Source organism: Mytilus californianus, unplaced genomic scaffold, assembly GCF_021869535.1.
Source record: "Mytilus californianus isolate M0D057914Y unplaced genomic scaffold, xbMytCali1.0.p SCAF_5, whole genome shotgun sequence".
In the NCBI taxonomy this organism is placed as follows: domain Eukaryota; kingdom Metazoa; phylum Mollusca; class Bivalvia; order Mytilida; family Mytilidae; genus Mytilus; species Mytilus californianus.
In genome coordinates, this window is record NW_026262701.1 from 84,806,505 (window position 1) to 84,878,593 (window position 72,089).

Consider the following 72,089-nt stretch of genomic DNA (forward strand, 5'->3'; position numbering starts at 1 on the left):
CGCATTTTTGCGCCTGTCCCAAGTCAGGAGCCTCTGGCCTTTGTTAGTCTTGTATCATTTTTAATTTTAGTTTCTTGTGTATAATTTGGAGTTTAGTATGACGTCCATTATCACTGAACTAGTATACATATTTGTTTAGGGTCCAGCTGAAGGACGCTTCCGGGTGCGGGAGTTTCTCGCTGCATTGAAGACCCATTGGTGGCCTTCGGCTGTTGTCTGCTCTATGGTCGGGTTGTTGTCTCTTTGACACATTCCCCATTTTCATTCTCAATTTTATTATCAACATTATTATGATGAAATAAAATAAAACAACTGCTATCGTTAATTCCTAACAGATTCTTTTTGTTCAAATTGCAAAACCTCTACAGCTTATGGGGAGCTTCGCCCTGTTTCTCACTGTCTCAAATTGATGGACATATATATTTTAGTACATGTATATGTACTGCCGAAGTGAGTACATATGTTTACAAGGATCATTCGATACGTACGCTAGCTACTTAGGCTTTGAAATAACGAATAAACTGTACTAACCAGTTGATCTATATAAATTTATGAATGGAAAGCAATTGATAATAAAAATGCCGATTATTTGGTGAAGTTGTTATACATAGACGCAATAGAATTTGGAAAGCACATCGATTTGATAATAAAGTTTAATCTGACCATGAGATGTTGACATCAGTGGAAGCTGAATTTAAAAAAGGACAACAATTTGAGATGTTGACATCAGTGGAAGCTGAATTGAAAATAGGACACTGTGACAATTTGAGTCGAGACACTGATCCGAGTCCCAAGTTTCACGTGAAAATCTTGCTGATAATTTATTTAATACTTATATGGTTTCATCTGGAGCACCTAATTGAAACCAAAATTTTCGGTAGGGACCTTGTTATTCAATTTCTAGTTATATTTTTTCATGTTTTGGGTTTTTTTTTCTACTTTTAAACATTGCTTATTCAATTCAAAGTATTGCCTTTCCATCAGTTTTTGGTAGTCCTGCTTGTTCCTTGAAGCTTTTGTTATCTATATGAATTTCAAGGGTTTTAAAAACACTGCACTGTGAATGAACACATGCAGGTTATTCACTGTGTATTTGCTTGGTCTCGATCCGGTAATTGCGTTGGTGTCCATTGCTTTATCGTGAAAAATAATCAAAGATTTGTTAAGTTATATGGATGGGGATGGTATACCTCGATAGTAAAATTAATACTGAAATAAAGTCATAGATATACAATAATGAGACTTGAGCATAGTCAAATTGAAATCATTTGTTGAAAGAAAAAAAATCTCCAATTGGCAAGTATATGTTGGTACACAAGTTCAAAGATGCCAAATGTATTCGGGTACACTTCCATTGGAATGTTCTTTCCCAAATGGCTGCTTCTCAGCCTTTCCATCAAAAACTCTGTTATAGTAATAATTTACTCAAGTATGGTGATATCTAAACTGATTTAAAATATAGTAAATGTACTAAACCTTCCAGGAAATGAGTGAACAACGTGCTTATAAGGATTATCAAATTAGTTGTGAACTGTGATCAGGAAAATTTATTTCCTGTGAACTGTAATCAGCAAATTTAATATCTCGTGAACCGTGATGAGTACAACCCATTACCCCCCCCCCCCCCCCCCCCTCATAGTTGAAATATCTGGAAATATACCAGATTAAAAAATTTTATTAAAGAGTTTTACTAGTGGCAATATTAAGCTTTCTGAACCATATTTCAAAAATTCATTGAGAATAAGGTCAATATGTAACAAAAAATTTGTTCCGGCGTGACATTTGTTCCGCCGGAACAAATTTCATAGGAAATATGTTCCACCGGAATTTATATCACAGAAAATATGTTCCAGCTCTGTAAAATTTGTTCCGGAACTAATTTTTTGACCAAATGTGAAATAAGTTCCGGAACAAAAATCATAGCTCCATGAATTTTGTTTCAATTAATATTAAAAAGTTTTAAATAAGTTCCTGTGACATTAGTTTTAAACGAACATGAAAATATTTCATAGAAACTAATGAATAAGTTCAGCTCAATCATTATTGCACACCGAAACATTTTCTTGTTACACTTAAATTATAATGCAAGCTAAATGCTGTACTGAGTGTACTTGCATGGGATACATTTGCAATTGAAGGCATGACTGTAACTATAAGATGAAGATAAGAAATAAAAGCGATGGTAATGTATCGTAATTTGTATTTATGTTTTATGCGGTATTCCTCCTTGGTTCCTGTTAACTGTCATGGCCCCGTGTTCTAGTCATACATGTACTTAGGACATGGCAGTGTTTCAAAAGAGTGTGTCTTTTTTTCTACATGTCTTTTGATATTTATAAATGATCAAGTCACTTGGCCTTTTCAAATTAGTACACATGTTCCTCTTAAACTATACTTTTTTTCTGAATGATTTTTTCTTATTCTAATCTTTTCTGGTTCAAAAGTGTCATTTAGATATTTTTTACAGAGTATATAATTAAGCATTTGCTATACTCCATAGGATCCAAACTGGATGGTTTACACTTTTTATCTATTATATTATTAATATAATACTTATTTTTATAATGCACTTGAATGATAACTTTGAACTCACTGATGACAAATGCTTAGTATATAAGATAACTTGATCTGAGCGTCACTGGTTAGTCATGTGTGGACGAAACGTGCGTCTTGCGTATTAAATTTTAAACCTGGTACCTTTTGTTAGCTATTATTCGTATGTTTCTCTGTCCTATATGTTCTCCCATTATTTGTATTGTAGTCCTGTCATGTAATGTTTGTTCTCTTAACCTTATTATTTGTTGAATTAATAAATTAAATATCATATTTAGGTCACATTTATAACAATAAAAGTTCAAAAATATAAATTTTTGGGGTGTTCGGTGGTGTTCGGCGGTGTTCGGTGGTGAAAAGACCTACCGTCACCAACCCGATATTTATTTCACCAGGTAAAGTGTGGAACTTATTTTATAGAGATGGAACAAATTATATAGAAATTACCTGTGAAAAAAGTTCTACCAGAACATATTTCCTGTGACATAAGTTCCATTGGAACTTTTTTCACAGGAACAAATTTTGGCTCACATATACCTCCGCTTTTATTGTTTTTCAAGGATTTTATAGTTTTTCTGACTTCCATGTAATGGGTGATTCAACGTTTCCGGTCAATCGTCCTGTCATTAGTGTAACCCTTTGTTTAGGGGAAAATTTCACCACTGGAATTTTTAATTGACCATTTCACTTTTGAAAGTATTGATAGTAATCATTTCAATTATTTTTATTCAACTCATTAATATTCTTATATCTCAGACTTCTAGAATTTCATGATGAAGCGGTAAATGCAAGATGATGCAATAATCAACCAAATAACATTTTGAAATAGTCCCACTTTCAAATGGGAAATAACTCCAGAGAGACTGTTTTGTTTTCTGCAAACTGACAGTAAGGTCACTGCTGGCTCACCTTTCAGGCTTTCTACTTTAGCTGATTTTATTGTGCATTAGTTATTTGTAGTCAGGACAGATATTTTTATATTTTTTTTTTTGTGGAAATTCCGCTGTAATGCAATATTTTCCAAATTTCCCTTTTATTTATAGAACATGATGTTCAGAATGTTCAGGAACTTAGGACATGAAGAAAGATCTAAAAATGGGAATCTCAAACACAGAAAGTAACATATAAAACAATTTCTCTGCTCAAACTTATGTTACAAGCCTCGCAGCAATATCCACAGTAATTATTTTGTTTTAAGATTAACAATTTCTATAATTTTGTGTGTGTGTGTTTAAAATATATGTGTGAAACTTGGTCAGGAATCAGCTGTGAACCGAATTCGGGTCAGTTCACCAAAAATCATTTTCACTCCCATTCACGTTCGTTCCCATTCACGTTCGTTCCCTTTCACGTTCCCACCCGACACGTTTGCACACTTTTTATTTGTTTGTATTAACATTTTTTTAATTGTTTTTTAGTTAGTGTATTGGCTATTGCTATAAATAAGTTTTTTTTTTATTGTTTCAAAATAAAGTGACATTTTAAAAACGTAAACAGGTATCCTTTAGTGTTTTATTCATTATTTTAACAAAATGAATAATAGATAAAACATTGTCATGATGATCAAGGCAAAGTTCATTCATCTAAGACTTGTAGAAGAAATGCGGAAGATACCAAACGACTATCAAACTCATTATGACATTGCCACGTACAACAATGAATTACAGCCATCAGTTACGATATAGAGCATTTATTTTATGTTATTCATTATGATTTTCATAACACAGAACAATTAATATTACCAAATTATAAGCTTTGTAAATACCAATTAGCAGTAATCATACATAATTAACATTTAATGATTAATCATCAAATCACAAATAACAAAGATATTTCATTTAAAAATTCCCGAATTTTTATTCATTAAATATAAATATTTTGATATATACATTTCAACACATCTATTGTTCCTACCGGTATTTCAATAAAAATAGGGTGCGAATAGACCAAGGGGGTGAATGTGTATTGGGAGCGAATGAACCCGATACCCTGTCAACCTTATAGCTATTTCTGAATCTGCAACACTTGATCTGATAATTTGCGATACTTGAACTATTGATGTCGTACAACAATCACTTTTGCATTTTTATTCATTAAAATATAAATATTTTAATATACACATATAAACACATCTAATAATCCAACCGGTATTTCAATAAAAACAAAGTGCGAATGGACCCAGGGGGTGAACGTGTAGGGTGCGGAAGTGTATTGGGAGGGAATGGACCGGATACCCTGTCAACCTTATAGCTATTTCATAATCTGCAACACTTGATCTGATAATTTGCGATACTTGAACTATTGATGTCGTACAACAATCACTTTTGCATCTGGAATTTATTTTTATCAAAACGATTTGAAAACAATCATGGCGGCCGACATGCTAGCAGCCAGTAGTATACTGGCATGTCACTTTGGCCAATGCCAAAGCAAGAATGCTAAAAATACGATTTTGTGCATTGAACACAGAAGAATGCTTCAGGATTGATTTCCCTTTATCTTGACTTATGTTTCAGTTGTCTACTTGTCATCTCTTACAGTCATATGATATTTTGCTAGGTACTTGGATATACTGTGAAAGTACTTTTATTCGTGGGTATCAATTTTCGTGGTTTGAGCAAAAGTTACATGTTTGTGGGTTCTTAAATTCGTGGATTTTAGTTTCTGAGGAAAAAAATGAGTGAAGAATTTGAAGCCATCAGAAACAGAGATTCTTGAAAATAATCATTCAATTTTTAGAATGATTTGTGGGACATTGCAAAATAAAGTGTTCATTTTCACCTTTTTGTTTGTCTGTCTAACTGACAACATATTCATATTTTTTTAATGAAAAAATTCTTTTGGAAATATGGTGATTCTTCGGTGCTTACGAGTTGTCTCGATTGAAGGACATTGCAAAGTAAACATTTTAATTGTAGCACACATTTAATTAGAAGTGATGACACTAATTAACCCGAGTTCAAAGGATCAACAGATTAACAAAGATAAAAGGCGTTAATTGAGTAATAAACATATCACTTGACGAAAACCGTTACAAAAAGAAATGCAACAAATCTACTTTTAATTGTAGAATGAATTCATATGAAATAAAAAAGCAAGCCCAATATGAAATTATTATACGACCGCAAAAAAAATTTGTGGTCGTATATTGGTATGATGTTGGCGTCGTCGGCGTCGTCGTCCGAAGACACATTGGTTTTCGCACTCTAACTTTAGTTTAAGTGAATGGATCTTTTTGAAATTTTACCATAAGGTTAAATACCACAAAAGGAAGGTTGGGATTGATTTTGGGGGTTATGGTACCAACAGTTAAGGAATTAGGGGCCAAAAAAGGGCCAAAAATAAGCATTTTCTAGTTTCCAGACAATAACTGTGGAACGGTGTATGGATCTCTCTGAAATTATACTACAAGTTTCCATACCACCAAGGATGGTTAGGATTTGCTTTGGGGGGGTTATGGCTCAAACCGTTTAGGAATTAGGGGCAAAAAAGGGGGAAAAACAAGGTTGTCCTGGTTAATGGACAAATACTTTAGTACAAAACATAATTTAAAGCAGTGTAAGGGAGATAAATCAAATACATCATTGAAATTATCTCCCTTACACTGCTTTTAAATTATGTATAAAGTAATGGTTAATGAACAATAAAGATAATTTAAAACAGTGTAAGGGAGGTAATCCAAATACAACATTTTGGTTACTTCCCTTACACTGCTTTTAAATTATGTTTAAAGAAATGCATATTTATAAAGGAAGACCAGTAAAAATATCTGCAAATGTTGCATCTTTTTTTTTTACAAAAAAAACCATATGAAAGATTTGACACTATATTTTTAATTCTATTATAAAATAGATTAAGTTAGCACTATGGTAAATTTAAATGGGTAATTATGGTTGCCAACTCCATTGGAAATTTGAATTGAGATTATGGCCATATCTTGAGGGAAAGAATTTTTTGGAGGAAAAAAGGGGGGGGATAAAAAGAAATTGTGGGGGGTCAATTTTTTCTCATTTCAGATTTCAGAAATTAAAAAGAATTATTCTTCAAATATTATTTTTTTTTCAAATTTCAAATATTGAAAAATTTCAAGAAGTAATCTTTAATTGCACAGTATGGCGCATTAGATTTGTAAAATCTTTGATCACATTTATTTATTTGTTATGCCGAATCTAACAGTGTATTTAGATTTTTAATTTTGGGTCCAGTTTTCAAATTGGTCTACATTAAGGTCCAAAGGGTACAAAATTCAACTTTGTTTGATTTTAGCAAAAATTGAATATATGAGGTTCTTTGATATGCTGAATCTAAACGTGTTTTTTGATTTTTGGCCCAGTTTTCAAGTTGGTCCAAAGTGGGGTCCAAAATTAAACTTTGTTTGATTTCAACAAAAATTGAATATATGAGGTTCTTTGATATGCTGAATCTAACCATGTATTTAGATTTTTTATTTGTGGACCCCGTTATCAAATTGGTTCATATTGAGGTCAAAAGGGTCCAAAATTTAACTTTGTTTGATTTCATCTAAAATTGAATTATTGGGGTTCTTTGATATTCCAAATCTAACTGTGTATTTAGATTTTTAATTTTGGGTCCTGTTTTTTAAATTGGTCTACATTAAGGTCCAAAGGGTCCAAAATTAAACTTAGTTTGATTTTAACAAAAATTGAATTCTTGGGGTTCTTTGATATGCTGAATCTAAACATGTGTTTAGATTTTTGATTATGGGCCCAGTTTTCAAGTTGGTCCAAGATAGGGTCCAGTATTTAAACTTTGTTTGATTTCAACAAAAATTGAATATATGGAGTTCTTTGATATGCTGAATCTAAACATGTATTTAGATTTTTGATTATGGGCCCAGTTTTCAAGTTGGTCCAAATTGGGGTCCAAAATTAAACTTTGTTTGATTTCAACAAAAATTGAATATATGAGGTTCTTTGATATGCTGAATCTAACCATGTATTTAGATTTTTTATTTGTGGGCCTCGCTATCAAATTGGTTCATATTGAGGTCAAAAGGGTCCAAAATTAAACTTTGTTTGATTTCATCAAAAATTGAATTATTGGGGTTCTTTGATATGCCAAATCTAACCGTGTTTTTAGATTTTTAATTTGGGTCCCGTTTTTTAAATTGGTCTTCATTGAGGTCCAAAGGGTCCAAAATTAAACTTAGTTTGATTTTAACAAAAATTGAATTCTTGGGGTTCTTTGATATGCTGAATCTAAACATATGTTTAGATTTTTGATTATGGGCCCAGTTTTCAAGTTGGTCCAAGTTGGGGTCCAAAATTAAACTTTTTTTAATTTCAACAAAAATTGAATATATGGGGTTCTTTGATATGCTGAATCTAACCATGAATTTAGATTTTTTATTTGTGGGCCCCGCTATCAAATTGGTTCATTTTGAGGTCAAAAGGGTCCAAAATTAAACTTTGTTTGATTTCATCAAAAATTGAATTATTGGGGTTCTTTGATATTCCAAATCTAACCGTGTATTTAGATTTTTAATTTTAAGTCCCGTTTTTTAAATTGGTCTACATTAAGGTCCAAAGGGTCCAAAATTAAACTTAGTTTGATTTTAGAAAAAATTGAATTCTTGGGGTTCTTTGATATGCTGAATCTAAACATGTGTTTAGATTTTTGATTATGGGCCCAGTTTTCAAGTTGGTCCAAGTTGGGGTCCAAAATTAAACTTTGTTTGATTTTAACAAAAATTGAATATATGGGGTTCTTTGATATGCTGAATCTAACCATGTATTTTGATTTTGGACATTGGACCATAATAGGTAAATTAAAAAAATTCAAGTTCTTAGACCACATTCTTTCTGTGTCAGAAACCTATGCTGTGTCAAATATTTAATAACAATCCAAATTCAGAGCTGTATCAAGCTTGAATGTTGTGTCCATACTTGCCCCAACTGTTCAGGGTTCGACCTTTGCGGTCGTATCAAGCTGCGCCCCAGCAAAGCATTTTATTATTTTTGTTTTGTTCAACGGGAATTATGTGAAGTTAAAATATTATGAACACTTCATCAGCGCATATCATCACAAGCTTTGCATTATAATTAAAATGTTAAGAGTCGTGTCGTTTTTTTTTTTTTTAAATTCAATGGGTAAAATCCTGTCTGAAGTTGTACATATAGAGTTCATAGTTAGTTTGCTGTTTCAATGTATTTTTCGTATCCACATAATCAGACCTACATTGGGATTTTTCCATGTCTTAAATTAATTTTTAGACAACAGTTGTTATATTTCGTTGGACACTTAAATTCGTGGATAAAGCCATCCACGAAAACAACGAAAATTGGTACCCCACGAATAAAAGTACTTTCACAGTACTCAATGTACATGATAGAAAATGAAGGGATATGGAGTAAATGTACATGGGACAAAATCGCACACAATACATAGAAAACATAGAAATTATCAATAAACGGGGCTTTTATTCCTGTTCTTCATCTTGACAGTTGATGTAGGGGCTTCAACAATGAACGAATCATTCATACCCTACAACAAGGCCAAGACGGCCCCTAGCGTCGACTTAAGCGGTACTATTGATAAAAATAAACCACAGTTCACCTTCTTGCTCCCCACCCGCCTTGGAGTGCCAACTTGTGCGATGCTTGTGTACAACGGTTCTCCAGTCGAAAGCACCAGGGATACAAGAAAAGTGGAGTAATTTTGAAAGACATCAATCGCCGCTAAAATATGCCTTGAAGTTACACATGTCGGGAGCGGTCAATGAATTACATAATTTATCATTACGGGCGAGGTTTTTCAACATATATTAGTCATACGTGTCATACAACATATATGATATATAGATATATATAGTTCGAGAGACATCCCATTTGATTTTAAGTTTTGTATATCCAAGACCAAGGTCCCAGTAAATTAACATAGATCGAAATTATTGCTAATTCAAAGGGTTTCTGAATAAAAAAAAACTAGAAGCTAATGTTGCAAGGATAGCTTCACCACAGCGTTTGTTGCCATGTCGGTAAATATTCATAGGAGTAACATGAAGGTCTTCACATATAGAGAAGGATTAAACCATTCCAGAGCATGGGTTTTGTTGGGGTTCATGTTGCTATCAGACCACCTAACATCCACTAATGATCCTGTGAATGGAATTGAAACCATACCTATATGTCAAATTGACATATTAATGGCATGATGCCACAAGATCAGATATGTATGAATACACATGTGCAGATAATTTTTACATTTCTGTGTCCTTGTAATGCGGTAAAAGGGAAATGTAAATTAGGTTAAAGAAAAATTTAATTTTTATACGAGTATATTGGTATGAAGTTGGCGTCGTCGTCCGAAGACACATTGGTTTTCGCACTCTTACTTTAGTTTCAGTGAATGGATCTCTTTGAAATTTTACCATAAGGTTAAATACCACAAAAGGAAGGTGGGGATTGATTTTGGGGGTTATGGTACCAACAGTTAAGGAATTAGGGGCCAAAAAGGGGCCAAAAATAAGCATTTTCTAGTTTCCAGACAATAACTGTGGAACGGTGTATGGATCTCTCTGAAATTATACTACAAGTTTCCATACCACAAAGGGATGGTTAGGATTTGCTTTGGGGGGTTATGGCTCAAACCGTTTAGGAATTAGGGGCAAAAAAGGGGGAAAAACAAGGTTGTCCTGGTTAATGGACAAATACTTTAGTACAAAACATAATTTAAAGCAGTGTAAGGGAGATAAATCAAATACATCATTGAAATTATCTCCCTTACACTGCTTTTAAATTATGTATAAAGTAATGGTTAATGAACAATTAAGATAATTTAAAACAGTGTAAGGGAGGGAATTCAAATACAACATTTTGGTTACTTCCCTTACACTGCTTTTAAATTATGTTTAAAGAAATGCATATTTATAAAGGAAGACCAGTAAAAATATCTGCAAATGTTGCATCTTTTTTTTTTACAAAAAAATCCATATGAAAGATTTGACACTATATTTTAAATTCTATTATAAAATAGATTAAGTTAGCACTATGGTAAATTTAAATGGGTAATTATGGTTGCAAACTCCATTGGAAATTTGAATTGAGATTATGACCATATCTTGAGGGAAAGAATTTTTTGGGGGAAAAAAGGGGGGGGGGGGGGTAAAAAGAAATTGTGGGGGGTCAATTTTTTCTCATTTCAGATTTCAGAAATTAAAAAGAATTATTCTTCAAATATTATTTTTTTTTCAAATTTCAAATATTGAAAAATTTCAAGAAGTAATCTTTAATTGCACAGTATGGCGCATTAGATTTGTAAAATCTTTGACCACATTTATTTATTTGTTATGCTGAATCTAACCGTGTATTTAGATTTTTAATTTTGGGTCCAGTTTTCAAATTGGTCTACATTAAGGTCCAAAGGGTCCAAAATTAAACTTTGTTTGATATTAACAAAAATTGAATATATGGGGTTCTTTGATATGCTGAATCTTAACATGTATTTAGATTTTTGATTTTTGGCCCAGTTTTCAAGTTGGTCCAAATTTGGGTCCAAAATTAAACTTTGTTTGATTTCAACAAAAAATGAATATATGGAGTTCTTTGATATGCTGAATCTAACCTTGTGTTTAGATTTTTGATTAAGGGCCCAGTTTTCAAGTTGGTCCAAGTTGGGGTTCAAAATTAAACTTTGTTTGATTTCAACAAAAATTGAATATATGGGGTTCTTTGATATGCTGAATCTAAACATGTATTTAGATTTTAGATTTTTGGCCCAGTTTTCAAGTTGGTCCAAAGTGGGGTCCAAAATTAAACTTTGTTTGATTTCAACAAAAATTGAATATATGGGGTTCTTTGATATGCTGAATCTAACCATGTATTTAGATTTTTTATTTGTGGACCCCGCTATCAAATTGGTTTATATTGAGGTCAAAAGGGTCCAAAATTAAACTTCGTTTGATTTCATCAAAAATTTAATTATTGGGGTTCTTTGATATGCCAAATCTAACAGTGTATTTAGATTTTTAATTTTGGGTCCTGTTTTTTAAATTGGTCTACATTAAGGTCCAAAGGGTCCAAAATTAAAATTAGTTTGATTTTAACAAAAATTGAATTCTTGAGGTTCTTTGATATGCTGAATCTAAACATGTGTTTAAATTTTTGATTATGGGCCCAGTTTTCAAGTTGGTCCAAGTTGGGGTCCAAAATTAAACTTTGTTTCATTTCAACAAAAATTGAATATATGGGGTTCTTTGATATGCTGAATCTAAACATGTATTTAGATTTTAGATTTTTGGCCCAGTTTTCATGTTGGTCCAAATTGGGGTCCAAAATTAAACTTTGTTTGATTTCAACAAAAATTGAATATATGGGGTTCTTTGATATGCTGAATCTAACCATGTATTCAGATTTTTTATTTGTAGGCCCGCTATCAAATTGGTTCATATTGAGGTCAAAAGGGTTCAAAATTAAACTTTGTTTGATTTCATCAAAAATTGAATTATTGGGGTTCTTTGATATGCTGAATCTAAACATGTGTTTAGATTTTTGATTATGGGCCCAGTTTTCAAGTTGGTCCAAGTTTGGGTCCAAAATTAAACTTTTTTTGATTTCAACAAGAATTGAATATATGGGGTTCTTTGATATGCTGAATCTAACCATGTATTTAGATTTTGGACATTGGACCATAATAGGTAAATTAAAAAAAATCAAGTTCTTAGACCACATTCTTTCTGTGTCAGAAACCTATGCTGTGTCAAATATTTAATCACAACCCAAATTCAGAGCTGTATCAAGCTTGAATGTTGTGTCCATACTTGCCCCAACTGTTCAGGGTTCGACCTCTGCGGTCGTATCAAGCTGCGCCCAGCGAAGCATTTTATTTTAATTGAATTTACAAATTGTACAATAAAATAATCCGTAGGGATTTATATGATTATTTCACTTATAAATCAATATGATTACCTTGGATATACATTGATTTCTCTGAAATTTTAAGACAGTTTAACAATAAATTAAGAACTGTATTAATTTTGGGGGGATTCAGAGCTCATCTTTTTTTTTAAAAGGACCAAAAGGAATCTGAAACAGCTTCAGACAATGCTAGATTATGTGTTGCTGTTCTCAATTCTTAAAAAAATATATTAGTCACTACAAATTTATTTTTTCATACATGCATGACATGTACTATTTTTAATTATGTGTGCAATACCTTGTAGAATGTTATGGATCACAACAATGATGAGAGCATGAAATCCAGAATATCAAAGAGTTTTCAGCGATACAAGCCTACTTCTATCAGAACCTTTGATGGTAAGATATTTTTTATTCTCTTTTGAGCTACATGTTTTAGAAGATTATATATCAAACTTCATTAAAAATGAAAACAGGAGTTTGCTTATACTTGTATAATACATAATAACAGATAGCAGGAATCCCCAAAATACAGCACAACTCAACAAACCATATTAACATTCAACACCCAACTCCTTGAAAAAATAGACATACAAATAAAGACAAGCAATACATGGCCCAGATAACCGAAGTACATGCTCAAAATGTAGTAGGGTCAAATCAGTTTTATTTGTACACAAACCTCCCCCTTTGCATGTCTAGACCATATGTTGTAAAACCAAAACACACAATAAAAAAATCTGTATAGAAATTTGTCATTGTCTTTTAGGTTATTCAATTAACAAATTGAGATACCAGACAAAAGGGTAATGTTTTAATACTGCATAAAGTATATTCATTATAACATATAATAGTGGCTTTGTAGACGTAATTAAAGCAAAGCAAGACAAGTTTTCACTTTCATAAGTGCTTTGATAGTCCCTTATGTCAACTCTTTTGTCATACGAGACATTTATTTTAATTTTATAGACTCTGACATAGCTAGTATGACTTCTAGCAAAGAGAGCAACAAGGATGTACCTAATGCATGCAATGGAGGACTTGTGCCTAGAACTGTCCCTTCACATCTTTTAATGGTGTCTATATTGGAACAATTGTGTTTTATGTATGCTCAAGATGAGGAAAAAGGGAAAGAACTGTTCAAAGGTATGACGAAAATTGCAATTAGAAGTAGGACATTTGAATGTTCAACCGTAGCAAAATCATAACTGCTAACTACAGTGGTTTGCATGTACAAAATTAATATGAGTCCATGAGTCTTAAACTCATGAAAATCTGTGTGGACTCATCATTTTCTGTAGATGTGATTCCAAAGATGTTTCAACATTGTATCAGCTGAGTCTATCTCTCATTTCATAGCAAAAGTCAAATGAGACTAAAAAATGAGACTGAAATTAAGTTTGCATATCAGAATGCTTATGTAAATTTTGCCTGGATAAGACATTAAGAATGTACAGAGTAATATACATAATATTAGACTTTGGCCTGCACCAAGAAGAATTTTATACATATATTGAGGTTTCTTTAAGAAACTGCATGTATATGTTAAACCTACTGGAACAAGTAGACCTAATAATCAAATCAATGTTGATGAAATCAGGTTCTTATTTAATTTGAATTTCCGTCAAGTACATTCAAATATACAATAAATGAACTTGCATATTGTATTTTATTATTTTATTTTCCACTGAAGACCCACATTAGTGCACGTGACACCAGGAAAGATTAATTTAATTAGTATATCCCAGTCATAGTCTTAAACATCATATTTGTTATTTACTGGACTACAGCAAAATGCTTTAACTCCATGTTTTGCAGCTATAAGCAGCCATCTTGCCCGACTGAATGTAGTTCCAGCATTGACTACTATAGATGAGATGCACAGTGTTAGATCACAATACAGACTTTTTATGGACCATGTATTACACACAGCTATGTTGAAAATAGATAAGGTTGGTTAATTGTGAAAATATTTGGAATATCTTAATTTTTGAATTGAACGTGTTGATAGAGAAAATGAGGTATTTTTAGGGGCATAGATGCTCAAAATACAACAGAATCAAATAAAAATGTAAAAGTTATATTTTATCTGGATCGCTTCCATAGTCAGTCAGGGGTACTACTTGTACAAGTAATCTTTATTTACTTTAAGAAGTAAAAAAAGTATACTTATATAAGTTAATTATAATGTTTGAATAATCTCTTAATTTTCTCAAAAATTCACTTGTATAAGTAAATTTTTTTTACAATCCCACAAAAATTCACAAGTTTTGAGATGTAAAAACATGCCTTTAATGATTTTTCCCAGGTAAGCTCATAATTTTTTATTAGAGTTCAATGTTTCATCTCATTAATTCAACAAAGAAACTGATTGTGCAAAGATCTTAAGTATTTGTGCAAGCCCTTCAAAAATTGCTCCTTGGGGGCTTGTAAATGAGCAGTGTTCTGAAGATAACAGACAAATGAGATTTTCATTGTCCATGAAATTACACTTAAATGATTAGTTAAGACATCTGCAAAGGACAGACAATTTAAAATTCTATTAGATCAAAGAAGTCCTAAGAATTCAAGAAAAGAAGATAGATGACTTTTTCACTTATATAAGTAAATAAATCTGAATGTCTAGTAAGGGACATAACGAGGCCAATTTTTTTTTTACCTATACAAGTAAATAAAATACACTTGTATAAGTATCCTACAAATTTACTTATATAAGTATATTAATATTACTTCTTCAAGTAAATAAGAATTACTGATACAAGTAGTACCCCTGACTGGTAGTCTTCAATACCAAGAATGTGCTTCCATTAAGGATAGCAGGTGAGAGGAGAGTATGCTTAGGCCAAAAAAAATAAAACATGTTTCCGCTAACCCTACCTACCCTAATTTTTAGTGCCTACCCTAACACTTTTTATGCCATTTTGGAACAAGCACTGTTAAAGTCAGACTGATTCCCTAGTACCGTAGTAACCAGCTAAAAAATGCTTGTAAAATAAAATGATATTGCCTACCTACGGTACCTACCCTATTTTTTTTTCAGCACATTAGCGGAAACACATGTATTATTTTTTTTGGCCTTAGTGAAGTGCACTGTCCACAAAGACTATAGAAAACTATTTTTATCACCAACCCTGAACATCACAAAATAGGACAAACATCAACAACATTGACAGATTTTTAGGGGGATAGCTGTCTTTGGTGTTACCGGTAGTTTAAATTGTATGATATGTTGCAGCTGTGGTCTGTCGAACTACAATCAACAAGTGATAAAAAATCTTGACTTTAGGAAATGAATTTATATTTCATCTCATAAGTTTATTATTTCATTAACCTTGTATGTATTTGTTAAAGCTTCACAGATAGACATGTATGGTCTGTTTGCTGTAAATTCAGAAATTCAGTGTTTTTATTATTGTGATAATTGTGACTGGATAGGTTTGGCAAAAATAAAAACTTGAATTTTGAATATCGGTAGCATTTATTATTAATGATTTAATATATGCAGTTTTGCCTGAAATTGCAATAATTAATCTTTTTATGCCCCACCTAGGGGCATTATGTTTTTTCGGACTGTGCGTTCGTTTGTCAGTTCGTCTCTCCGTCTGTCCCCCTTCAGGTTAAAGTTTTAGGTCAAGGTAGTTTTTGATGAAGTCGAAGTCCAATCAACTTGAAACTTAGTACACATGTTCCCTATGATATGATCTTTCAAATTTTAATGCCAAATTAGAGTTTTGACCCCAATTTCACGGTCCACTGAACATAGAAAATGATAATGCGAGTGGGGCATCCATGTACTATGGACACATTGTTGTCAATTGTTCAACAATAGTTATAATGAATACACACAAAAATTTATGAATATGCAGTAAATATGATGGAAACTAAAATTGATATGTTGTTTCTCTGTTCAGACCAGGAGAGCTCTTCCTTCACCGACTTCACCCCTGGAACAGTTTAAAAGGTTTGTTGTTAATATTCAGTGTTCTCCCCAGGCCGATATGACGCTGCGGTGCCGCAGCGCCTTCATAATATTTTTGTAAATCCCGCAGCGTCTTAATTGGCCGCTGTCCCTTGATACTTGATCCCGCAGCGTGTTAATTTTCACATTTTCATTATAAAATGTTGGTTAAAATTGTCAAGTTACTGATCACCGCTGATGGGTCGGTCAGTGTTACGCAATAACTGATAATTAGTTTTACCTGAGCCACGCTTATCTCAGCCTTATCGGACTATGTTATCAGGTAATAGCTTAAATGATCATCAAGAAGATAGATATTTTTTGAAGAAAATTAAAAATTTTAAAAACTTCAGTGCAGAAATTGAAGAAATAGATCGCAAATACATTGTATTTACGCATCGTGTGTGTGATCACTTGACCATTTATATAACGAATTTTTTCATTGGTCTAGAAGAAGAATCTATTTAAACACGACCAATGAACGTGTTGAATACACATGATAAATTTGAATACACATTGCTAAAGATATTTACGATGAAAACTATGAATGAAAGTATTAGTAGTTGAAAAAATTAAAATAAAGTTTGATTAAAGATAACGAGGAGTGATTTACTTTAATAGAAAGTGAAAAAATGTTGCTTGCAAGGTAAATTCGTCTGGAACTGTCATATTTTTAGAAATAAAATGATCATTGAACATCGATCGTGAATCCGTGCGTCGGGAAATATGTGACAATCAACACGGGTACAGAATCGCCGCAGCTTCTGTATAATGTCACTGGTAAATAATTTCAATGGTTTTAACTTTAACGAATTTGTAAAGTTTCGTTTATATCTATCTGCCAAAGATAGGATTAAACAATAATACGCACGGAAGCGTAATGTGAAACTACGGAAACTGGTCAGCTGTTCATTTATAAAAAAAATTTGTTTTAAAAAGTTGTATACCAAATATCTTAACCATATTCGATTTTATTAATTCTGAATGAACATGTTCTCTGCAAATAACAAAGGGGTGAATTATAAGCAAAAGGTAGATGATGGAAGTAGAAGTTTTTTTCCACACCAATGAATTCTAATGAAAAGTGGAATACACCTCCGTCTACACTGTCAGTATAAGCAGATTTCATTGCTTCTCCTAATCCCAACCAAGCTCAAGTTTTAGCAATTGATAAAAGCAAGCACCATGTTTCTGGTTTCAATGACAAGTGGCTGACTGAGTTTTCATGGCTTAGAAATGTTAAAGGGGGTATAAGCAAAAGTTATTGTGAGTGGGGGTTTAATTTTTAACCCTGAAGAGGATAAAGACAAAGTTGGGGAACAGACTGTCCAACAAAATAACACTATCTTGAAACAATATCCCTAGAAGGAGCAGAGAGTAGAGATGAATATTTATATTTTGACTTCTTTAATTGACTGAATATAAATAACTTTTGTGTTTAAAATCAATTTATTTCATATATATATTCTTGTAATTCATTAATACTCTGCATTATTAAACACATAACACAAAGCATTATAATTCATATTGCATGTCATGATTTATGACTTATTGCTTCAGATCACAAACGTTCACTCTAAAAAAAGAGTTACGCGCCCTTGAATTTTGCGCCTTAAAAAAATCCTGGGGAGAACACTGATATTGAATATAATATATAAGGTAAATGTAAAGGAAATAGCAATATGCCATTTAGAACTGATGTATAAGTAAGTCTTAGAACATTAAGATAAAGTATAAGCAAATATTTTTGCAAACCCAGTCAAAGAACATGTACTACTCCATTTAAACTCTAAATTTTCAGAAAAAAAAAATTTCCCTAAAAGACCAAACAGCATATAAAAGGATTGTGATTTAATAGCTCTATGATGTTTTGTTTTTTTTCTCCTGAATAAAAAGTGTCAACTATGGCATCCCGTTTCGCATTTATAAAAGTTTCCAACATGGCATCCCATTTCAAAGGACCATTTTGTCCAGAAAACAACGATTGGCACAACTCAAAATAGTTATTGATCATTTAACATAAATGAAAACTAAATAAATTACCTGTATCAGTTTACCCCCTACTAAAATCATTCCTGAATTGTTGTTTTAAACGTTTTTATACATCTTCTCTTAAATCCATTAAATTAATTTCTGCTAGACATTTATCACATCTGCATCATGCGGTGTAGTTGTACATCATGTTTTATTATCTCATTATCAGTAATTATGTTTATTAAAAGACTGAGCCCACAGACTTCTATGGTACCTACGGAGGATTTACTTCAGATCCAAACATCCCGGTATAAAACAGAGTTCACAGATGAAGAAAAGATTGGCAAAGGAGGCTTTGGATCTGTGTACAAGGTATAGTATAGCTGTTTTGAATGTGACACTAACTTTACATAATTTGAGAGTTTGTCAAGTCTTAGATTGTCATAACTAATACAGCAAAATGTACATGTACCATGTGATTATTTTTTGGTGGAAGATAATCATGAAGTACTTTTGAAATATTTTAGAATATTATTCTAAATAATCAGTGATTGGGAAAACAGACTTTAGTGATAGAGGTACATATTCTTAAAATTTCTTTCAAGAAAGAGGAAAATTTACAAAGAATCTTGAAGAATTACTACGGTTTTCAAAAAGTGGGAAGGTGTATAGAAAAAGCAAATAATGACCTTTTGCTCAAATTTCCTCTCAATCTTTAATTTAGATAATATAGATATGAATGGAGAAATATATAAGAGATTACAGTTGATTTAAGAAATTGGAAAGTTCTGTTGATTCATTATTTTTAAAAATGCACACTTTTATTTTTTACATACAATTAAGTGTTCATGTTACACATAAGTTTTGTTGTGCTTTTTAATTGTTTGGAAGGACAGTTAGAGAGTGGTTTATATTGTTTAGATGTATTTCTTAAATTAGCTCTCCTCTCTTTTTTACAGGCAAAGCATAAATTAGATGGAAGATTATATGCCATAAAAAAGATAAAGTTCAAGCATTCACAACCAGATGTCTGGATGAAGGTAATCTTCATAAGCTTATCAATTGAAAGATCAAAAACCTAATATCAGCACTTAGTGTTCAGAATTCTATACAAACTTTTCCACCGGACAGATATGGAGTAAAAAAACACAAATAAACTCTTGATTTTAAAGGGCTAGCTCCCAAGGATGCAGAAAAACTCTGAGCGGATTAGTAAATGCTACTAATTTTGAATCTTTGGTTTGATTCAATTCACTTAAAGCGTTTTGTCAAAACATATACATGAGCAACAGCTTTACCCAAAAAGATATTTTACACAGATTAACAACTTGATTCTACCTTTCCCTTTAAGTTGATTAAAGCATTTAAATTAAGTTTGAATTGTCTCCCTTTGGTAGGTTTTTACTAAATTGCAATACTTTTAAAAAGATTTTATCAACTATGCAGCCATAATATATAAGTTTTTTTATTACATGCTAATTTCTTTATTGGGATGGGATAAACATGTCTTAATGATTTTAGCTTGATAGAATTGCAAAATAAATATAATAAAAGAATTACTGAATTTAATGAAATATTAATTTTTTTAAAAGATTGGAGGTGGCAAATTGTTAGTGTGGTGATAACGAGACACTGCGAATACACATCTGACACCAATTGTAGTAAAAGCATATTTTAATCATGTGATATGAAAATCCACATGCAATTCTAGATTTCTGTTTAAATTCTAGGGCCTGTAAGCTAAATCACTTGTTCATCTCATATAACACTAGGCCTATTTAAACTCATCATGGCAAGAATGATATATGGAAGGTCTGTTATAAATAATGCTAATTTAATTTTAATGGAAAACATTTATGACAGGGTAATGTGATTCTAATTAGCCCATTATCCAAAATCTTTTCCTCTTTAGGTATATTGAAACTCTACAGCAAAAATTTTTGAAGACCCTCATCATGAGCATGTTGTAAACATCACAGGCAATGATTGTTCCAATTGAAACTCCTTGGGAAATCATGTTATTAGGTTATTTGTATTATAAATCAATATATTATCACTCAAGGGTCCGGAAACGGTCATATATGCCAGACATGACCGATTTGGAAACTGAAAAGACCGAAATGATTTATTGGGATTTAGGTCTTTTTTTTTTTTTTTACAGAAATAATTTCGGTCATTTCATTGAGATCAGGGTTTGATCGGTCGCCATTTTGAACTTATTTTTGTTTTCAGGTCATCAAGAAAAATAGATTTGTTTGAGACAAAATAAAAATTTTTTTGATTTGTGGTAGTGATTTAATAATATTTATCATTAGTCTGTTGTTTATTCTATAATGTAAGTGAAAACAATGTACAGGACTCTGTCGAGTCACAGCGTGGGGTAAGTCTGGGTTCAAGCCACTAGGTTTGTTTACATAGTAATTATCACCACTTGAGGATAGTAATCAATGTCCAGGAAGTTTGAATTCGGCTTGGGTGTCGTTATTGTCTTGATTAAAGCCATAAAGGCCATGTACACAAATCTCACCTGTAAACACCTGTTAAGCAATAAAAACAATATGGCGATTTGCTGTGCATCAAATTTAACGTTTTAACCATTCTGACCTAGATTTTCCCAAACAGATATTATTTTATTCAATAAAGAAGACAAATAACACTGTTGACTCGAGAATCTGTCTATTTTTATCCAAATAAAACATATAATCCATTTATAATCGATCAGCTGATTTGGTCAACGTTTGTTAAATATAGTTTATGTTTACTGAGTTTGCGCATGGAAAATGGGGATCAACATGGGTTAATTGATAATCTTATTTAACTTTTCGGTAGGAAATGGCAGATAAAGATATTAATAGATTTGCAAAAGTGGTAAAGCCTATAATTTATAGGAATGCAGAATTAAAAAAAAATGTTTAAAAAAGGAATTAAAACTAAATAACGTAATTTAGATTTGAAGCCATACAGCCTATTTATGAAATATACTCAGCGAATGAACAATCTCGTTTTTTTTTTGTTTTTTTTGCACTTCCGATTTTTTGAAACCATCTTACTCACAGTATGTAATGGGCGTTATCCTTTCTTTTGTTTTCCTGGCTATACTTCCGATTTTTACCCAAGTGAAGCCATACATTCTCTCTGTAAAGACCAACAGAATTCATGGGCGTTTTTCTTTAATTGTTTCAAGATTTTTTTTGCTGGTATAAAAGCTTTGAATATTAAATATAAATTCATAATAAGTTCCAACAATGAATAAGCGTAAAAGAGAGTCGTCAGATCATCTGAGTGGAGAGTGAAGCCATAAAATAGTTATCTGTGATCATAAAGTTATGAACTCTTAATTAAAACACAAAAGAATCATTTTACAAGTGTTAATTACATCGATTAAATCCAATCAACAAGGTTAACCTCATAAGGTAAATCGATCACGTGGTGTAAACAATCTGTGTTGAACTGGTTTGAACTGGTCAAATTTCACCTGGAATTTTATACCGCACGGAAAAGATTTAACAAGTCGTTTAAAACTTTACCGATTTACGATTTTTTAACTGAAAATTTTAGCACCACGGAGAAAAATTATACATCGCGGTAAGAACGATACCACCACGGTAAAAAATTATACATCGCGGGTCCGCGGTCCTTTAAGGGCCTGGGGAGAACACTGAGATGAAAACCAGAAACCTGCCAAAAATGCCAGATCTTTCAATGCCAAATGGTTGCAGTTGTTCGCATGGCTTACCTTTGACAGTATACGTAATGCCATGTTCTGCACCATCTGCCAGAAACACAAAAAGAAAAACAATTTTGTATATCCCGGGGCCTGCAACTTCAGAAAGTCCACCTTAGTAGACCATGCAAGTTCTAATGATCATGTTCAATCCTTAAAGTCTGATGAAGCAGCCAAAGACAACAAACTTAAGACGATGGTAGAGAAGGTGTATGAAAAAACAGATGATGCCATGACAACACTGTTTAGAAATGCTTACTACATTGCCAAAGAAAATTTACCTATCGACAAGTACCAGTCCCTGAATGAGCTGTCCAAGATGAATGGAGCACCTATAACATCGACAATGTACCAAGAAGATACAGCTTGCTCTGAATTCATCAAAATTATTTCCTCCCAGATTGAGCAGACCGTTTTGCAAGATGTAAAAGACAGTCCAGCGTTCTCTATAATGATAGACGAGTCCACCGACCTATCTACACAGAAACACTTGATATTGTACCTCAGCTATTTGAAAGATGCCAAACTTAAGATCGCTTACTCCAAATTGATAAACCTGACTGCCTGCGACAGTGTTGCCATAACCAGCCAACTTATAGCCTACCTGCAAGCAAATGATGTTGACCTTTCCAAGCTGTACGGTATGGGATCCGATGGTGCAGCTGTCATGATCGGTAAACACACTGGTGTATCCCAGCTCCTAAAAGAGAACAGTCCATATCTGATAGAGATGCACTGTGTTGCTCATCGTCTAGCCCTAGCATGTGTTGACCTATCCAAAGAGATTCCAGAAATCAAATTTATAGAGAGCATCATCAAAACAGTCTACACATATTTCAAGAGGTCACCATCCAACCTGTCAGAGCTCCGTACATGGCAAACAATCCTAGACGACCAACAGCTGAATCCACTAGATGTCCACAAAGTCCGATGGTTATCTATGGGCCATGCATTAGACAACTTAAGAAGATCCCTAGTTTCGATAGTCCATATGGTATCAGACCAAGGTGACAGTGATATAGTAGCAAGTTCCATGGTGCATCACATGACATCCTACAAGTTCCTCTTCCTGCTCCACTTCCTGAGTGATATCTTCAGCAAGATCAACATCCTTAGTAAGGCACTGCAACAGAGAGAGCTATCTTACAGCACCGTCCGACTACAAGTTGATGGGTTCCTGACTGCCTTATCAGCCGAGCACCTCACTGACCAACCATCTTTTGGGCCACTTCTGTCTCAGTTCATCCTAGCAACAACTGAACAAGAGAACTTCAAAGGTATCGACTTCAGCCGCTCACCAAGAGATGCCCACCTTCCTGACAAAGTTGTTCATCTGGTATCAACTCTTACTGACAACATAAAAGACAGATTTCCAGACTAGAAGATATTTGAGGCCTTCACTATATTCGAACCAGCCTCCTTTCCAGTCAACATTTCCGACTTACCCCACTACGGAACCAGTCAACTGTCCACACTGACTAGTCATTACACCAGCTTTGACAAAGACACCACCTTACAAGAATGGAGTACAATCAAGTATATAATTTTCAACAACTTTAGACATCTGAGCCCTGCTGAGCTACTTACAGAAGTGACACTAATGAAAGACCAATTTGTTAACATTGTAAGCTTAATTGAGATCGCCAGTGTCCTACCAGTTTCTAGTGTAGAGTGTGAGCGTGGGTTTTCTAGGCAAAACCTTATAAAGACAAAGCTCCGATGCAAGACCAGCACCTACACTTTGGATCAGCTGATGCGCATAGGATTAGTGGGTGTTTCTGTCAAAGACTTTGACCCAAAACCGGCACTCCTTCAGTGGCAGTCTAACCGTCAAAGACAAGTGTACCAAAACAACAAACAGAATGCTTTCTCTAAGCTTATGAACATTAGATAGACTTATATTGACTCTGTGTATTTGTGTTACCATTGATAGACTGCTATGTGTATTGACTATTTATAGACTGTCATTCCTAGAGTATTACAATGCAATTGTTTTTCATTGAATTGTTGTAATTGTGTACAAACTTCTGTTCAGATAAATTATTTATTTATTTAAAATCATGAATTTTATTATTAAATTCAATTGTTATCACTATACCAGACTTGAGTTATTTATTCAAAGAAAAGTTGAATCATAGTTTCCCCTTTTTGATCCTCATATCGTAAACCAGGTGAATACACATTATCTTGTTGTGTATTAGGTAATCACTTACACTCATCCAAACAGCAGCAATTTGAACAATACAAACGATATCTTGTACATGCAATAAGAAACTCAACACAGTTTATTAATTGGTTTACATAACTTTATTTCAAAATGATGAAACATGCCGTAATTGTTCCTCTTTTAATTTATGCAAATTTAAAGGGTTATGCATATGACCTCAGTGATGCAATACACAACAACAAAACGTCTCCTCGTGTAGTTTCTAACTCAGAGACATCACTGTTACTGTTAGATCAAGGTACAGTTACACTTGTTTGACCCAATACTTCACAAAAAGGACTTTACTTGTCCATGTGCAAGACTTGTCACCCTCAGAAAAATGCATTATTGTGCATCACGATGGCCACAGACCACAATTAAATTCCCCTATTAGTTCTTTATAACGTTTTGTTTCATTAAAAAAATTGCACCTTGCATTTTTGTCAAATCTTTTGTGTGTGTAATGTATAGTTCTAGTCCAAAAATATATCCAAAATTCAGAAAGATTGAACCAATGACTCTTACAAATTTAGCCAATACACATCCATACCCCTATGGACAAGTCAAGAGATGTTCCGAAAACTGTAAATATCACCTTTTTGCACCTGGCCTAATCACTCTTTCCATATCAAAATCAGTTAAAATACAACATCCAAAAGATTATTTCACCTCTCTTCTTTTATTTCCACCCAAAAAAAACTAAGAAATGAGTGAGGAAGGGAAAGAAAAAAAATTAAGAAAAAATACACTCTAATTAAAAGGAACTATATTCGTGGACAACGAAAAGCGGGATCATTAATTGTGGTCTTGGGCCTATTAGGGGTCTAAAACTTGACCAATTCTAATAAAACTTGGCATGATTTAAGCTTAGTGTATTATAAAACAGTTTACAAAGTTTCAAAGCCATATGATACCAATTATAAAAAATGTGGCATTTTTTATATCTGAACTTTGGGTGCTGAATTGTGGCGTTGAATTAGAACAATTTCAACTATCAAATTTGGGCTTCTAAAAACCAAAATATACCAAAACTTACATTTTTTAATGTTTCTATGTATAAGTTATCACCTATTAAAAGCAACAGATAGCATACTTCATGTTTCAGACTTATAGAAAATGGCCAGAAGTAAATTTTATATGAGCCTGTGCCAAAAAATAGAGGTTTTCAAATGAATCGAGGCCTTATATGAAATGTAATATTTTTCACTTACCACAATTTTCTGAAGTTGTTAAGTTATAAAAACACCTTTTACATGTTATAAATGTACTTTTAATGGAAATATAAGTTTCAAATAGCATAACACATGTGAATAAAATGGTCTTCAGCAATGTCAAGCTTAAAAAAACAGGTTGTCAATTTAGGTCGTTCCCCACATTTGCATATTAAAAAGCATATAAATGATATGGTAGATAGAGATATGCTTCTTTTTGCTCAAATCTTTGTTTAGATATGATAAAACATGGAGCCTGGATGTAACATGACTGTCACTTTCAACTATATATGTAGACAGTATGATTTGATGCAAAGTTATTTACTTTACTTTTTAAAACCGGCATGAAATTTCAGCCTCAAAAGGCCAATATTTTAACCACTAGCTATCAAACAAAAGAAAATAAAGGAAGTCTGTGAAACAGACAAGTTCAAACAACCAGTAATAAGTGCTTTTGATACAGATTCAGTGAAATCTGCTAAAAGGAATTCAACTTGTATGTGCATAGAACCTCATTTTTCACTTGCTTCATACTGACCGTATGACTAAGACCATTAAAGCAGCACATTTTGCACTCTTATTCTGATTTTTATCTACTTTTTTTTGTGTTCAGTGTTCAAAAATGAGTTAAACATCTACATTAGATACCACAAACACAAATAGAAAACCAGAAAAATCTGTCAGAGAGAAAGTAAGCATGCTACTTTTGTAAAAATATTGAAACAACTGAAAAAGTTCAATTTTGGGCATGTAGGCTGAAATGTCACTTTTTTACAAAATTTCTATCAAATAAAAGTGGAAATCATTTATTCTCATGTAGTTTGACAAATTAATACCAATAGATCATTCAGGGAAGTTGTCAAAGTACAAATTCAATATTTCCTGAATTCACCTCTTAGGCCACAGACCACAATTAAATTCCCCTATTAGTTCTTTATAACGTTTTGTTTCATTAAAAAAATTGCACCTTGCATTTTTGTCAAATCTTTTGTGTGTATAATGTATAGTTCTAGTCCAAAAATATATCCAAAATTCAGAAAGATTGAACCAATGACTCTTACAAATTTAGCCAATACACATCCATACCCCTATGGACAAGTCAAGAGATGTTCCGAAAACTGTAAATATCACCTTTTTGCACCTGGCCTAATCACTCTTTCCATATCAAAATCAGTTAAAATACAACATCTAAAAGATTATTTCACCTCTCTTCTTTTATTTCCACCCAAAAAAAACTAAGAAATGAGTGAGGAAGGGAAAGAAAAAAAATTAAGAAAAAATACACTCTAATTAAAAGGAACTATATTCGTGGACAACGAAAAGCGGGATCATTAATTGTGGTCTTGGGCCATTATTACATAACAAAAAAAAATGACCGAAATGACTAGGGAAAATTTCCGGATCCTTGTTATCACTATACATAATATATGTTATAGGTATTGCGAGAAGTGAAAGCTTTAGCCAATCTTCAGCACCCTAACATAGTAGGATATAATGCTGCATGGTTGGAGTATTCAACAGACTTTAGACCTGGTAAGATGCTAGAAACAATATTAAAAATGCAAGACTTTTAAGAGTAAGTTTCCCTGGAGAATATTTCTTAAATGAAAGACGACCAAACCTTGCATATACTAATGGGTTGCAGGATTTCCATCATCTTCCCATGAGAGTAGCCTCATATAATGAGAGTCATACATTATACTGTATACTTATGGATAATGATTTTGATATTAAATGAATAGAAGATAAGTCTAAATTTACAAACTGTTTATATAGTAAGACAGCAGCAGTGCTTACAAACATTTGTACCATTATAGATATATCTGACCCATATTAATGTTAGTAAAAAATTGAAATGTGTTGACCGAAAGGATTTTATAAGAATGCATATAAATGCATTGGGAAAAAAAATGTATATGGCAAGGTGCCAGCAAAGTTGTAATGTTATGAACAACTTTTTTCACATATTGCATGGACCCCACATACCCCTGTTAGTCAGTCACTGTGTCACCAATTATTAAAGTCTGCTAGTGACTTTTTAATACCTATGCCATATGGTAAACTTTTACCAAACTTAAATTTTCTTTTTTTTTAGTAATTTCCAGTAAGTTAATCATCAAAATAATGGGCCTTTTTCTACTAGTTTATCCGTGTATATTACTGTAAATTTAGAAATTAATGTGTGCATTTATTATTTTTTATCTGTGACCTCTGAAATATAGTGATTGCGATCGCAACATTTTTTTGAAGGAATATTACTGCTGAAATTATGAATTCATCTTTTTATTATTGCAAACCTAGTAATATGACATTTTTCGAATTAATTAAAACATCACAATAATTTCTGAATTTACAGTACATTGGTATTAGTATATATAATTACATATTTATAGATATTCCTGGCACTAAAGTTGTATCTTCAGATGACAGTATTTCCAGCAGAGATAGCAGGTACTACCAAGTAGTTTATTGTCAGTAAGGTAGAATTGTTTATATAAAAGATAGAATAAAGACGACAAAGTATGAACTTAGGTCACAATTAACATATCTTTGTTTCCTCTTAGACCCTAAGGGGATATGATCTTAAAGTAGATCACACAGGCAGGTACTTTTTATACAAACGCAAAAATTTTTGCGGTCGTATATTGGTATGACGTTGGCGTCATCGTCGTCCGAAGACACATTGGTTTTCGCACAATAACTTTAGCTTAAGTGAATGGATCTCTTTGAAATTTTACCATAAGGTTAAATACCCCAAAAGAAAGGTTGGCATTGATTTTGGGGGTTATGGTACCAACTGTTAAGGAATTAGGGGCCAAAAATAAGCATTTTTGTAACTTCCAGACAATAACTTGTGTGTTAGTGTATGGATCTCTCTGACATTGTACCACAAGTTTCCATACCACAAAGGGATGGTTAGGATTTGCTTTGGGGGGTTATGGCTCAAACCGTTTAGGAATTAGGGGCAAAAAGGGGGAAAAACAAGGTTTTCCTGGTTAATGGACAAATACTTTAGTACAAAACATAATTTAAATCAGTGTAAGGGAGATAAATCAAATACATCATTTGAATTACCTCCCTTACACTGCTTTTAAATTTTGGTTAATGAACAATTAAGACAATTTAAAAGCAGTGTAAGGGAGGTAATCCAAATACAATGTGTTGATTACTTCCCTTACACTGCTTTTAAATTATGTTTAAAGAAATGCATATTTATAAAGGAAGACCAGTAAAAATATCTGCAAATGTTGCATCTTTTTTTTTTACCAAAAAATCCATATGAAAGATTTGACACCATATTTTAAATGCTATTATAAAATAGATTAAGTTAGCACTATGGTAAATTTAAATGGGAACTTTTGGTTGCAAACTCCATTGGAAATTTGAATTGAGATTATGACCATATCTTGAGGGAAAGAATTTTTTGGGGGTGAAAAAAGTTGTGGGGGGGGGGGGGGGGGGGTCAATTTTTTCTCATTTCAGATTTCAGAAATTAAAAAGAATTATTCTTCAAATATTATTTTTTTACAAATTTCAAATATTGAAAAATTTCAAGAAGTAATCTTTAATTGCACAGTATGGCGCATTAGATTTGTAAAATCTTTGACCACATTTATTTCTTTGTTATGCCAAATCTAACTGTGTATTTAGATTTTTAAATTTGGGTCCAGTTTTCAAATTGGTCTACATTAAGGTCCAAAGGGTCCAAAATTAAACTTAGTTTGATTTTAACAAAAATTGAATATATGGGGTCCTTTGATATGCTGAATCTAAACATGTATTTAAACTTTTGATTTTGGGCCCAGTTTTCAAGTTGGTCCAAATTGGGGTCCAAAATTAAACTTTGTTTGATTTCAACAAAAATTGAATAGATGGGGTTCTTTGATATGCTGAATCTAACCATGTATTTAGATTTTTTATTTGTGGGCCCTGCTATCAAATTGGTTCATATTGAGGTCAAAAGGGTCCAAAATTAAACTTTGTTTGATTTCATCAAAAATTGAATTATTGGGGTTCTTTGATATGCCAAATCTAACCGTGTATTTAGATTTTTAAATTTGGGTCCTGTTTTTATTTAAATTGGTCTACATTAAGGTCCAAAGGGTCCAAAATGAAACTTAGTTTGATTTTAACAAAAATTGAATTCTTGGGGTTCTTTGATATGCTGAATCTAAACGTGTTTAGATTTTTGATTTTGGGCCCAGAATTCAAGTTGGTCCAATTTCGGGTCTAAAATTAAACTTTGTTTGATTTCAACAAAACTTGAATATATGGGGTTCTTTGATATGCTGAATCTAACCATGTATTTTGATTTTTGGGCCCGTTATCAAATTAGTCCACATTGAGGTCAAAAGGGTCCAAATTTAAACTTTGTTTGATTTCATCAAAAATTGAATTCTTTGGATTCTTTGATATGCTAAATCTAACCATGTATTTAGATTTTGGATATTGGACCATAATAGGTAAATTGAAAAATTTTAAGTTCTTAGACCACATTCATTCTGTGTCAGAAACCTATGCTGTGTCAAATATTAATCACAATCCAAATTCAGAGCTGTATCAAGCTTGAATTTTGTGTCCATACTTGCCCCAACTGTTTAGGGTTCAACCTCTGCGGTCGTATCAAGCTGCGCCCAGCGGAGCATTTTATTTTTCAGGATTGTAAAAACAAAGAACTTTACATTATATATACTTCAAACCAGCTTTAAGTTTTATAATTTGCTTATATTTTAGATGAGACCATGTTGATTTGGAAGAAGTTGAACTCCAAACATGCTCTAAAATTTATAAACTTAAGTTTCTGATTATTATGTAGTTTGAATTGTTGTGCCATGATGGGATAAGGACACATTTTCTCATTTGACAATTTTGCTGTTCATGATTTGTTTTAACCCTAAATATTTGTTCTTGAAGATCAGAACAAAACCCAGACATTCAGATAATTGTTATACCAACATTTGATATACCAGTGGTTTTAACATTAATGATTTTGTATAATGCAGTAGAAAATTAATACTATAGATAGGAATTTAGGTGTTTGTTTTATATTTCTTGCTTTTACAGAACCAAAACAAGTACTTAATGCTACTTCAGCATGTGTTTCCATTTATTTACAGAATGAATCATTCCAAGTCTACAGATGTTGGTGACAGCATTATATTTGATTCTCATGTTAAATTTGACAATGACTTTTCAATGGACAACAACCACAGTAGCCTACCTAAACTGGTTGAATTAACTGACGGATTGGAACCAGTTGAAATGATGTCACAGTCTGAATACTGTGAAGCTTGTGAAATACTCAGAGGCAAAGAAAGTAAATACACAAACAGTGGAAGCGGGGATAAAATTCTTCATAAAACTGTTCCAAAACATAGCTGTACTTCAAAATTCTTTGAATCTGAGTTTAATGAAAAGACAAGTCATTGTGGACGAGCATGGGACGATGTATCACATATTGATACCTTCTGGGATAAACCCGGTAGAATTAGGAGAAGTATGAGCTGTGATTGTATTACATGTAGAAACAAGTCACATGACCATTTACATAATAAACAGGTTATGTTAGGCTACCATCATTACAGTGAAGACAACATCCATTCCAAAGTAAGTCACATGATTTATATAACCAAAGTATTAAGTCACATGATTTATATCTACAAAACAAGTCACATGACAATTTACATAATAAACAGGTTATGTTAGGCTACCATCATTACAGTGAAGATAACATACATTCCAAAGTAAGTCACATGATTAATATCAACAAAGTAAGTCATATGATTTATATCACCCCTTTTATTTTTCCCTGGAGATCACCAAAGTAAGTCACATGATTCATAATACCAAAGTAAGTCATATGATTTATATCACATCCCTTTTATTTTTCGTTCTTGAAATTTTCAGTGAAAGTAGAGGACAAATTAATTAAAAACAAATTCTGTACATCAAATGACAAAAATAACTGAACCAAGTCTCATATATTAACCTTTTTAGAAAATCAATACTGTTTATTTGCTCAGAAGTAAAAACCAAGATTTTTTATCATTGTTTCATTCATGGTTAGTTAGATTCATTATACAGGTAATTAATGAGATTATTTTAAAACATGTTTGATTTTATTGTAAAGATGAAAAATTCTGTGAAATAGCTTCTATAATAAACATTCCCAAGTATTAAGTGTAAAGTTTACATACATTTCATTAAAAGTTATGTAGTAAAGGTTCTTTAGACTATGTGTAATGTGAAGTATATGCACATCTCATTTCCATGGAGATCCCCCCCCTTTTTTTTCATCATGGTTCATTGACTTTGAAACTTTTGCATAGTTTACAGGTTAAAATTTGTGATCAGATCAGTTTCAGATGAATCACTAATGTTAGGTCAATAATATTTCGTTTGCTGGTGTATAAGCATTTGCAAGTCTCAATTCAAATAAGAATATATGACCTTGCCAAATCTTAAAGGTTCTTTGACTTTGAAACTTTTGCATAGTTAACAAGTTAAAGTTTGTGTTTAGGTTAGTTTAAAGGGAACCACTGATGATAAGTTAATGATATTTGGTATGCTGTTTTATAAACATTGGGATTTCTCATTTCCATGGAGGTTATTTGCCTTTCAGTCATGATTTATTGACTTTGAATGTTTTGCATAGTTTACATGTATAAATATTGACATTTTTATTTCAACATTTGCGATAACTATCAAAATTGCAAAAAGCGAGACATATCTCTGTGACAACAGTTTATTCTAACGCAGACCTTATTTTTTTTTATTTTCAGATTCATGTAACATTGTTTATACAAATGGAATTATGTAGTCTGACACTCAGGGAATACATGCAGAAAAGAAATACTCAATGCTCTTCTTTTCTTGGTAAGGATTATGTATAATGGCATCAGTTTTTTTTCTGTTGTCTTTTTAAAGTGAATTTCTGTGATTTCATTTTTTTAATGATCAATGATAACTGTTGTGCATCATTAGAGCATGTCTTGACACAATAATTTTTAGACTTATTTCAAATGTAAGACAGAAAATGCATGGAGTTAGATCCAATTAATTTCAGGCCTCATAACAGACATTAACAAGAAAATTTTCATACAAACTTTTGTTTGTTCAATGAAAGGAGTAATTTACTGAAAATGTGGTTTTCAATTCGGCATAAATACTTTTGCAAAGAAAAAAAAACAACCGCAAAAAAATTTTTGTGGTCCTATATTGGTATGACGTTGGCGTCGTCGTCAGAAGACACATTGGTTTTCGCACTCTAACTTTAGTTTAAGTGAATGGAGCTCTATGAAATTTTACCATAAGGTTCAATACCACAAAAGGAAGGTTGGGATTGATTTTGGGGGTTATGGTACCAACAGTTAAGGAATTAGGGGCCAAAAAGGGCATTTTTGTAACTTCCAGACATAACTTGTGTGTTAGTGTACGGATCTCTCTGACATTGTACCACAAGATTCCATATCACAAAGGGAATGCTGGGATTGATATTGGGGGTAATTGCCTCAAAATTTTAGGAATTAGGGGCCAAAAAAGGGGCAAAAAACAAGCATTTTTCTAGTTTCATGACAATAACTTGTGTGTAAGTGTATGGATCTTTCTGAAATTGTACTACAAGGTTCCATATCACAAAGGGAAAGCTAGAATTGAGTTTGGGGGTAATTGCCCAAAACGTTTAGGAATAGGGGGCCAAAAATAAGCATTTTTCTAGTTTCCAGACAATAACTTGTGTTCAAGTGTATGAATCTCTCTGAAATTGTACTGCAAGGTACCTAACCACAAGAGGAAGGCTAGGATTGATTTTGGGGGTAATTGCCCCAAAACTTTAGGATTTAGGGGCCAAAAAGGGGAAAAAAACAAGCATTTTTCTAGTTTCAGGACAATAACTTGTGTGTAAGTGTATGGATCTTTATGAAATTGTACAACAAGGTTCCATATCATAAAGGGAAAGCTGGGTTTGAGTTTGGGGGTAATTGCCCTAAACGTTTAGGAATTTGGGGCCAAAAAGGGACAAAAAAACAAGTATTTTTCTAGTTTCCAGACAATAACTTGTGTTCAAGTGTACGGATCTCTTTGAAATTGTACTGCAAGGCACCATACATTGTATCACAAAGGGAAGGCTTGGATTGAGTTTGGGGGTGATGAATCATAAAGGGGTTCAAAAAATTTGAGGGGGGATTTTTTCCCCTTTTTTTTTCTTTAAAATTTTCCATTTTAAATTGGTTATTTCTGATTTATATCAAAAAAGCAAATAATAATGATATGGTTTGAATAAGTAAATTAAAAATTTTTAAGTTCTTAGACCACATTCATTCTGTGTCAGAAACCTATGCTGTGTCAAATATTTAATCACAATCCAAATTCAGTGCTGTATCAAGCTTGAATGTTGTGTCCATACTTGCCCCAACTGTTAAGGGTTCGACCTCTGCGGTCGTATCAAGCTGTGCCCAGCGGAGCATTTTATTTTTATGGGGTTTGTGTTGCTCAGTCTTTAGTTTTCTATGTTGTATGTAAAAATAAGGAGATGTAGTATGTTTTCCATTGAGAACACTATCCACCAGAGTTCAAATGATGTGGATGTAAGCAATTATAGATGACTGTACAGCCTTCAACAATGAGAAAAACCAATACCATATAGTCAGCTATAAAAGACCCCAACATGAAAAAGGTGAAACAAATCAAGTGAGAAATAAAACAGCCTTATTTATAACAATAAAATTTACGAAAAACTAATATGACCGACATGAACCAACGACAACCACTGAATTACATGCTGCTGACTTGGGACAGGCAGAATGTGTTTTCTATACTGTTGTTTATCTTTTTGGTTGTTTTTTTGCCATGATGAGCCAGATTGTCATCAATTTATGTAACATTATGATTTTGAATATCTATTGAATATCCCTTTAGTATCTTCCACCTCTTTTAGTTGTTCAAATTAGTGAATATCAAGAAGTAAATAATTATTGTGAACTATTTTATTTCAGAATTCAAGACAAATGCAGCAGCTAACATGAGGATATTTAAACAGTTGGTTAAAGGAGTAGACTTTATTCATTCCAATGGTCTAATACATAGAGATCTGAAAGTAAGTGTAAACAAAGGAGTAGACTTTATTCATTCCAAAGGTCTGATACATAGAGATCTGAAAGTAAGTGTAAACAAAGGAGTAGACTTTATTTATTCCAATGATCTGATACATAGAGATCTTAAAGTAAGCGTAAACAAAGGAGTAGACTTTATTCATTCCAATGATCTGATACATAGAGATCTTAAAGTAAGTGTAAACAAAGGAGTAGACTTTATTTATTCCAATTATCTGATACATAGAGATCTGAAAGTAAGTGTAAAAAAGGAGTAGACTTTATTCATTCCAGCGGTCTGGTACACAGAGATCTGAAAGTAAGTGTAAACATAGCAGTAGACTTTATTCATTCCAATGGTCTGATACACAGCGATCTGAAAGTAAGTGTAAACAAAGGAGTAGACTTTATTCACTCAAATGGTCTGATACATAGAGATCTGAAAGTAAGTGTAAACAAAGGAGTAGACTTTATTCATTCCAATGGTCTGATACATGGAGATTTGAAAGTAAGTGTAAACAAAGGAGTAGACTTTATTCATTCCAATGGTCTGATACATAGAGATCTGAAAGTAAGTGTAAACAAAGGAGTAGACTTTATTCATTCCAATGGTCTGATACATAGAGATCTGAAAGTAAGTGTAAACAAAGGAGTAGACTTTATTCATTCCAATGGTCTGATACATAGAGATCTGAAAATAAGTGTAAACAAAGGAGTAGACTTTATATACTCCAATGGTCTGATATATAGAGAACTGAAAGTAAGTGTAAACAAAGGAGTAGACTTTATATACTCCAATGGTCTGATATATAGAGAACTGAAAGTAAGTGTAAACAAAGGAGTAGACTTTATTTACTCAAATGGTCTGATACATAGAGAACTGAAAGTAAGTGTAAACAAAGGAGTAGACTTTATTCACTCAAATGGTCTGATACATAGAGATCTGAAAGTAAGTGTAAACAAAGGAGTAGACTTTATTCATTCCAATGGTCTGATACATAGAGATCTGAAAGTAAGTGTAAACAAAGGAGTAGACTTTATTCATTCCAATGGTCTGATACATAGAGATCTGAAAATAAGTGTAAACAAAGGAGTAGACTTTATATACTCCAATGGTCTGATATATAGAGAACTGAAAGTAAGTGTAAACAAAGGAGTAGACTTTATATACTCCAATGGTCTGATATATAGAGAACTGAAAGTAAGTGTAAACAAAGGAGTAGACTTTATTTACTCAAATGGTCTGATACATAGAGAACTGAAAGTAAGTGTAAACAAAGGAGTAGACTTTATTCACTCAAATGGTCTGATACATAGAGATCTGAAAGTAAGTGTAAACAAAGGAGTAGACTTTATTCATTCCAATGGTCTGATACATGGAGATTTGAAAGTAAGTGTAAACAAAGGAGTAGACTTTATTCATTCCAATGGTCTGATACATAGAGATCTGAAAGTAAGTGTAAACAAAGGAGTAGACTTTATTCATTCCAATGGTCTGATACATAGAGATCTGAAAATAAGTGTAAACAAAGGAGTAGACTTTATATACTCTAATGTTCTGATATATAGAGAACTGAAAGTAAGTGTAAACAAAGGAGTAGACTTTATATACTCCAATGGTCTGATATATAGAGAACTGAAAGTAAGTGTAAACAAAGGAGTAGACTTTATTTACTCAAATGGTCTGATACATAGAGATCTGAAAGTAAGTGTAAACAAAGGAGTAGACTTTATTCATTCCAATGGTCTGATACATAGAGATCTGAAAGGAAGTGCAAATAAAGGAATCAGTTTTACTATACTTCTGCTCCAAAGGAGGGACATGTTTTGATACATACACATATCTTAACTATTTTTATCATTTTAATTTTACCAAACAAGCATAATTCCTCATGAAACATTTGATTATATTTTATTTAAATGCCACACAAACTAGAGGACAATGAACAGATATTCTGATTTGGTACAGGCACAAAAAATCAAAATGTATGCATTGAAGCATCTGTTTTCCTTATTGTTCTATTAAGTATCCCAGTTATAGCATGTACATGTACCAATTTTTAATCATACTATTAAAAAATGAATACATGTATCACTGGATTCTTTGCATTTCTGATGAGTTAAAAATATTGCATTCCATATTTTCTCCTTAAAAGTGTTGTATGCACTTTCCAAGAGGTTCCAAGTAAAGCATTGTTTGCATGCAAACAGAAGAGAAATTAGTAAGAAGACAGAAATGGTCATTGCTTCCATACTGCAGGTATCAGAGCAGGAATTGGATGAGGTATCATCAATTTGCTGAAATGTGTGATGCTATATTATAAAAGGGATGTTGCACTAAAATTGACGAATATTGCTCCCACAGTATATACTATTGAACTCACAAGCTGGGGCATAATGATATAATGCTAGTGGCAATATTCCTCAATATTAGTGCACCCTATGTTCCAGTCTTCCAGATGAATATCAATCATCTTTTTGTTATCAGGGAGATCATGGTCAAATAATAATATCTTAATGTATTTTGTAATTTCAGCCCAGAAATATATTTCTCCAAGGTCATCAGCTTCATGTAAAGATAGGTGACTTTGGTTTAGCTAAAGATGATTTGAGAAATTCGGGTAGAGAAGATGCTTTGTTAACACCATCACCATTAGAAAGTCCAGGTATGTAACATGTATCCCAAGTAAAATATAAATATTAGAAATGCCCATCAGTTGTAATACTATCATGGTCAAGACTGATAAACAAAGCTTAAACAAATAAAAGCATTTATTATCATAACTTATAATTGAAAGTAAGGACAGGTAAAGATATTCTGCTAACATATTTAAGGAATGATTGTAATATTTTTTCTGTCTATGAAGAAATAACATAAAAAATGTGGTGCACACTGAATAACTCGCATAGCAGGTTATTTAAAAGTGTGCACCACATTTTTTAGGTTATTTTGAACAAACAGAAAAAATATTACAGTAATTCCTTATAATTTAATTCTAAAAAGGAGTAAATCATGATAAAATCGTTGATCGTCACCATCACATGACAAAATGTTGTCTATGAGCTAATAGACAAAACACTTTCAGCCAATCAGAAGACTTGTTACATCCAAAATTGAATTATTAAAGAATAAGATGCATGTTATACTGTAAATTAAGAAATTATTGCATGCATTTATCATGTTTATTGCAATTGTTGAACAATTGACAAAAGTGTGAGTTAATTTATCGTGATATCAGGTAACTCTGCATAAATATAATGTTTTGAAGATATAAAATGCAAGTTTTTATACGCCCGTTAACGGGACGTATTATGGTATACCGTTGTTCCTCTGTCTGTCTGTCTGTCCGTCCGTCGTCAAAATGTCGGACATTAACTCAAAAACGCTTTATCCAATTTGTATAAAACTTTGGTAAATTGTTTATATCTATTGACTTGATCTCCCTTTTGTTTTTTATAAATTTTAGATTTTACGTTTCCGAGTTATGAGGTTTTATTCATTAAAAATAGGGGGATTTTCCAGTTTTCGTACAATAACTCCAAAATGCTTTCACCAATTTGCAAGAAATTTTGGTGAATTGTTTATACCTATTGACATGGGCTCCCTTTCTATTTTCATTAATTTTAGATTTTACATTTCTGAGTTATGGGGTTTTATTCATTAAAAAAAAGGGGCAGTTTATAGTTTTCGGACAATCACTCCAAAATGCGTTTAGCAGTTCTCATGAAACTTTGGTGAATTGTTTATATCTATTGATGTAAGCTCCCTTTTGAATTTTATAAATTTTAGATTTTACGTTTTCGAGTTATGGTATTTTATTCATTAAAAAAGGGGGGATTTTCCAGTTTTCGGACAATACCTCAAAAATGATTTCAGCAGTTCTCATGAAACTTTGGTGAATTGTTTAAATCTATTGACAAAAGCTCCCTTTCGATTTTCATAAATTTCTGATATGACATTGAGAATAATTGAACTTTAATTGAAATTTTCTATGAAAATGCGACGGGCGTATCATGCGCTCATGGCGCAGCTGTTTATTATTTTTGCAACACCTATCATGTTGCAATTTTCGCAATAGTAAAACGATAGCAAAAATTTCTGAATTTATAGTATTTGCTTTTAAGAAACTTGACATTCCTTTCTTTAGATAAATTTTATTGGGATACACATACAACTGGAGTTGGAACATCAACATATGGAGCTCCTGAACAACTGCAGGGATCTGTTTATACTAATAAGGTAAAATCACATGCATACAAGAAAATAAATTGAAAAGGGTTGATTGATTACATATTTGGTCAAGGATTTATATGCTTTTTTAAGTGGTTTCAGCTGTAAAAAAAAAATAAAAATCTGTCATATTCTATGCTTGCTAGGGACGTAAAATAATTTTCGTAAAAAAAAAGTGTCTGTATTTGTAGTGCAATATTTTGCATTTCTAAATTGATTTTCAAATGTACCTTTAATATCAGAAAATAGTTATATTGATAAACAACTTTGTGGACACTGCATAGAAATATGGTCACCTGGACCTCTCCCTTTCTGACAGGAAATTCCTTTCTAAGATATGGCGTTGATTTGACTGTTAGGGATGTATAAATAAGCAGCCACACTGGTTGGAATGGAAACTTTGAATATAATGCCTTGTGTAGGGACAGTGCTTAGCTCTCTGCATGTTAAAGAACCCTTGCAGCAACTCTGTTAGAGGTACATAGGTGGCCTGTTTCAAGGCAAAAATTGAACTCAGAACTATCATATCCTCATTTCCAGTTGCAGTCCAAATTTGATGCCCTTCATGCTGGTTGGCCCACCTTGCAGAACCTACCTATTGTATTATTTGTTAATTTATTCTTGTCCTGAAGATGCATGAAATAATTGCCACTGGACTAGGCAACTAACAATCAATCAGTCAATCTATCTTTCAAACACATATACAACAAATTACATGTTTTAGCAGGCTTTCCCGTGGGTCAAAGTTTTTTTTGCCACCTTATTCACTTAAATTATATTTTCTTCCACCACTCTCAATTTTTTTTTCACCAACTAACATAAACATATTTTTTCTTAAAACTTGTTTTCTTTTTTGCTTACAAAAAAAAAATCAGTGTGCAGCATTTTTGTCTCATTAATTATAATTCGTAATAAATGAACACTCAATTAGATCAAAATTTCGGATAGTATTTTTTAAAAGATACTGTAAAATTTAACATCTCTCAACACAGGATTCATCTTCAATCAGTTTATTGGATACATCCTGTCTAGTTAAAGGACATAGAATCAAGTCAGATATTTTTCTTACTTTTTATACGCACGTCCGTCCGTCCGTTCGTCTGTCTGTCCGGCCGTCGTCAACATGTCGGACATTAATTCAAAAACTCTTTAACCATTATGCATGAAACTTTGGTGAATTGTTTATATCTATTGACGTGAGCTCCCTTTCGTTTTTTATAAATTTCAGATTTACCATTTCCGAGTTTTTGGGTTTTATTCATTAAAAAAGGGGGGATTTTCCAGTTTTCGGACAATAACTGAAAAACAATTTCACCAATTTGCTTGAAACTTTTGTGAAATGTTCATATCTATTGACGTGAGCTCCCTTTCGTTTTTTATAAATTTAGGATTTACCGTTTCCAAGTTTTGGGGTTTTATTCATTAAAAAAGGGGGGATTTTCCAGTTTTCGGACAATAACTCAAAAACAATTTCACCAATTTGCATGAAACTTTTGTGAATAGTTCATATCTATTGATGCAAGCTCCCTTTCGTTTTTTATAAATTTCGGATTTACCGTTTCCGAGTTTTGGGGTTTTATTCATTAAAAAAGGTGGGATTTTTCAGTTATTGGACAATACCTCAAAAACAGTTTCACCAATTTGCAAGAAACTTTGGTGAATTGTTTATTTCTATTGACATGAGCTCCCTTTTGATTTTTATAAATTTCAGACTGTACGTTTCCGATTTATGGGGTTTTATTCATTACAAAAAGGGGGATTTTCCAGTTTTCAGACAATAACTTTATGAAACCTTGGTAAATTGTTTATATCTATTTTTGTAAACTCCCTTTTGATTTTTATAAATTTTCGATTTTATATTTCCGGGTTATAAGATTTTATTTGTTTATAGTCTGACAACAGATTTACTAAGTATTACGCAACAGCACAGTGTATTGCACAACAGCAAGAAATCTTTCATATAACCAATTTCAAGTTCTTTGACTTCATTTATTCAGAAACCTATAATATATCAAATATTTAATTACAATCCAAATTCAGACCTGTATCAAGCTTGAATATTGTGTCCATTTTTGCCCCAACTGTTCAGGGTCGGACCTCTGCGTGTGTATCCAGCTGCGCTCAGGGAAGCAGTTTATTAACCCTTTCTTCAAAACCACAGTTTTCTCCTCCTGACCATCGTTAAACGTAAAAATTGAGATAATATAATGTATGTACAACTTCCTAGGTCAAAGGTCAAGGTCAAAAACTTTGGTTTTAGTTGACATGTCCTATGGTAAAGATCGTGTCCACTCTATATCTTGAGAACCGTTATGATTTCAAAGTTTATACTTAATATATATATTAATCAACACCAGAGGGTGTGTCATAATGTATGTACAACTTCCTAGGTCAAAGGTCAAAGTCAAAAATTTTGGTTTTAGTTAACAACCCCATGTCCTATGGTAAAGATCGTGTCCGCTCTATATCTTGAGAAACGTTATGAATTCAAAGTTTATACTTGATATGTATATAAACCAACACCAGAGGGTGTATCATAATTTATGTACAACTTCCTAGGTCAAAAATTTTGATTTCAGTTGACAACCCCATGTCCAATGATAAAGATACAAATTTTTTACCACACATTATTCACAGCGGGGCCCATAGAGATGGCTCCCATCTCAATGATATCTAGTTGCCACAATTTTTCTTTTTTCGCAAAATGCAAAATTGGCGACTGCCAGCAGAAACCCTTATGTTAAGTACAAGTTTTGACACCAACTGTACAATTTTTTGTACCTTAAATCTTAAAAGCATTTATTTGTGATGTATGAATAAGTGTAAATAAAATCACATGGCCAAACAATTGTAAAATTGTTGTTTTCTAACAGGAACTTAAAACAATAATTCATTATCAATGATAATATTTGTACCATAACTACTTTTTTAATTTCAGAGTGATATATACAGTTTAGGTGTGATATTATACGAACTGTTTCATTGGTTTAAAACTGACATGGAAAAGTATAAATGTTTAGAATTGTTGAGACAAGGAGAAGTAGATGCACAGATCATTCAACATTGGCCAGAACAAGTGAGCTAACATTTTTAATATGTTTCATAATTTTGAGTGAGTTGTTAATTAGGCTTGAAAAGTGCCAAAAAATAAATCTGATAATCTGACTGTGTAATTTCTCTTAAAAGCACAATTTAGAATTATGAAGAAATCTAAATTTAACATCCCCCTTCAAAAAAAGAAAGACAAAAGACAAGTTTACCCCAAAAAAATAAATCAACTAACTTAAAGGGTAAATATAGACTTCCTTCTATTTGGGTACTTACCTTCATCAAACTTTGAATTAGACTTAGTTTGAATAACCAATGTATTAAGAATTTGTTGTTTAAACTATTGGGTTTCAGTGATATTAAGATTGAACAGCACAGACATAATTAGTTACTGCAAAAAAATTTTTTTTGTTACTTCCAGGCAAAAGCTGTGATTCAGATGACCAATAGTGTGCATTCAGACAGACCAACAACAAAGGAATTATTACAAAGTGAATTGTTTTTGACCAAGGAACAGGTACTATATAACTTTTACTACTGAACTTAATTGAATGTTTATAAAAAATTTGTTATGTGTGTTAATTTTTAATAGAAGAAAAATATACAATTGTTCTGTAATGACTGCTTTTAAAAAAGAACTACCTTTATGGTGAGCAATAGTCCTACTATTAATTTTGCAAATGGATTGATTACATATTTTATTTTTGTCATTTTAAAAGTTTACTAGTGTAGGGTGTTCCATTGTAAGTATGCATGAGAAATTTACTGTTATTCTGGAATGTAGATTTGTTGATAATACTATATACATTTAATTTAGAAATGCTTGCATGCTTTTTAATATTTACATTGTTGAGAATTGATATACGTGAGATTAAGGAAATGCTGCATACAAATATTGCAATCAGAATTTGAGTTCTAAATAATGCAATATTGATCAATAATGAATAAGCATTATGGATACCTGTATATCTGACAGTTATCAGTTCACCTTGACCTCAGTTTAAGATTTCATTGACCTTCACGGTATATTCTAATATTGTAATATGAGAACATTTAAGTGTATCATCTGTGCAATTTATTTATGATATACAAATATTTCATTTCAACCAACTGGATGGCATTTTAATTTGATTGTGGTCCTATTTTGTATTTCATTAGATTTGTTATGTCTTATTTACATTCATGTTTGTTTGTTTTTTTTCAGATAATACTGGAAATGCAGACAAAGATAGACAATCAGGCATCAGAAATACAGAAGTTAAAAGACATGCTGAAGGAAAGAGATGTACAGATGGAAATTCTAACATCTTCATTAACATTAGAAAAGTCTCGTTTACCACACAGACATAAGAAAAAAGAGGATAAAACGTGATGAAGTTTTGAGAATTAGATGCTATAAGCTGATGTATGCATGTTAACCAGTTTCATTCCTGGTTTAAAATTGCCCAATGACTCTGCTTATCAAGCATGACTGTTATCATTTTTAGCTCACCGGGGCCCGAAGGGCCCCATGTGAGCTTATGCCATCACTTGTCGTCGTCGTAAACTATTTCAAAAATCTTCTCCTCTGAAACTACTGGGCCAAATACCTTCAAACTTTAACTAAATGTTCCTTAGAGTATCTAGTTTATAAATTGTATCCGAAGTTTTGATCCATCGACAAACATGGCCGCCATGGCTAAAAATAGAACATAGGGGTCAAATGCAGTAATTTGCTTATATCTCAAAAACTAAAGCTTTTAGAGCAAATCTGACATGTTGTTCAATTTGTCAAGATCTATCAGCCCTGAAATTTTCAGACGAATAGAACAACTCATTGTTGGGTTGCTGCCACTAAATTGGTAGTTTTAAGGAAATTTTGCATTTTTTTGTTATTATCTTGAATATTATTATAGATAGATATAAACTGTAAACAGCAATAATGTTCAGCAAAGTAAGATCTACAAAAAAGTTTATATGACCAAATTTGTAAATTTACCCTTTAAGGAGTTATTGCCCTTTAAAGACAATTTTACACAATTTGTTCATCAAGTTTGCTAACATTTAAAAATCTTCTCCTCTGAAACTACTGAGCCAAATACCTTCAAACTTCATCTAAATGTTCCTTAGGATATCTAGTTTATAAATTGTATCCGAAGTTTTAATCCATCGACAAACATGGCCGCCATGGCTAAAAATAGAACATAGGGGTCAAATGCAGTAATTTGCTTATATCTCAAAAACTAAAGCTTTTAGAGCAAATCTGACATGGGAAAATTGTTCAATTGGTCAAGATCTATCAGCCCTGAAATTTTCAGACAAATCGAACAAGCCATTGTTGGGTTGCTGCCACTAAATTGGTAGTTTTGAGGAAATTTTGCAGTTTTTTGTTATTATCTTGAATATTATTATAGATAGATATAAACTGTAAACAGCACTAATGTTCAGCAAAGTAAGATCTACAAAAAAGTTTATATGACCAAAATTGTCAATTGACACCTTAAGGAGTTATTGCCCATTAAAGACAATTTTACACAATTTGTTCATCAAGTTTGCTAACAATTAAAAATCTTCTCCTCTGAAACTACTAGGCCAAATACCTTCAAACTTCATCTAAATGTTCCTTAGGATATCTAGTTTATAAATTGTATCCGAAGTTTTAATCCATCGACAAACATGGCCGCCATGGCTAAAAATAGAACATAGGGGTCAAATGCAGTTTTTGGCTTATATCTCCAAAACTAAAACATTTAGAGCAAATCTGACATCGGGTAAAAATGTTCAAAAGGTCAAGATCTAACAGCCCTGAAATTTTCAGACACACCGAACAATCCATTGTTGGGTTGCTGCCACTAAATTGGTTGTTTTAAGGAAATTTTGCAGTTTTTGGTTATTATCTTGAATATTATTGAAGATAAAGATAAACTGTAAACAGCAAAAATGTTCAGCAAAGTAAGATCTACAAAAAAGTTTATATGACCAAAATTGTCAATTGACCCCTTATGGAGTTATTGCCCTTTAAGGAAAATTTTACACAAGTTGTTTTATGTTTTTTAACTTTAAAAATCTTCTCAAATGAATCTAGTATAAATTTTATATTTCATTTCCTTGTACGTCAAGAAACATAGACACTATGGCTAAAATGGAACATATGGATAAAAAGCAAAAATAATCATTGATGAAAGATTTAAGCAAAAAAAAATAACAGGCGAGCGATTCAGGCTCTTGAGAGCCTCTTGTTGTAAACAGAAGTTCTTTGAAATTACTGAAAAGTTTGCCACAACTACAATTAGGAAAAATTATAAAATGATAGAAAAAAAAGTTGTTTATTTTACTTTATACCTGTATTGGCATTGAGTTGGTCCCTTTTCAGAATTACATGATATCATAGCGCTCCTTGTGTTTTTTCTTCAGTATATCTTAGGAATGTTGTCTCATGAACATCAACCTTGTATTCCTTTTTTTCAAAATTTTTAAACATTGCATAAAGGAAAAGTCTGTTTAATATTCAAATCAGTATTGTAGATATGTACATATTAAGTAAAACTGACTTACAGTATTATTAAGTAATATGTACAACATTATTGATATGTACATGAAGAAAAGTAGACATTATATAGTGTAAGTACCTGCTCAATGTTGATAGCCTTATGCATTTTCATTAAACCTTGTGTGATTTTGTTACTGGTATTTTCTTATTGCTTGTCACCACTTTATTTGCTACTTTAATAAAGTATCAGATTAAATTTGATAAAATTAATATATAATCAACAAATTTGTGTGAAAGAGGTGATGATATTTCTTAAAATGATATGTATGATTTTCATGTGTTTTGAAAAGGATATTTGCTCATGGCCTTTTTAAAAATTAACTGTGGCCCTGCAGTCATATGTGAGAATTTTCGTTCATTTTTTATATACGACCGCAAAAAAACGTATATTGGTATAACCTCGTGTTTGCCGTCGTCGTCGTCGGAAGACACATTGGTTTTCGCACTCTAACTTTAGTTTAAGTGAATGGATCTCTATGAAATTTTACAATAAGGTTCAATACGACAAAAGGAAGGTTGGGATTGATTTTAGGGCTTATGGTACCAACAGTTAAGGAAAAAGGGACCAAAAATAAGCATTTTTGTAACTTCCAGACATAACTTGTGTGTTAGTGTATGGATCTCTCTGACATTGTACCACAAGGTTCCATATCACAAAGGGAATGCTGGGATTGATTTTGGGAGTAATTGCCTCCAAATTTTAGGAATTAGGGGCCAAAAAAGGGGCAAAAAACGCATTTTTCTAGTTTCATGACAATAACTTGTGTGTAAGTGTATGGATCTTTATGAAATTGTACTACAAGGTTCCATATCACAAAGGGAAAGCTGGAATTGAGTTTGGGGGTAATTGCCCAAAACGTTTAGGAATAAGGGGCCAAAAATAAGCATTTTTCTAGTTTCCAGACAATTACTTGTGTTAAAGTGTATGGATCTCTCTGAAATCGTACTGCAAGGTATAATACCACAAAGGGAAGGCTGGGATTGAATTTGGGGGTAATTGCCTCAAAATTTTAGGAATTAGGGGCCAAAAAGGGGGAAAAAATGAGCATTTTTCTAGTTTCAGGACAATAACTTGTGTGTAATTGTATGGATCTTTATGAAATTGTACTACAAGGTTCCATATCACAAAAGGAAAGCTGGAATTGAGTTTGGGGGTAATTGCCCTAAATGTTTAGGAATTTGGGGCCAAAAAGGGGCAAAAAAACAAGCATTTTCTAGTTTCCAGACAATAACTTGTGTTCAAGTGTATGGATCTCTCTGAAATTGTACTGCAATGTACCATACCACAAAGGGAAGGCTGGGATTGAGTTTGGGGGTGATGAATCATAAGGGGGTTCAAAAAATTTGGGGGGGGGGGGGGGGGTTCCTTTTTTTCTTTAAAATTTTCCATTTTAAATTGGTTATTTCTGATTTATATATAAAAGCAAATAATAATGATATGGTTTGAATAAGTAAATTAAAAAATTTTAAGTTCTTAGACCACATTCATTCAGTGTCAGAAACCTATGCTGTGTCAAATATTTAATTACAATCCAAATTCAGTGCTGTATCAAGCTTGAATGTTGTGTCCATACTTGCCCCAACTGTTTAGGGTTCAACCTCTGTGGTCGTATCAAGCTGCGCCCAGCGGAGCATTTTATTATCCATTAATTGTTAGTCAACTTAAATTGTATCGATGTCAGCTTTTCCATTTTTCCTCCAAAGGGAGAAATTTTCATGTGAGGGAAATTTCTTAATGGGTGGAATTTGCTGTATCTCTATTTTTTTATGATATTATGCTTAATGCAAAAAATAAGTTTAATTATCTATTATTTGTGTTAATTGTTCTTTATTTGACATCCAGAAGCCAATAGTATGGGCATATTCTGTATGATAACTTTATCTCCACATGTCTTGCTAGCATTATGTTTATTGATATAACTCTTGTGATAAATGATTAATTAACATGTGTTAGTTTGTTATCATTCTGTTATAAACAGAATCTTTCTAATGGTTGTATTTATGTTTTTATGTTTTTAAAATTGGTTAGTAAATCTCATAAATCCAATTTTTTTTTTTTAATTTCAACCCTTTTTTTCTAGAGATTTCTAAAATTTAATCAGGGTCCTTGTTCTGTTCTGGATTCTACCACTGCCATGATTGTGATATTTATCTATCTCGAGTGGAGAAATATTATGTTGCTCAAGATCTGGTGGTGGAATCTGTTTCTCTAATGAATTCTATGTGGTGTCATCAGACATGGTCTATTTTTTACTTGAATGTCACAAGAGGAAAACAATCAAATTTGACCTCATAATTGACCAATAAAGATGAGATCAAAGGAACCATATGTTGATTTAAAAAATATAAAATATAAAACAGGCTGGAAAAGAATAAAAAGGCTAAGTATTAAAGAATTAAAGAATCTTTGTTCAATTATACAGGTTGTGACCGGTTTGATAAGTTTTTATAAACCCCTCTTGATTAAATTTGTCTCATGTTATTTCCCTTAATATCCATTCAGAACATTGCAATCTGCATTCTATTTTAAGGATGTATCCTCTGACATTTCAGTCTCGTTGAAATCTCGTTCTGGAATTATTTCCAAAACATGTGATACAAGTGGAAAATATCAATGAATTTAAAAAATATTATAATCAAACTTAACTCTGTGAAAAAATTGTGCATTTACAATAAGAAGTTTTTGAGTAATAACATTTTCAAATTAGCCAAAATGTTGAGAAAATGGGTGAGGGATACAAGAAATGATTTTACCAGAAACATGTACATCCCATATCAATTTTTTCTTTTCAAATTTCTTAGATATGTATTTTTTCAATCATTTATAAAAAAGAAGTTGAAATAATATGCTTTTTGTTCTAAAAAAAGAGAAAAAACCCAAATTTACAAAATTGACGGCATGGTAAATTTGACACGAAAAAGCAACAAAATTTTATAAAACTTTCTTATATTAACACCTACCTATATTTTTTTTAAGTTAAATTTATTCAGATTGTACTTTCAAATGGCCATAGCAAAAAAAATTAGTGCACCACCATATGATTTTTTCTTCACCAATTATTTTTTTACAGTCATATAAACCCTAAAATCTGGTGAAGAAAAAAGTCTAGTTCTAGAAATTTTTGGCTCCTCGGAGGTGTACATCCTTAAAATCATTAGAGAAACAGATTCTATGACTTGACCTTGTTTGGTATAATATTTATCCAATATCAACAGAAAAATATCATAATCAATGTAATTGTGGTGTAGAAACTATGTTTGACATATCCTGTTGTACTGAAGAAAAATGAAAAAAATCCTCTATCCCACTTTTCCCCCAATTTTTTTGTCAGTATTTGTCAAAATCTACATATTTAGTTAATTGTCCTTCATACCAGATATTATAATTAAGCCTTATATGCAATTGATATATGACTATATTACAATATGTAACATAAGCTCAGCACAAAAACATTTATAAATGTAGCATATCATTAGACTTTTATAAGTATTTGCCAATATTCTTTAATTTGTTATATATCTGTCCTTCAATGAAGCATGACCTATTAATTTAGTAGTACTTCTTTGTGTTCTTCTTTTAGTATGTGTTCTCATACAACCTGCCTGGGCAAAAAAAAATAGTTTTGACATTTTCTTATCAATTATGTTTGTATTTGGCATATAGTTGTATCACTTCAAACCATTGAAGATGACCTTGACCTCCTGGTTAAATACCGATAATTGATTTTTTTTTAACATTTTCATGTCAACATTAAAACCATATAATTATATTATTGTTTGACATGACAAAACCTTTCTATTGCACCATGGGTTTTGTCAAAGGGGGATATGTCCTGTCTATTTCATACCATTAATTGTAATATTATTATAGTAATAGACAACTTTCATGTCTGTTGATAACTTAAATATGTCTTGACCAGTTGTAAAGGTTTTTTTACAAAATGCTCAATAAAGAAATTCTCCTTTTCAATTGTTCTAATATTTTCAATTCTTGCTGTTACAATAAGATTAAATTTTGTTCATCTAAGAAAAAAACATTGTATATGCCTTAAGGTGATTCATTTCAATTTCAAGCCCATATCAGTCCCAAAGTCTGATTTTCTGTTATAAATATAATACCTTGTATTAACTCTCATACTGTAAATTCAGAAATTATTGCGAGGTTTTTATTAATGCGAATAATGCGACTGGGTGAGTATCGCAATAATAAGAACTCGCATTTTGATATCTGATAAATATACCTGTATGCAGATTTTACTTAAATCGCAATAATTAATCTCGCATTTTTGTCCATTTTTAGAAAATCGCAATAATAAATGCACGCAATAATTTCTGAATTTACAGTATATGACAACATTTATTAATATTGTATATGATGTTATTTACATGTATTTTATTTTGTTCAGTTATTTATTATTTGTATGTAATGGAGAAGACGTTCTAAGTTGCAAAACTTGTGTCTGATCCTATTGTCAATGTTTTTGGACAATAAATTATGTTTAAACTAACATTTAGAATATAGTCATTTTCCAGATAAGCCCAAGTTTTATCCCTCAATAAATTTTGCACCTAAGACAAAAAGCAAAAAGCTAAATATGGAAGTACATGATGCCAAGGGCTTTTATGGAAAAATGTTATGAAATACCAAAAATTAAGAATTAAATTGTGCTTATCAATATTTAATAATGCAGTATTTGTACATTGTCAATTTGTGTATATAACAATTAAAGGCAAAAATCAAAATTTGTGTTTTAACTATTGCAATCACCATCCTGAAGCTATTTTAGCTCTTAAAAAATGTTTATTTTAATTTTTGAATTAAAAGTAATCTATAAATGAATGTGATATTTTTGGTTAAAAACTTTTTGCATATATATATATATATATATATATATATATATATATATATATATATATGGCTATGTGATAATTTTCATTAAATATATTCACATATATATTATATTTGTATGGTTACTATAAATATTAATTTCATGTAGAATGACTATGTGAATTCAGATTTTGATATGGAAAGTATTTTCCTTTTCAAAAATATTGAATTTATAAATAGTTAACAAAAGAATATGTCTCTGTATTTATATGTAAACCATTTTTTTAGGATTGATATTATTTTGTATTGACATCTGTTATAGTAAGATTTATTGCTACTCCGTTGTACAGATGTATTGTTTGTTTTTGTACCAAAAGTGCCACCATACTCTTTGTTAGGTACAAAATGTACTGTAATATTTTCTTTTTGAAATTTGTTATTTTTTTGTATATATTGTTATTATTTTGTTGGTTTTATACAATAATTTGAATAATAAATTAAAAAATAATTTTGTTGTATTTTTACTGATAAGCATTCAGATAATAATACTTTTCTTTCTTTTAGCTTATCTTTATTCAAGATTCATGATTACAAGTTAAATCACAACAAATTTTAAGAATCAATAATTACATTATATGTATGTTTCACGAGAATCCGTTAGTTTGATTGGCTAACATCAATATCTCGTCATTCAAAAATTAACCTTCATATCAAAATGAAATGTTACATTCGTGACGACATATGCTTCCACGAAAAAGTGCACAGGTAAATAAAATAAAAACTTGATAAAACTTGTTTTTTCATGGTCTTAGCATAAAAATGTAATTATAAGAAATGAATGCTTCTTTTGGTAATTTGATAGGGGTTTAAAAGTGTTGATCTTGCACACATTTTTAGAAAGAAGTGCTTTTGCGCTTCATACAAAATGTGCTTCAGTCAACACTTTTACACCCCAATAAAATTACAAAAAGAAGCATTCATTTCTTAATTTAGAAGAATTTTGTTTGATCTGTATGTTTTTACCACAAACATATTCAGCATTTCTACCAACATTTTGCTTGGTCATTATCATACAATGTAAAAGATAATCATTCAGGAAGCACAAAGACAATGTCACATCAATTGTGAATGATTCTGTTGAGGTCCTAATCAAAAACTGTTTTGCTCCATTGGAACTTGCATCCAATTTTCCTCAACTACTGGCATCATCAGTCATGTTCATATGATATAAACAGCTTTTCTCAGTAAGTGCTTGCCAAACAAGACCAAACTTTTCAGGGATATATACTGAGGAAATAAAGTTTAGCAACACATTTTTATAAGACCGCAAAAAATTTTGCGGTCGTATTTTGGTATGACGTTGTCGTTGTCGTCCGAAGACACATTGGTTTTCACACTCTTACTTTAGTTTAAGTGAATGGATCTCTATGAAATTTCACCATAAGGTTCAATATCACAAAAGGAAGGTTGGGATTGATTTTTGGGGTTATGGTACCAACAGTTAAGGAATTAGGGGCCAAAAAGGGGCCAAAAATAAGCATTTTTGTAACTTCCAGACAAAACTTGTGTGTTAGTGTATGGATCTCTCTGACATTGTACCACAAGGTTCAATATCACAAAGGTAATGCTGGGATTGATTTTGGGGGTAATTGCCTCAAAATTTTAGGAATTAGGGGCCAAAAAAGGGGCAAAAAACAAACATTTTTCTAGTTTCATGACAATAATTTGTGTGTAAGTGTATGGATTTTTCTGAACTTGTACTACAAGGTTCCATATCACAAAGGGAAAGCTGGAATTGAGTTTGGGGGTAATTGCCAGAAATGTTAAGGAATAAGGGGCCAAAAATAAGCATTTTTATACGCCCGTTTACGGGACGTATTATCGTATACCGTTGTCCGTCTGTCCGTCCGTCCGTCTGTTCATCTGTCCGTCTGTCTGTCTGTCTGTCAGTCCGTCCGTCCGTCTGTCTATCTGTCCGTCTGTCCGTCCGTAGTCAACATGTCGGACATTAACTCAAAAACACTTTAACCAATTTGCATAAAACTTTGGTGAATTGTTTATATCTATTGACGTGAGCTCCCTTTCGTTTTTTATAAATTTTAGATTTTACGTTTCCGAGTTGTGGGGTTTTATTCATTAAAAAAAGGGGGATTATCCAGTTTTCGGACAATAACTCTGAAATGCTTTCACCAACTTGCAAGAAATTGTGGTAAATTGTTTATATCTATTGACATGAGGTCCTTTTTGATTTTTATAAATTTTAGATTTTACGTTTCTGAGTGACAGGGTTTTATTAAAAAAAAAAGGGGGGATTTTCCTGTTTTCGGACAAAAACTCAAAAATGCTTTCAGCTGTTCTTATGAAACTTTGGTGAATTGTTTATATCTATTGATGTAAGCTCCCTTTAGAATTTTATATATTTTACATTTTACAATTTTGAGTTATGGGGTTTTATTCATTAAAAAAGGGGGGATTTTCCAGTTTTTGGACAATAACTCAAAAACGCTGTCAGCAATTCTCATGAAACTTTGGTGAATTGTTTATATCTATTGATGTAAGCTCCCTTTTGATTTTCATAAATTTCTAATATGATATTGAGAAATAATTGAACTTTATTTGTTTATAGTCTGACAACCGATTTACTAAGTATTGCGCAACAGCACAGTGTATTGCACAACAGCAAGAAATCTTTAATTGAATATAAATTCAATTCATATAACGATTAAACCAATTTCAAGTTCTTTGACTACATTTATTCAGAAACCTCTAATATGTCAAATATTTAATAACAATCCAAATTCAGACCTGTATCAAGCTTGAAAATTTTTGTCCATTTTTGCCCCAACTGTTCAGGGTTGGACCTCTGCGGGCGTATCCAGCTGCGCTCAGCGAAGCAGTTTATTCTAGTTTCCAGACAATAACTTGTGTTCAAGTGTATGGATCTCTCTGAAATTGTACTGGAAGGTACCATACCACAAAGGGAAGGCTGGGATTGATTTTGGGGGTAATTGCCTCAAAATTTTAGGAATAAGGGGCCAAAAAGGGGCAAAAAACAAGCATTTTTCTAGATTCAGGACAAAAACTTGTGTGTAAGTGTATGGATCTTTATGAAATTGTACTACAAAGTTCCATATCACAAAGGAAAAGTTGGAATTGAGTTTGGGGGTAATTGCATGAAACGTTAAGGAATAAGGGGTCAAAAAGGGGTCAATAATAAGCATTTTTCTAGTTTCCAGACAATAACTTGTGTTCAAGTATATGGATCTCTCTGATATTGAAGTGCAAGGTACCATACCACAAAGGGAAGGCTGGGATTGATTTTTGGGGTAATTGCCTCAAAATTTTTGGAATTAGGGGCCAAAAAGGGGCAAAAAACAAGCATTTTTCTAGTTTCAGGACAATTACTTGAGTGTAAGTGTATGGATCTTTATGAAATTGTACTTCAAAGTTCCATATCACAAAGAGAAAGCTGGGTTTGAGTTTGGGGGTAATTGCCCTAAACGTTTAGGAATTTGGGGCCAAAAAGGGGCCAAAAAACAAGCATTTTTCTAGTTTCCAGACAATAACTTGTGTTCAAGTGTATGGATCTCTCTGAAATTGTACTGCTAGGTACCATACCACAAAGGGAAGGCTGGGATTGATTTTTGGGGTATTTGCCTCAAAATTTTAGGAATTAGGGGCCAAAAAGGGGCAAAACACAAGCATTTTTCTAGATTCAGGACAATAACTTGTGTGTAAGTGTATGGATCTTTATGAAATCGTACTACAAAGTTCCATATCACAAAGGGAAAGCTGTTTTTCAGTTTTAAGTTGGTTATTTCTGATTTATATATAAAAGCAAATAATTATATGGTTTGAATAGGTAAATAAGAAATTTTTGTCCATTTTTGCCCCAACTGTTCAGGGTTGGACCTCTGCGGGTGTATCCAGCTGCGCTCAGCGAAGCAGTTTATTCTAGTTTCCAGACCATTACTTGTGTTCAAGTGTATGGATCTCTCTGAAATTGTACTGGAAGGTACCATACCACAAAGGGAAGGCTGGGATTGATTTTGGGGGTAATTGCCTCAAAATTTTAGGAATAAGGGGCCAAAAAGGGGCAAAAAACAAGCATTTTTCTAGATTCAGGACAAAAACTTGTGTGTAAGTGTATCGATCTTTATGAAATTGTACTACAAAGTTCCATATCACAAAGGGAAAGCTGGAATTGAGTTAGGGGGTAATTGCATGAAATGTTAAGGAATAAGGGGCCAAAAAGGGGCCAATAATAAGCATTTTTCTAGTTTCCAGACAATAACTTGTGTTCAAGTATATGGATCTCTCTGAAATTGAAGTGCAAGGTACCATACCACAAAGGGAAGGCTGGGATTGATTTTGGGGGTAATTGCCTCAAAATTTTAGGAATAAGGGGCCAAAAAGGGGCAAAAAACAAGCATTTTTCTAGTTTCAGGCCATTATTTGAGTGTAAGTGTATGGATCTTTATGAAATTGTACTTCAAAGTTCCATATCACAAAGAGAAAGCTGGGTTTGAGTTTGGGGGTTATTGCCCTAAACGTTTAGGAATTTGGGGCCAAAAAGGGGGCAAAAAACAAGCATTTTTCTAGTTTCCAGACAATAACTTGTGTTCAAGTGTATGGATCTCTCTGAAATTGTACTGGAAGGTACCATACCACAAAGGGAAGGCTGGGATTGATTTTTGGGGTAATTGCCTCAAAATTTTAGGAATAAGGGGCCAAAAAGGGGCAAAAAACAAGCATTTTTCTAGATTCAGAACAATAACTTGTGTGTAAGTGTATGGATCTTTATGAAATTGTACTTCAAAGTTCCATATCACAAAGAGAAAGCTGGGTTTGAGTTTGGGGGTAATTGCCCTAAACGTTTAGGAATTTGGGGCCAAAAAGGGGCCCAAAAACAAGCATTTTTCTAGTTTCCAGACAATAACTTGTGTTCAAGTGTATGGATCTCTCTGAAATTGTACTGCTAGGTACCATACCACAAAGGGAAGGCTGGGATTGATTTTTGGGGTATTTGCCTCAAAATTTTAGGAATTAGGGGCCAAAAAGGGGCAAAACACAAGCATTTTTCTAGATTCAGGACAATAACTTGTGTGTAAGTGTATGGATCTTTATGAAATCGTACTACAAAGTTCCATATCACAAAGGGAAAGCTGTTTTTCAGTTTTAAGTTGGTTATTTCTGATTTATATATAAAAGCAAATAATTATATGGTTTGAATAGGTAAATAAGAAATTTTTGTCAATTTTGCCCCAACTGTTCAGGGTTGGACCTCTGCGGGTGTATCCAGCTGCGCTCAGCGAAGCAGTTTATTCTAGTTTCCAGACAATAACTTGTGTTCAAGTGTATGGATCTCTCTGAAATTGTACTGGAAGGTACCATACCACAAAGGGAAGGCTGGGATTGATTTTGGGGGTAATTGCCTCAAAATTTTAGGAATAAGGGGCCAAAAAGGGGCAAAAAACAAGCATTTTTCTAGATTCAGGACAATAACTTGTGTGTAAGTGTATGGATCTTTATGAAATTGTACTTCAAAGTTCCATATCACAAAGGGAAAGCTGGAATTGAGTTTGGGGTAATTGCATGAAACGTTAAGGAATAAGGGGCCAAAAAGGGGCCAATAATAAGCATTTTTCTAGTTTCCAGACAATAACTTGTGTTCAAGTATATGGATCTCTCTGAAATTGAAGTGCAAGGTACCATACCACAAAGGGAAAGCTGGGATTGATTTTGGGGGTAATTGCCTCAAAATTTTAGGAATTAGGGGCAAAAAACAAGCATTTTTCTAATTTCAGGACAATTACTTGAGTGTAAGTGTATGGATCTTTATGAAATTGTACTTCAAAGTTCCATATCACAAAGAGAAAGCTGGGTTTGAGTTTTGGGGTAATTGCCCTAAACGTTTAGGAATTTGGGGCCAAAAAGGGGCCAAAAAACAAGCATTTTTTTTAATTTCCAGACAATAACTTGTGTTCAAGTGTATGGATCTCTCTGAAATTGTACTGCTAGGTACCATACCACAAAGGGAAGGCTGGGATTGATTTTTGGGGTATTTGCCTCAAAATTTTAGGAATTAGGGGCCAAAAAGGGGCAAAACACAAGCATTTTTCTAGATTCAGGACAATAACTTGTGTGTAAGTGTATGGATCTTTATGAAATCGTACTACAAAGTTCCATATCACAAAGGGAAAGCTGTTTTTCAGTTTTAAGTTGGTTATTTCTGATGTATATATAAAAGCAAATAATTATATGGTTTGAATAGGTAAATAAGAATTTTTTAAGTTCTTAGACCACATTCATTCTGTGTCAGAAACCTATGCTGTGTCAAATATTTAATCACAATCCAAATTCAGTGCTGTATCAAGCTTGAATGTTGTGTCCATACTTGCCCCAACTGTTCAGGGTTCGACCTCTGCGGTTGTATCAAGCTGCGCCCAGTGGAGCATTTTATTTTTGTTTTATATTTCAAAAATAAACTTTACTTCTAAAATATAACTATAAATAAATTATTGTAATAAAGAAAATAAACCATGAGGTTCAAATTTTAGTTGACAATTCTTGCCAGATTTTTTTATACGACAGCAAAATTTTTTCGCACTCTTACTTTAGTTTAAGTGAATGGATCTCTTTGAAATTTAACCATAAGGTTCAATACCACAAAAAGAAGGTGGGGATTGATTTTGGGGTTATGGTACCAACAGTTAAGGAATTAGGGGCCAAAAAGGGGCCAAAAATAAGCATTTTCTAGTTTCCAGACAATAACTGTGGAATGGTGTATGGATCTCTCTGACATTATACTACAAGTTTCCATACCACAAAGGGATGGTTAGGAATTGCTTTGGGGGGTTATGGCTCAAACCGTTTAGGAATTAGGGGCAAAAAAGGGGGAAAAACAAGATTTTCCTGGTTAATGGACAAATACTTTAGTACAAAACATAATTTAAAGCAGTGTAAGGGAGATAAATCAAATACATCATTGAAATTATCTCCCTTACACTGCTTCTAAATTATGTATAAAGTAATGGTTAATGAACAATTAAGATAATTTAAAACAGTGTAAGGGAGGTAATCCAAATATAACGTTTTGGTTACTTCCCTTACACTGCTTTTAAATTATGTTTAAAGAAATGCATATTTATAAAGGAAGACCAGTAAAAATATCAGCAAATGTTGCATCTTTTTTTTTTACAAAAAAATCTATATGAAAGATTTGACACTATATTTTAAATTCTATTATAAAATAGATTAAGTTAGCACTATGGTAAATTTAAATGGGTAATTATGGTTGCAAACTCTATGGGAAATTTGAATTGAGATTATGACCATATCTTGAGGGAAAGAATTTTTGGGGGTAAAAAGGGGGGGGGGGGTAAAAAGAAATTGTGGGGGGTCAATTTTTTCTCATTTCAGAAATTAAAAAGAATTATTCTTCAAATATTATTTTTTTTTCAAATTTCAAATATTGAAAAATTTCAAGAAGTAATCTTTAATTGCACAGTATGGCGCATTAGATTTGTAAAATCTTTGACCACATTTATTTATTTGTTATGCCGAATCTAACCATGTAATTAGATTTTTAATTTTGGGTCCAGTTTTCAAATTGGTCTACATTAAAGGGAAAATTCGCGATTTTTTACTTTTCATCTTATTATGTTCATAATACCATATAAAACATATTCACCAAGTTTTATCTGGATATGAACACTAATAAAGAAGAAAATTGGGAATTAATCATTTAATTTATTCGAACTTCCTGACTTATGTGACGTAGTTTAAGTCTTTTGCATGCCGGGAGTGAATAAATCTCATTGTAAGTCTTGTTCGTTAATCATCTAATAACGCGATTTAAAGCGTATCGACGACTTTTGGCGTAGCTATTAACCAACTAAAAATTAAGAAAGTAAAGTGATCTGCCGTGCAACTTTCAAAATTAGAATGTACGATTTATATTTAAAGGATTTCTGATATGACATACATTGATTATAGTAATAAAAGTAAATCGTACAATAGAATATATTTTTATGAATTTTTTTCCGACGGATATTTTGAACAAACATATATAACTGATATTGTTTTACAAATGCATGTTTGTATTCTCACCTGAAGGCTTTTACTTCAGTCTAGCAAACATTTCCCACTGGTACTGTGTAAATACAATGTGTATTGTACTGTGACACTTAGTGACTACCTGTTGAATGCGTGGTTAAATTCAAGGTAATTAAAAGATTTTACACCCCAGTTCTATTGTTATACTTCATAGTTTCTATTTCTGAAACAAGTGTAAATTGAATAGATCTATTGTTACGAATAACAATGCATTTTGACCACAGGGTGTGACGAGCGGGGTTTCTGGAAACCCCTGCTTCTACATCCCGCAAACAAAGTCCATTGTTATTCGTAACAATAGAAATTGTTTATTTTTTTAAATAGCATGAACATAAGAAATTACTAATAGTGTTCACTACAGATTGTTTCAAGATATTAAAAAAAACACATTTTAGGAAATTCCAATAGCGAAAAAAAAATTAAGCATCTATTTTGAATACAAAATTATCCTTTAAATACTCCTTTGCTTGAAGGTATATTTTTTTTTTATCCCAGTCATATGTCTCTATTCTAATGTCTAAAGCATTGAAAAACGGGGATTCTAACTCCCGGACCCCCCCCCCCCCCCTCGGTTACCCAGTGGCCGATCAGGGGGTGGAGGTTCCGCGGGTTGGACCCGACTTTTATTTAAAAGATCAATGCAATTTGAATGGTTGGATCCCCCCTTTTTTCTCTTGAGTTGGGAACCCCTGGCTGGATCATCCCCTGATTGCCCCCAAAAAGGGAGTTCCTAAATATTAAATCTGTATCTTTGTGTGTTGAGTGTGTCTGGTAGTCGGGTTTCTAATGCAGACACACCTATCCCTTAGTATGTCCGAATATGATTGGGGTTTTTTTTCCCGAGAAGAGGGGGGAGCAGCTTTTGTTCTATAAAACCGTATTAAAGATATAAAATTAAGTTATGATTACCTTTATTAAACTGATACAGGTAAGTACTTTGGGTTATAATATTGTCTTCATCTTTAGTCTCTTCTACCAAATCCAACGCTTGCCACAAAATGTCGTCTGTCTTATACCCGTCCATCTTGACAACTGAATACAAGGAGCATGATGTATTTTTTGTTAGTAAGAAGAATACACGAAACAGTCAACCTTGACCTGCTGATCCATATTAGCACTTGGATTTAACGGGAATATGTAAAACAACTTTGACATTTATTTTGTAAAATATACTCACTTGACAAAGTTTGAACGAAGATAATCAAAGAAAGGTTACTAGTGGGGTTTCATGTAATAAAAAAAATTCTTATAAATCATGGTTTGATATTATCAATAAATATGCTATCGTTTTTTTCATTTTTTTTTTCATTTAATAATCAATGTTAACAAATATAGGGTTTAGAATGGGGTGTAAGTTAGTTATACACCTTGGGATACGGCGTGTCTGGATAAGAAACCCCTCCGGCCGACGGGGTTTCTTATCCAGACACACCTTTCCCTCGGTGTATAACTATTACAGCATTCTGTAATTCTATTCTTTTGATCTTCACTCAGCGAATTTTAGCCAGCACGGTTCACCGTTACAGGTGTGAACAACATTTCGTATGAATGATAAAAACATTAATTATTTGGGGAGGAATATGGTGGCAAAATACCTGAATCGCCGTTATATATATCTTTTATATTTTGCGTAAGCTTAATTTTAAAATAGATAGGTGAGTATTTTGTTGTAACATCGAAATTCTGAATTACTTTCAATTAAATAATTTTATAAATAAAAATGGCCCACGAAAACGAGCGTATAAACCAAACATTGTACTTACTTTTTCAAATTATCATGGGTATTAACCTTGAATATTTCAATGTTTAGAGAAAATTATCGCGGTTACATGATTAATATAGCTTGGTCCGTCCATGCACAGCGATCTGCATTTACCTAATCGGGAATGCCCTTATTAAAATATTTAAAATCTCACAACGTATACATACTTTAGCTATTTGACCATCGATGTTTAAAAAAAATAACAGAATCAATCTAACGTCAACTTTCCTTTTTTGAATGGAGACAGACCGGCGGAATCAATTTTCAATGTGCTTTATATCTTGTACCTTTGCAAGACTTATCATTCATTCATAAACCCACTCTATACCAGAGACATATATGTCAGTCTTAACTGACAAGAATACACCTCAAGCGGACAAGCAGTATATTCTTTAAATTTCTGTGATTTAATACCAAAAAAGAAAAAAAAGATACTTTGATACTCAATATTTTTCCTGGAAAATATTCACATCCTCGTTTGGTCTGAAGATAAGATAAGAATTTGGTATACAGAACATGCAGAAGTGTGAATGTCATAAAACCTTGTTATATCAAAAACCATTATAAATGTGAACCTGTATACGTAAGACCTCATGGGACGTCACCTAACCACATACAGATAATATACAAGTAGCTCTGTTATACCCGGAAATGTCAAGGTAAATCACTACCGATACAGAATGTACCAATGCAAAGAAAATTCTGATGATTGTGAAGCGTGACCATTCATGATTTTAGAGGAGTCTTAGGTGGAAATTGCCGGTACGATTTAAATTCTGACTAGATTTTTTTCTCTCAATTTAAATCACTGAACTAACAAAAAAAGAAACCTACGTCCAAGATCAGAATTCTTCATGTAAATTCATAAATACAACGTTCTTATTTTGTAACTTTCAATATACTTTACCTCCAACCACCGCCCCCACCCAACCTGGGAACAGTATATCTAACATTACAATGTTTGTGTACCTGCCCAAATAAAAAAAAAAGAAGAAAAAAGAAAGAGATGAACGGTAAGTCACATCAGATTCAAATATTTATATGGTTGATTGTCGTTAACTAGAGATGTATAGTTACATGTCTCTGCGTTAACTTATAAGAATGACAGGAAAGTATATACTTGAAAAAGATTTATGATGAATAATATGCAACTGTGGCACCCCTTTTAATCAAAGTGTACATGCATGTATTTTAATGACTGTCCGTTATTTCGATTAAGAATGACAACGAGTATATACTTACATTTTCCACAATTTACCCTTGGAAAAATTTGATCAAATCTTATTTTGGAATTATTTAGATTTTCATAAATATCATTCTTTACACCAGAAATGTTATTTATAAACAAGCGTATGTGTTTAGTAATGACTAGTATATCACTATCGGACACGCAAGACAAAGATGTATATTACACCTGATAGTTTCAAAATGGAAAGTTACAAGTTATCGGCCGTGTACACTGATCAATACCCTCAGAAATGAAGGGATGCACGAACTTGCTTTATGTAATTGTGTAATAAGAGTTTTTAAGCCCGACAAGAAATCGCATGAATACCTGGACGTGTCACCTCACAATACCTCTGGGAATAATTCCTTTAGCCATGCTGGTGATCAGATAAGGGAAGGTCTGAATTTATTTAAATAATTAGATATAAGAAAATGTGGTATGAGTGCTAATGAGACAACTCTCCATACAAGTAAAAAATTGTCAATTTATAAAAGTAAACCATTATAGGTCAAAGTACGGTCTTCAACACGGAGCCTTGGTTTATTACATAAAAGTTTATTACATAAAAGAATTATGAACAAATTAGATTTTCGAAAACAATTATACACGGGACAATTATTTATGACTTTGAACTTTGAACTTTAACTTTTTAACTAATTCCCATATAAATTTCTTGTTTCAAAACTTAGTAAAAACAAGGATTTGTATAGTAACAAATACAAATCCTTGGTAAAAAAAAAAACAGTTTGAAAACGACAGACCATAGTTATTTAAAAAAAATAATTGCATTTTCCGTATCATGTTAGTTAGGAAAGGTTGCACAACCATGTCTATTATAATCATTTTTGTGACCCGGGAAACTGTTTATGCTTTTCTTGTCGGATAAAACAACTGTACGCTTGACAAGAAATCGACACGCAATTACTACTACATTAGGTTACTGCTGGTTTTGGTCCTTTGTGGTTTATAGATATATCGTGGTTTCTAAACCGAGAAGATGTCAAAATGCAGAGAATTGATACTCTAAATTTAAAATCGATGGTGATCTCTTATAAGGCAGAATAAAACTTTACTATTTATGAATTTGTCCTTTTTTATACTGAATGAACATTATATCAATTTTTCATTTTTTTGCGAAGTTTCCCTTTAAGGTCCAAAGGGTCCAAAATTAAACTTTGTTTGATTTTAACAAAAATTGAATATATGGGGTTCTTTGATATGCTGAATCTAAACATGTATTTAGATTTTTGATTTTTGGACCAGTTTTCAAGTTGGTCCAAATTGGGGTCCAAAATTAAACTTTGTTTGATTTCCGAAAAAATTGAATATATGGGGTTCTTTGATATGCTGAATCTAACCATGTATTTAGATTTTTTATTTGTGGACCCCGCTATCAAATTGGTTCATATTGAGGTCAAAAGGGTCCAAAATTAAACTTCGTTTGATTTTATCAAAAATTGAATTATTGGGGTTCTTTGATACGCCAAATCTAACCGTGTATTTAGATTTTTAATTTTGGGTCCCGTTTTTTAAATTGGTCTACATTTAGGTCCAAAGGGTCCAAAATTAAACTTAGTTTGATTTTATCAAAAATTGAGTGATTGGGGTTCTTTGATATGCCAAATCTAACCGTGTACTTAGATTTTTAATTTTGGGTCCTGTTTTTTAAATTGGTCTACATTAAGATCCAAAGGGTGCAAAATTAAACTTAGTTCGATTTTAACAAAAATTGAATTCCTGGGGTTCTTTGATATGCTGAATCTAACCATGTATTTAGATTTTTTATTTGTGGACCCCGCTATCAAATTGGTTCATATTGAGGTCAAAAGGGTCCAAAATTAAACTTCGTTTGATTTTATCAAAAATTGAATTATTGGGGTTCTTTGATACGCCAAATCTAACCGTGTATTTAGATTTTTAATTTTGGGTCCCGTTTTATAAATTGGTCTACATTTAGGTCCAAAGGGTCCAAAATTAAACTTAGTTTGATTTTATCAAAAATTGAGTGATTGGGGTTCTTTGATATGCCAAATCTAACCGTGTACTTAGATTTTTAATTTTGGGTCCTGTTTTTTAAATTGGTCTACATTAAGATCCAAAGGGTGCAAAATTAAACTTAGTTCGATTTTAACAAAAATTGAATTCCTGGGGTTCTTTGATATGCTGAATCTAACCATGTATTTAGATTTTTTATTTGTGGACCCCGCTATCAAATTGGTTCATATTGAGGTCAAAAGGGTCCAAAATTAAACTTCGTTTGATTTCATCAAAAATTGAATTATTGGGGTTCTTTGATATTCCAAATCTAACCGTGTATTTAGCTTTTTAATTTTGGGTCCCGTTTTTTAAATTGGTCTACATTAAGGTCCAAAGGGTCCAAAATTAAACTTAGTTTGTTTTTATCAAAAATTGAATTCTTGGGGTTCTTTGATATGCTGAATCTAAACATGTGTTTAGATTTTTGATTATGGGCCCAGTTTTCAAGTTTGTCCAAGTTGTGGTTCAAAATTAAACTTTGTTTGATTTCAACAAAAAATGAATATATGGGGTTCTTTGATATGCTGAATCTAAACATGTATTTAGTTTTAGATATGCTGAATCTAAACATGTGTTTAGATTTTTGATTATTGGCCCAGTTTTCAAGTTTGTCCAAGTTGGGGTCCAAAATTAAACTTTGTTTGATTTCAACAAAAATTGAATATATGGGGTTCTTTGATATGCTGAATCTAACCATGTATTTTGATTTTGGACTTTGAACATAATAGGTAAATTTAAAAAAATCAAGTTCTTAGACGGTATACCACATTCTTTCTGTGTCAGAAACCTATGCTGTGTCAAATATTTAATCACAATCCAAATTCAGAGCTGTATCAAGCTTGAATGTTGTGTCCATACTTGCCCCAACTGTTCAGGGTTCGACTTCTGCGGTCGTATCAAGCTGCGCCCAGCGAAGCATTTTATTAAAACTTGTATCGTAGGTTTATAACAACTATGACACAGACGAGTTCAAAAATCAGTGCCAATCAACAATTTTTAGAAGATTTATGTCCCTTGGAAAATTGCATTGTTAGTGTTATGTGTACAATTCTTGAAGATTTTTATAAAACTTATATCATAGGTTTATATCAGCATTGTTGGACAAATTCGAAAATCATTGCCGATCAACAATTTTAAGAGTTATTTGTTCTCAAGCCTTCATTTCTCTCATAAAATATGTGCAACGTGGGGGTCATTGGAACTTTGTTCTTTTGTTTAAAATTTAAATTACAAGGCTTGCCAGGCATTTTATATATTCCAAATTTAACTTGCCATTGTCAAGGATTTGTGTAGTAAGACTGGTATGATTGCCAATCTGTTTATGGGATGCTGCTTTAGTCATTTAGATGCGTCTTTATTGTAGGTCATTTAGTATCGGAGAACTATACTCAGCCTTTCAAAATTATGTAAATTTTATTGATAAATGAACGGGCTGATAATATCTGTACTCTTCAGTCCATAAAAGTCACTTTGAAAGGTACTGATCCAAAATCATGGATGTATGCCACCAATTACCACAGTTATACAAAAAACCATATTCATTAATTAAAACCAATTAAGCATTGAGGGCATGATTACAAACAGAACATCAATAAATCAATATATTTATACATACAGAGAACATGGAGAGAGAGAGAGAAATTCATTTTAGTTTTCATCAACATAAGCAACATTGAAAATCTTCTCAAAACTTTGGTAATCTCCTTTGCAACAGCAACTTATGCAGGTTTTGTCATATGCCATGAAGCATTATGTATATTATACCTTGTCCTAAATAATCCCAGCCAGACATATACTGTTAAATGTCATATACATTTGCACTACAAATTTTGAAAAAGCATATATCCAGACTATAAGGTGTCTGTACAGCATCAAACACCAAAGGTTGGTGCTTCACTACACAAGCTTCATGTTTATTATGAACAAAATTATATCAAAGTCATTATAGAAAGATTTGATATAGATCTTGATGTGTATTAAGCGAGATATCTTCTTTAATGATCAAACATTAAAATACACCTGCAGTTTACACCTATTGTTTTCAAAATAACAGCAAAAAAATGCAAAATGGAGAAAATGTATATTTATGGGGCACTGACTCAAAAACAGGTAGGTTTTTCTGAGATTTGCAGGGTTAATAGATCTTGTTGAGCTGAACCTTTTGATAATTTACACTTAACATAGTACCTATATTTTTCACAATAACAGACAAATACTTAAAAAAAAATATTTCAGGGGCAATAACTCCAATACAGGTTGACCGATTTTTCTCCAATTTTCAGGTAGATACATTTTGTTGTGTTGAACCTTTTTGCAATTTACACTTTTAACTTTGTTCCTATATTTTTCATCAAAAACCTGTAAATAAATATTATTTCAGGGGCAATAACTCCATAACAGGTCGACAGATTTTTCTCCAATTTTCAGGGTAGAGTTTTTTGTGATTTATGCTTCCTCCAACGCTTGTCTTAATGAACCTTTTTGCAATTTATACTTTAACCTAGCCCCTACAGTTTTCACGATTACAGACATTAGCTGCTAAAAATAAGGGGGTCGATATTTCAGGGGAATAACCCCAAAACAAATGGTTAAATGTTTCTCAAATTTTTAGGGTGGATACATGTTGTCATTTACATTTTCAATCTTGCTCCTATTTATAGTTTCTGAAAGAATGGTTGGGAAATGCCAAAAAGTTAAAAATCACAATTTAGAGGCATCAACTCGAAAACAGGTAGATGGATTTTCAAAAAAAATTAAGGGGGGTAATCCAAATATAACGTTTTGGTTACTTCCCTTACACTGCTTTTAAATTATGTTTAAAGAAATGCATATTTATAAAGGAAGACCAGTAAAAATATCAGCAAATGTTGCATCTTTTTTTTTTACAAAAAAATCTATATGAAAGATTTGACACTATATTTTAAATTCTATTATAAAATAGATTAAGTTAGCACTATGGTAAATTTAAATGGGTAATTATGGTTGCAAACTCCATGGGAAATTTGAATTGAGATTATGACCATATCTTGAGGGAAAGAATTTTTAGGGGTAAAAAGGTGGGGGGGGGGGGGTAAAAAGAAATTGTGGGGGGTCAATTTTTTCTCATTTCAGATTTCAGAAATTAAAAAGAATTATTCTTCAAATATTATTTTTTTTTCAAATTTCAAATATTGAAAAATTTCAAGAAGTAATCTTTAATTGCACAGTATGGCGCATTAGATTTGTAAAATCTTTGACCACATTTATTTATTTGTTATGCCGAATCTAACCATGTAATTAGATTTTTAATTTTGGGTCCAGTTTTCAAATTGGTCTACATTAAGGTCCAAAGGGTCCAAAATTAAACTTTGTTTGATTTTAACAAAAATTGAATATATGGGGTTCTTTGATATGCTGAATCTAAACATGTATTTAGATTTTTGATTTTTGGACCAGTTTTCAAGTTGGTCCAAATTGGGGTCCAAAATTAAACTTTGTTTGATTTCAACAAAAATTGAATATATGGGGTTCTTTGATATGCTGAATCTAACCATGTATTTAGATTTTTTATTTGTGGACCCCGCTATCAAATTGGTTCATATTGAGGTCAAAAGGGTCCAAAATTAAACTTCGTTTGATTTTATCAAAAATTGAATTATTGGGGTTCTTTGATACGCCAAATCTAACCGTGTATTTAGATTTTTAATTTTGGGTCCCGTTTTTTAAATTGGTCTACATTTAGGTCCAAAGGGTCCAAAATAAAACTTAGTTTGATTTTATCAAAAATTGAGTGATTGGGGTTCTTTGATATGCCAAATCTAACCGTGTATTTAGATTTTTAATTTTGGGTCCTGTTTTTTAAATTGGTCTACATTAAGATCCAAAGGGTGCAAAATTAAACTTAGTTCGATTTTAACAAAAATTGAATTCTTGGGGTTCTTTGATATGCTGAATCTAACCATGTATTTAGATTTTTTATTTGTGGACCCCGCTATCAAATTGGTTCATATTGAGGTCAAAAGGGTCCAAAATTAAACTTCGTTTGATTTCATCAAAAATTGAATTATTGGGGTTCTTTGATATTCCAAATCTAACCGTGTATTTAGATTTTTAATTTTGGGTCCCGTTTTTTAAATTGGTCTACATTAAGGTCCAAAGGGTCCAAAATTAAACTTAGTTTGTTTTTATCAAAAATTGAATTCTTGGGGTTCTTTGATATGCCAAATCTAACTGTGTATTTAGATTTTTATTTTTGGGTCCTGTTTTTTTAAATTGGTCTACATTAAGGTACAAAGGGTCCAAAATTAAACTTTGTTTGATTTTAACAAAAATCGAATTCTTGGGGTTCTTTGATATGCTGAATCTAAAAATGTGTTTAGATTTTTGATTATGGGCCCAGTTTTCAAGTTTGTCCAAGTTGTGGTCCAAAATTAAACTTTGTTTGATTTCAACAAAAAATGAATATATGGGGTTCTTTGATATGCTGAATCTAAACATGTATTTAGATTTTAGATTTTTGGCCCAGTTTTCAAGTTGGTCAAAGTTGGGGTCCAAAATTAAACTTTGTTTGATTTCAACAAAAATTGAATATATGGGGTTCTTTGATATGCTGAATCTAAACATGTATTTAGATTTTAGATATGCTGAATCTAAACATGTGTTTAGATTTTTGATAATGGGCCCAGTTTTCAAGTTTGTCCAAGTTGGGGTCCAAAATTAAACTTTGTTTGATTTCAACAAAAATTGAATATATGGGGTTCTTTGATATGCTGAATCTAACCATGTATTTAGATTTTAGATTTTTGGCCCAGTTTTCAAGTTAGTCTAAATTGGGGTCCAAAATTAATCTTTGTTTGATTTCAACAAAAATTGAATATATGGGGTTCTTTGATATGCTGAATCTAACCATGTTTTTAGATTTTTTATTTGTGTACCTCACTATCAAATTGGTTCATATTGAGGTCAAAAGGGTCCAAAATTAAACTTCGTTTGATTTCATCAGAAACTTAATTATTGGGGTTCTTTGATATGCCAAATCTAACCGTGTTTTTAGATTTTTAATTTTGGGTCCCGTTTTTTATATTGGTCTACATTAAGGTCCAAAGGGTCCAAAATTAAACATTTTTTGATTTCAACAAAAAATGAATATATGGGGTTCTTTGATATGCTGAATCTAACCATGTATTTAGAATTTTTATTTGTTGGCCCCACTAACAAATTGGTTCATGTTGAGGTCAAAAGGGTCCAAAATTAAACTTTGTTTGATTCATCAAAAATTGAATTATTGGGGTTCTTTGATATTCCTAATCTAACCGTGTATTTAGATTTTAATTTTGGGACCCGTTTTTTAAATTGGTCTACATTAAGGTCCAAAGGGTCCAAAATAAAACTTAGTTTGATTTTAACAAAAATTGAATTCTTGGGATTCTTTGATATGCTGAATCTAAACATGTGTTTAGATTTTTGATTATGGGCCCAGTTTTCAAGTTTGTCCAAGTTCGGGTCCAAAATTAAACTTTGTTTGATTTCAACAAAAATTGAATATATGGGGTTCTTTGATATGCTGAATCTAACCATGTATTTTGATTTTGGACATTGGACCATAATAGGTAAATTAAAAAAAAATCAAGTTCTTAGACGGTAGACCACATTCTTTCTGTGTCAGAAACCTATGCTGTGTCAAATATTTAATCACAATCCAAATTCAGAGCTGTATCAAGCTTGAATGTTGTGTACATACTTGCCCCAACTGTTCAGGGTTCGACTTCTGCGGTCGTATCAAGCTGCGCCCAGCGAAGCATTTTATTAAAACTTATATCGTAGGTTTATAACAACTATGACAGAGACGAGTTCAAAAATCAGTGCCAATCAACAATTTTTAGAAGATTTATGTCCCTTGGAAAATTGCATTGTTAGTGTTATGTGTACAATTCTTGAAGATTTTTATAAAACTTATATCATAGGTTCATATCAGCATTGTTGGACAAATTCGAAAATCATTGCCGATCAACAATTTTAAGAGTTATTTGTTCTCAAGCCTTCATTTCTCTCATAAAATATGTGCAACGTGGGGGACATTGGAACTTTGTTCTTTTGTTTAAAATTTAAATTACAAGGCTTGCCAGGCATTTTATATATTCCAAATTTAACTTGCCATTGTCAAGGATTTGTGTAGTAAGACTATGGTATGATTGCCAATCTGTTTATGGGATGCTGCTTTAGTCATTTAGATGCGTCTTTATTGTAGGTCATTTAGTATCGGAGAACTATACTCAGCCTTTCAAAATTATGTAAATTTTATTGATAAATGAACGGGCTGATAATATATGTACTCTTCAGTCCATAAAAGTCACTTTGAAAGGTACTGATCCAAAATCATGGATGTATGCCACCAATTACCACAGTTATACAAAAAACCATATTCATTAATTAAAACCAATTAAGCATTGAGGACATGATTACAAACAGAACATCAATAAATCAATATATTTATACATACAGAGAACATGGAGAGAGAGAGAGAAATTCATTTTAGTTTTCATCAACATAAGCAACATTGAAAATCTTCTCAAAACTTTGGTAATCTCCTTTGCAACAGCAAGTTATGCAGGTTTTGTCATATGCCATGAAGCATTATGTATATTATACCTTGTCCTAAATAATCCCAGCCAGACATATACTGTTAAATGTCATATACATTTGCACTACAAATTTTGAAAAAGCATATATCCAGACTATAAGGTGTCTGTACAGCATCAAACACCAAAGGTTGGTGCTTCACTACACAAGCTTCATGTTTATTATGAACAAAATTATATCAAAGTCATTATAGAAAGATTTGATATAGATCTTCATGTGTATTAAGCGAGATGTCTTCTTTAATGATCAAACATTAAAATACACCTGCAGTTTACACCTATTGTTTTCAAAATAACAGCAAAAAAATGTAAAATGGAGAAAATGTATATTTATGGGGCAATGACTCAAAAACAGGTAGGCTTTTCTGAGATTTGCAGGGTTAATAGATCTTGTTGAGCTGAACCTTTTGATAATTTACACTTAACATAGTACCTATATTTTTCACAATAACAGACAAATACTTAAAAAAAATATTTCAGGGGCAATAACTCCAATACAGGTTGACCGATTTTTCTCCAATTTTCAGGTAGATACATTTTGTTGTGTTGAACCTTTTTGCAATTTACACTTTTAACTTTGTTCCTATATTTTTCATCAAAAACCTGTAAATAAATATTATTTCAGGGGCAATAACTCCATAACAGGTCGACAGATTTTTCTCCAATTTTCAGGATAGAGTTTTTTGTAATTTATGCTTCCTCCAACGCTTGTCTTAATGAACCTTTTTGCAATTTATACTTTAACCTAGCCCCTACAGTTTTCACGATTACAGACATTAGCTGCTAAAAATAAAGGGGTCGATATTTCAGGGGAATAACCCCAAAACAAATGGTTAAATGTTTCTCAAATTTTTAGGGTGGATACATGTTGTCATTTACATTTTCAATCTTGCTCCTATTTATAGTTTCTGAAAGAATGGTTGGGAAATGCCAAAAAGTTAAAAATCACAATTTAGAGGCATCAACTCGAAAACAGGTAGATGGATTTTCAAAAAAAATTAAGGGGGGTAATCCAAATATAACGTTTTGGTTACTTCCCTTACACTGCTTTTAATTTATGTTTAAAGAAATGCATATTTATAAAGGAAGACCAGTAAAAATATCAGCAAATGTTGCATCTTTTTTTTTTACAAAAAAATCTATATGAAAGATTTGACACTATATTTTAAATTCTATTATAAAATAGATTAAGTTAGCACTATGGTAAATTTAAATGGGTAATTATGGTTGCAAACTCCATGGGAAATTTGAATTGAGATTATGACCATATCTTGAGGGAAAGAATTTTTAGGGGTAAAAAGGTGGGGGGGAGGGGGGGGGGGGGTAAAAAGAAATTGTGGGGGGTCAATTTTTTCTCATTTCAGATTTCAGAAATTAAAAAGAATTATTCTTCAAATATTATTTTTTTTTCAAATTTCAAATATTGAAAAATTTCAAGAAGTAATCTTTAATTGCACAGTATGGTGCATTAGATTTGTAAAATCTTTGACCACATTTATTTATTTGTTATGCCGAATCTAACCATGTAATTAGATTTTTAATTTTGGGTCCAGTTTTCAAATTGGTCTACATTAAGGTCCAAAGGGTCCAAAATTAAACTTTGTTTGATTTTAACAAAAATTGAATATATGGGGTTCTTTGATATGCTGAATCTAAACATGTATTTAGATTTTTGATTTTTGGCCCAGTTTTCAAGTTGGTCCAAATTGGGGTCCAAAATTAAACTTTGTTTGATTTCAACAAAAATTGAATATATGGGGTTCTTTGATATGCTGAATCTAACCATGTATTTAGATTTTTTATTTGTGGACCCCGCTATCAAATTGGTTCATATTGAGGTCAAAAGGGTCCAAAATTAAACTTCGTTTGATTTTATCAAAAATTGAATTATTGGGGTTCTTTGATACGCCAAATCTAACCGTGAATTTAGATTTTTAATTTTGGGTCCCGTTTTTTAAATTGGTCTACATTTAGGTCCAAAGGGTCCAAAATAAAACTTAGTTTGATTTTATCAAAAATTGAGTGATTGGGGTTCTTTGATATGCCAAATCTAACCGTGTATTTAGATTTTTAATTTTGGGTCCTGTTTTTTAAATTGGTC

At 32.2% G+C, this 72,089-nt stretch overlaps 1 protein-coding gene across 1 annotated transcript; it reads left to right on the top strand.

Annotated features, from left to right (window-relative positions):
* Positions 1 to 3,566: 3,566 nt before the first annotated feature.
* On the top strand, positions 3,567 to 44,977 carry LOC127701659 (eukaryotic translation initiation factor 2-alpha kinase 1-like). The gene is made up of 18 exons (XM_052205651.1): positions 3,567 to 3,732; positions 12,734 to 12,827; positions 13,398 to 13,574; positions 14,247 to 14,380; positions 16,340 to 16,389; positions 18,609 to 18,732; positions 19,320 to 19,400; positions 26,938 to 27,034; positions 27,895 to 27,952; positions 30,619 to 31,108; positions 32,284 to 32,377; positions 34,495 to 34,572; positions 34,636 to 34,658; positions 37,127 to 37,256; positions 38,739 to 38,830; positions 41,760 to 41,897; positions 42,291 to 42,386; positions 43,074 to 44,977. The coding sequence occupies exons 2-18, from the start codon at positions 12,740 to 12,742 to the stop codon at positions 43,239 to 43,241; spliced, it is 2,118 nt and encodes a 705-aa protein (XP_052061611.1). The 5' UTR covers positions 3,567 to 3,732; positions 12,734 to 12,739; the 3' UTR covers positions 43,242 to 44,977.
* Positions 44,978 to 72,089: the final 27,112 nt, after the last annotated feature.

Excerpts from the sequence above, each read along its gene's own strand:
- LOC127701659 (XM_052205651.1), top strand. The coding sequence starts at position 12,740 with ATGGATCACAACAATGATGAGAGCATGAAATCCAGAATATCAAAGAGT. Across the intron at positions 18,733-19,319 it reads GCTTTGGATCTGTGTACAAG|GCAAAGCATAAATTAGATGG; the intron begins GTATAGTATAGC and ends TCTTTTTTACAG. Across the intron at positions 34,659-37,126 it reads TGATACATAGAGATCTGAAA|CCCAGAAATATATTTCTCCA; the intron begins GTAAGTGTAAAC and ends TTGTAATTTCAG.